Source organism: Struthio camelus, chromosome 13, assembly GCF_040807025.1.
Source record: "Struthio camelus isolate bStrCam1 chromosome 13, bStrCam1.hap1, whole genome shotgun sequence".
Classification (NCBI taxonomy): Eukaryota; Metazoa; Chordata; class Aves; order Struthioniformes; family Struthionidae; genus Struthio; species Struthio camelus.
Window position 1 is genome coordinate 22,796,462 of NC_090954.1, and position 70,491 is coordinate 22,866,952.

General features: G+C 47.5%; 1 protein-coding gene across 1 annotated transcript; it reads left to right on the forward strand.

Moving 5' to 3' along the window:
• The first annotated feature begins 16,482 nt into the window (after positions 1-16,482).
• Positions 16,483-52,534, forward strand: UBE2D2 (ubiquitin conjugating enzyme E2 D2). The gene is made up of 7 exons (XM_068959961.1): positions 16,483-17,007; positions 28,203-28,266; positions 33,140-33,171; positions 33,267-33,344; positions 33,433-33,538; positions 45,505-45,598; positions 47,524-52,534. The coding sequence occupies exons 1-7, from the start codon at positions 16,984-16,986 to the stop codon at positions 47,567-47,569; spliced, it is 444 nt and encodes a 147-aa protein (XP_068816062.1). The 5' UTR covers positions 16,483-16,983; the 3' UTR covers positions 47,570-52,534.
• The last annotated feature ends 17,957 nt before the right edge of the window (positions 52,535-70,491 follow it).

Sequence of the window (70,491 nt, forward strand, 5' to 3'; positions counted from 1 at the left end):
TTGCTGTAGTTGATATATTACATTTTCAGACTGTGGAAGCAAGCGATAGGCAGCCTGGCCTCTTCTTAGGATTGTCTTTCCATAAGCTTGGGAGTTGATTAAAGTTCCCTCTTTTAGTACTTGCTATTATTCACTCAAGGAGAGGAAACAGGAAGCCACACATTATGCCAAAAGATTTTACTGATGTATAAAAAAACCAGCAGGCAACCTCCCCAAATCAATGTAATGGCTCTTCCAAATAGGCTAGTGCTGAGAGCTCTGTTTGAGATTTAATTGGGCAAAGAAATCAATTGCACATAAATCAATCTATAAAACGTACCCACACTGCAGATTGCATTGAGATTAGAAGTTTCTTACCTCAAAGGTTTTTTAAAAACTAGCGTGATAGGCAGTGCAAACCCTTCATATGACATGTGCCATGGTATTTTACTAACTATGAAGCTGCATATGTGTTAGCTGGTGCTTGCTCACGGAAACCACCATGTCTGGCACAGATGGGCACAAATGGGGCATCCTTGTTTTACCCATGCCCTGTGTCCTGGGCTACATGCTATCGTGGAGCAGTGTGCAGCAGTGCATGCACTCCCAGTGATGGGGAGGCAGTGCCCTGGCCTACCCTTTCTCTGAAAGCCCAGCTATCATCTGTGAGATGCTGCTGATGTAGACAAATCACAGCAAAACCACCTCATTATGTCATTGCAGATGTCCATGGTCCCCTGCTGGATAACTGACTCACCAGCACTGAACTAATTAATGCTAACTGCCCACAGAATGACAGAACGGTTGAGGTTGGAAGGGACCTTTGGAGATTCTCTAGTCGAAACCACCTGCTCAAGCAGATCACCTCGGGCACGTTGCCCAGGACTCTGTTCAGATGGCTTTTGAATATCTCCAAGGATGGAGACTCCACAGCCTCTCCGGGCAACCTGTTCCAATGCTCAGTCACCCTCAAAGGAAAGAAGTTTTTCCTCATGTTCAGAAGGAACTTCCTGTGTTTCAGTTTGTGCCCGTTGCCTCTTGTCTTGTCCCTGGGCACCACTGAGAAGAGTCTGACCCCATCCTCTTCACACCCTCCCTTCAGGTTTTTAAATGCATTGATCAGATCCCCCCTCAGTCTTCTCTTCTCCAGGCTGAACAGGCCCAGCTCTCAGCCCCTCCTTGTATGAGAGATGCTTCAGTCCCTTAACCATCTTAGCCCTCCGTTGGACTTGCTCCATGCCTCTTTTGCATTGAGGAGCCCAGAGTTGAGCCCAGTACACCAGGTATGACCTCACCAGGGCTGAGTAGAGGGGAAGGATCACCTCCCTCGACCTGCTGGCAATGCGCTTCCTAATGCGGCCCAGCTTACTATTGGCCTTCTTTGTCAGAAGGGTACATTGCTGGCTCATGGTCAACTTGTTGCCCACCAGGACTCCCAGATCCTTCTCTGCAGAGCTGCTTCCCAGCAGGTCAGCCCCCAGTACGTACTGGTGCATGCTAGGTAGCCTGGTCTTGCTGGTCCCAGACCACCATCCACTTCTGCACTGTTGCGAGTGGAGTGGGACAGGGCCAGGGCAGCACTGCAGCTGGGTCTTACCTGGATTGGTGTTCCTGTGGCCTAGGCAGCTAGTTCTGCCTCACCTTTCAGGACACCTAAATGGTCCTACAGCACCCCTCTGATCAGCTGCTCTCCCTATATGCACCTGGGGAGCAACGTGGGAGCTCATGGTCCAGCTTCCCACCCTTGCAAGCATCCAAAAAGCTGAGCTGGCCCACAATGCAGAGCTGTAGCCAGGAGTTGGCTTAGCCAGTGAAGCGTCTCAGTTAAAAGTCTAAGAATTTGTGATAACCTGGAAGGAGAATGCAAAAATCTCACAGTAATAGGAGGTGAAATTCCTTGTGGATAGAGAGGTGCTGTTTTTGCTTGAAGAGTCTTTCCTGGTCTCTGGAGTCTTGGCAGACCTGTGTCTCCAGAGAGCAGAAGGCTCAGCATGTAGCCACCCAGTTAAACCAGAGGCTCCTCACAGCACAGGATGTTCTGGTGCATCCTGCCGAGCTTCCTAGGGAAAGATCCCAGAGGCAGCAGCATGCAGCAGAGCACAGATGGAGCAACGCTGTTGCAGGCAGAGGCACAGCCTGGTGGCATGCGCTGCTGGCACTAAGGCCTCCCAAGCCCAGCCAGGGCAGCCCCGAGACCCATGTGGGGGGTGCCAGTGTGTGCCAGGGTACTCTTCAGCTGAGGACCTAAGTCAGGCTCTGGGCATTGCTCCGCAGTCCCACCTGTTGGGGAGCAGATGACCTATGCCAGGCATGGCTTCTTGGTCATCATGCTGTGCCCTGTGCTTGGGCATGGCTGCAGGAAGTGGGAATGGGTGCAGGACCTAATGCTGCCTGTCACTGTGTGGCTCTGGCATACCCGTGCCTCTTGACCTGTGTGCCCTCATCCATCTCAGACTTGTGCTGCGTGCTCACGTGGCATGTGCCTGCTGCTTGATTGCAACTGTATTGGCTCACCCTTGGCACGGCTGCCTTCTTGCCTGCGCATGTGTGCATTTCCACCAGCCCAGGTGCCCAGCTTTCCCCTGCCTGGTGCACAGCACAAGTTCAGAGTCCCTTCAGAGGCTTCCTGCCTTGAGCTTCAATTTCCATCGGGGTTGTGCCTCCCTGCAGTGCTGGACCTTGCCTGGCTTCCCACTGCCTTTCCCCTTGGCATGGAGGGGCCATGTGTCCTGGAGCAGGCCAGAAGGTGCACAGTGCTGGGCTGCAACTGGGCTGCATGGTGCTATGAGGCTCCCAAAGCACCCCAGGGTGCACCGTGGCTGGCGCAGCAGGCTGAGGGCTTGCACTGCCCCTCTGATAGCACCTTGAGCACACGATGCTGGGGAGCAAGAGAGAAACTCTGGCTCCTAGCTGCAGATGTACATGGTCCTAGCTGCGCCAGGGGCACATGTGAAGTTTGTCAGCTCACAGCCAGGCCTGGGCAGTGGCTTTGCATCCATGTGACCTTTTTGGCTGCTCAGTGGTACAAGGTGGATTTGTTGCTTCCCCAGTGCTGAGGTTCAGTATATTGGCCCTGGTCAACAGCAACTGGCAGAAGACAAAGAAAGGTTTTTCTTGTTTACCCCTTAAAATGCAGCTGCTTTGAGAAATAAGGAGGAGGGAGCTGCTGCCTGCTCTGGGGCTGCCTTATGCACAGACAACCGTCGTCGAGGGTAACGAAGGGTGCTCAGTGCCCTTGCTTGGGGGCTGCAGGCCTGCAGCAGAGGGGAGATGCTGGCTCTGGGGGTGAGCCCAGCTGGGCTCCATGCGCTAAGGGAGCGCTCCATGTGTTGTACAGAGGGACAGTAGCCCCCTCCTGGCTTGCATGGGGAGGCCAGGGATGGAGTGGGCCGCAGGGCTGCAGTGAAGGCTCTGTATTGCCTCTCAGCTCATGGCACAGCAAGCTCCCCAGGGCTGCTGTGGGGCATCGGGCTGGAAGTGGGGAGGAAACACTGCCTGCACTGGGCAGGAGGCTGGCAGGGTGAGGAGCAGGGTGCACTGAGGGTCTGGGCCTGGCTTCTGGCCCTGTGGGAGGCTGGAGCCTGTTAAGAGAAGGTCCTGGATGTACGTGGTGCCTCCCCAATCAAAAGTCAGTCCAGGAACATGATGTCTTCCCTAGCATCTCCCAGGTAAAGGATGCTTCTGGGGTGGGCAAGCGAGCAGCAGGCCTAACGTAGCCTGCTCCTGCTTCAGGATAGGCACTGCAGCAGCAGCTTGCTCGCTCCCCTTTTTTTTGCATCATGTGCTGTTGCCCTGCAAAAGCCAAGAGAGCTGTTGGCTTCAGCCCTGTGACAGCCTTACACGGGGGATGCCTGCAGGGACAGGAGTCAGCTGCTAAGCTGCTGTTACAAGCAGCTTCAGGTCCTTTGGCTCAAAAGTGCTGCAGCTGGGTCTGGTGTTTTAGTACCGCAACTGCAATGCCAATGCACCCTCTGGGATCCTGCTCGCTGCTGGTGGTTGCTTTATGGCCCACCCTAGGAAAAATACAGTGATCTGCAATATGCTGCATTGCACTGAGCTGTGGACTGGATTAATCCCTCTGATGCACTGAGGCTGAGTTAAATTTTGCAGAGACAGGATACCTGCTCCCTCCAGCTCCCAAGCACTCATTCAGTCTCACTTCATCAGCAAAGCAGTTTTGTTGCAGGGCAAAAGAGGTTACAGTCAGGTGAGCTGCGGAGGTGTAGTGGCCAAAGGATTTGGTAAATGCCCCCTCTGTCCCCAGATTATGTGGGGTCCTGATCTTCGCTCAGAAACTGCACCTGGGGATGCGATACCTTTCCAGGAATGTGACCAGCTTGAAGGATCTTTTGCCTCACCCTGACCCCGGGCGGTGATCCCTCAGCATTGATGAGTTTAAAATGCTGATGACAGCGTGGACTATGCCTCTGGCTCTGGGTCATGGGGCTGCTCTGCCTGCCACATGGCCCTTATCCATTAAGGCGTTTCCTTCCTTTGTGGCACTGAAACTTCCTGCCTGACAGTTTTTATCCATTTAATAAACATCAGTGGATTTCTTACCTGTGATTTATTTGGTCTTCTTTTGATTGCCTGTAGCATCCTGTGGCAAAGAGCTCCCAGTTGCATGTCAGGTGGGGAAGCTCCTTTTGCTCATTTTGAAGCAGTACCAGGCTAGCATTGTCTGGGATGCCCCTGTTCTTGTCTGGGAGACACAGGGACAGCCAGCCAGCTCTTGTCCTCCTCCACAGATCACTCGTGGTTTCACACCTCAGTCTTCTCTTTACCAAACTGAAGCATCTCAGCTACTCAGTCATTCTTTTAAAAGAAGCTGCTTCATACTTGACTGCCTATGTCAAAAGGCTCTGAATAGTTCCAGATCATCAAACAGACTTTCTCCCCTCCCTTCTCCTCTTCCAGGTCTTTTTTTTTTTTTAAAACAGCCCAGGTCTCAGCACAGATCCCTGGGGAACTCTTGTTGGGACACCTCTACACACACAGGTACTCCTGCTCTCTATCAGTCACTTAGTTTCCTACCCTTTGTCACCATTTGCCCTGGTGCGGACGCTTAGAAAAGGGAAGTGGTTATCTGTGGGGTTTCTCTTGCCTCCTGCTGTGTCCTCGGGGTACCTGATAGTATCGACTTGAGAGTAAGTGAAACGGTCTTAGGTAATGTTGGTCAACCACCTGAAAAATAAAGGAATAGCTTATTCTAGGGGAAAGAGGAAAAAGTAGTTTTCATGACAATTGAGTACAATACACTCTCTTGCGTATTGCTTTTGTTTTCTTCCACCTTCTGTGCTTGCTTGGGTGTATACGCGCACACCTTATGATTGGCTTTCTTTTTACACGTGTAGGCAACGCTGGCCTCAGGGAAGCCACCAAGACCTTGCTGACAGCTGATGGTTGGTCAGTACTGCAGTCCTGGGGCCACCTGGAAAGTCAGTCTCACCATAATGCTCCCTGATTCCCCTCTCTGGGGCAAGGGAGGAAACGTCATCTGCAAAGACGGGATCCCATAGCTAGGGAGCCGCAGGAGCCAACAGGGCATCTTCAAAACTAGTGGTTCTTGTTTGAACCGATTTTCCAGGGACTGTGTCCCCTCTACTTCTGCAGCAGCAGGCTCATGAGCTTTGCTGGGGATGACTTGTGTAACAGGGAAGCACAGAAACTCCAAGTGAGGCCAAAGCCTGCTGGTGCAGTGCTAAAAAGCAGAGAAGGAGACCCAACAACTGATCCTAGAAGGCTGCCATTCACACAGCTAAGGAGGATGAAAAGGGGATAAAACAACTTGGGGATGAGGAGAAGAAGAGAAGAGAAGTGTGTGGGGAAGGAGGGAGATTGTCTCTTAGAAAAAAAGTGGCAGGGAACACCATGGGAACAGTGCTTGCAGTGTCTGAGCTCTCAAACGAAAGAAGTCACACACAGGGAGATGCCACACAGGAGTAAGGAGGTGTGGGGATCAGCGGGGAGCTCCAGCACTGCAGAGCCAGATGTGTGGGGGCAGCAGGCATGCTGGAGGGCTGAGCAGGGAAGACCACAGGGTTGGAGCAAGGGGCAACGTCTGGGTGGAAAACGGAGCCACAACAGGAGTGCTGGACAGGTGTATCACACTTTCTCTTCCCATGGAAACAGGTGTAATTACATATGTGAATAGTTTTTCTTTACCTCATCCTCCTCTCTCAGCTGCTTACAGGAAATTTCTTGTCACCTTCTTGGTCAGGACGTGCATCCAAGAGAGATTAATAGGAGTCCACTCCTGCAGCACAGATAGGTAAGCCCAGGGCATAATACAGAGGTCTCTGATTTATTGTGGCAAATGATGGAGATGTAAGTAGGCCAACTAGCATGGGTGGCATGTTCATGCAAATATGCATGGCAGCCTGAACTGCCCAGAAGGTTTGCAGCAAGCTGGGAGCATGGGAATGAACAATATAGGGCCTGTCTATAAGTGTCAGCACTGTCTGGATTTCTGCCCCCAAAGCTCCTGTTGTTTCTCTTTAACCATGCTTTCAGCTTAACCATTCTGTGATTTCCCTGTTGTCATCCTCAGTATCCCATGGAGGCTTTCTCAATGCTTGCTGAGCTCAGCAGCTTCTCAACCTGGGACAGAGCTTAAAGCTCTGGGTCCACCTCCCCTTCTTTTATTTTGTTCCTCATACGGTAATTCCCCAGCCTACTGCTGAAATCAGCTTGCTCATGAGCTTAAGGTAGTGCTAGACTCTGTGCTCTTTTACTCCAAAGACATGGGCCTCAATGAGCTGAGCTGGAGAGGATGAGTCTGATCTTGAGTGAAGGAGAAGCTTTGGGTGATCTTGGGTGAGTCAAGACTTTGCATTCAAGCTTATCTCCTGTGTCCCACATGGTGGCAGTGACAGTCAGAGGGTCCCACTGTGGCACTCCCTTTCTCATCCTTCTCCTGCACATGCTGCCATGTGCTCACAGCTGTTTGTGGGGTTGTGCTGTAAGCTAAATCCAGGTTTGCAACAAACTCAACAAAATCCTGCAAAAAAAAAAAAAAGGTGTTTGGGCAAAGAAGGGGTGGTTATGACTGAAAATGAAAACCACAGCAGCAAAACAGCATGACAAACTCTTTCAATCTGTCAAAACTGGCAATACTTCTTTTTCTGGTTTGGATCTTTTTTCACTGATATCTCCATTAATAGCTTTTTTCTTGTGGAAAAATCTATAAAGTTAAAAAAAAAAGCCTGTTTTATTTAAAGAAAAAACCCTCAGTTTCTTGGACTATTTGTAGGTTCAAACACATTTAACTGAGATCAAGACCAAATCACTTTAAACGTTACTTCTAATATGTTTTAAAATAGTGACAATTCTGGTTTTGAATCATTCAGCACAGGGCAAAGGACTTAGAAATGGGAAATCACTTTGAAGCTGGGGCTCATGACACTGCAGGGTACTCAAGGAGGCCTATTCTTGAAGATGCCCCACTCATTTGGCCACTGATGGACTTCCACTACCAAAGTCTCTGTGAAAATATGCCCTCTCCACACCTTTCTGTAGCAGAGAAAAATGCTGGATCAAGGTAGGTCGCATGTGTGTTATATTGCATATGGAGGAGGTGAGCTCAGTACCAGGTGATTCTGGGGCTGGGCTGCTGCCTCTGCTTTAACAAACCAAACTTTGCTGGTGAATGGCAGGCATGCTGACCGCTGATGTGAACCTTCTCTAGGATACCTCCAACTAGCCTGAAACCAGCTGAGGAAGGTCCTGGACGCTGCTCTTTGCATTGCATGAATTTTCCCAGGCAAGTGAATAAATAGTACTTCCTATGATGGGGATCCCAAGCCCATGGCATCCATCCGGCACCCACTGACACATGCCTTGCTGGCAAGGGCCTGCTTTTTGGTGCCAGGAATAGCATTTTCTTATCCTTGCTCTCTTTGTCACCAGGACATTCCCAGACCTGATAACACAGCCACAGGATTGGTGAGCTCTTTATCCTGACTATGCTGGGCTTAAGCAAAATGCATGGTATGCAGTGAAAGAGATGGTTTTGACCTCTCCTGGCCTGCTTCCTCCAGCCACTTTCCTTGCACTGACATGAGTAATGGTGTGGAGAACCTGGTCATCTCTCAGCCCCGGATGACAACTAAATCTGGGAGAAGATGATGGAATGACTGGCTGGGTAGATGAGGGCAGGGCAGCGGATGTTGTCTCCCTGGACTTGAGCAAGGCTTTGGACACTGTCTCCCATCACATCCTCCTAGGTAAGCTCAGGAAGTGTGGGCTAGATGAGTGGACAGTGAGGTGGATTGAGAACTGGCTGGATGGCCGAGCTCAGAGGGTTGTGGTCAGTGGCGCAGAGTCTAGTTGGAGGCCTGTAGCTAGTGGTGTCCCTAAGGGGTCAGTCCTGGGTCCAGTCCTGTTCAATGTATTCATCAATGACCTGGAGGAAGGGACAGAGCGCACCCTCAGCAAGTTTGCTGATGATACTAAACTGGGGGGAGTGGCTGACACACCAGAAGGCTGTGCTGCCATTCAGAGGGACCTGGGCAGGCTGGAGAGGTGGGCAGAGAGGAACCTCCTGAAGTTCAATAATGGGAAGTGCAAGGTCCTGCACCTAGGGAGAAATAACCAGTACAGGTTGGGGGCTGACCTGCTGGAAAGCAGCTCTGCAGAAAAGGACCTGGTGGGCAACAAGTTAAGCATGAGCCAACAACGTGCCCTTGTGGCCAAGAAGGCCAAGGGTCTCCGGGGGTGCATTAGGCAGAGTGTTGCCAGCAGGTGGAGGGAGGTGATCCTGCCCCTCTACTCAGCCCTGGGGAGGCCTCACCTGGAGTACTGTGTCCAGTTCTGGGCTCCCCAGTACAAGAGAGACATGGCGCTACTGGAGAGAGTCCAGCGGAGGGCTACAAAGAGGATGAGGGGACTGGAGCATCTCTCCTCTGAAGAAAGACTGCGAGAGCTGGGCCTGTTCAGCCTGGAGAAGAGAAGGCTGAGAGGGGATCTGATCAACGTGTATAAGTATCTGAAAGGGGGGGTGTCAAGAGGATGAGGCCAATCTCTTCTCCATGGTGCCCAGCAACAGGACAAGAGGCAACGGGCAGAAACTGAACCACAGGAAGTTCCACCTAAACCTGAGAAAAAACTTCTTCACTGTGAGGGTGACTGAGCATTGGAACAGGTTGCCCAGAGAGGTAGTGGAGTCTCCTTCCCTGGAGATATTCAAAACCCGTCTGGATGTGATCCTGGGCAATATGCTCTAGGTGACCCTGCTTGAGCAGGGAGGTTGGACGAGATGATCTCCAGAGGTCCCTTCCAACCTAAACGATTCTGTGATTCTGTGATTCTGTGAAGATGGAAGTTACTTGTGGATCAGGTGATCCAATTTAAGCACAACTGCACATCACAGAGGGTCTAGCTAGTGTGGGGGTATGGGCAGGACTGCTTCTCTCAGCAACAATTTGTCGTTAGATCTTTTTAAGGCAATTGTGAGATTGTACCTTCTGCTTCAACTGCCAGAGATTACGGTACGTGATAATGAAAAGGAAAAGGGCCCCATCCTGCTAGAATCTTGTTACAACAGGTCCAGGATATCCAGAGTCCAACGAGAACTACAGTGTGGAAACTTTCATGGGGGCTTTCAGAGCATGGTGGTCAGGGGGAATCGGGCTTGGTCCCAAGCCTTGCAAAGAAATCACACTCTCCCCACAACCTGAGTGCCATGATGTGGTGCAAAAAACCCAGCCCCCCAAACTCTTCTTGCTTTAGTTGTCTCTCCTGTATCACGGAAAGAAGACGGACACTGTCCCTCTTCAGTGCCATCAGTGAGTGTCACACTGAGATTTAGTAAAGATAACTTCAGCTCAGAGCAATGCATTGCCTGTTGGAAATTTTCTTGTGGACAAGGTAGGTAGGTGGTTTGTGGTTGTTTTGGGGTGTTCTTTGCCTTTCTCTAAATTTTAAGATCTGAGGTTGTTCAGGAGCAGGATGCTAGACTGGAAAGGTTTAGTTTGATGTGTTACAAGAAATGCTATGTTCTGCAATCTTTTGCTCACGTTCACAGGTCAAACTGACTGCCATGTTCAAGCCTGCACTGGCTTGCGCTGCACAGGCCAGATTAGCAGAGATCCTGCTGCTCTGTTACCTCAGTGGATGATGGAGGGTACAATCTGTTCTGTTGGGCTCATGTGGCCAGTTTCAACTTTCTGCCATATACCACGATAAATTCAGTGGCTTCTTGACTCTTCCCAAGCTTCTAATTCCAATTTTGACTTGGAGAACAACCTTGAAAGGATCCCAATCATTTTATATAAAGAGTCATCTTTAGATTTCAAAACTCTATGCTGGGAATGATTCTATGTAGTTTCTTCCTGGTTGTCATCTCCCACCTTCCATAACACACAGTCTTGGACTGCATACTCTTTAGACTTGGATCAAGACTAAAAAGGGCATCTCTACAGCTCTTCATTCAGGAAGAAGCCCAGAATTATCTCCTTGATAACTGTTGCTGTGGATGCTGACCTCTCTGGTCTCTGGATGGAGAGGACAATAGAAGAACAATGCCATAGCTGAATTACAGGTTGCCCTTGCATCTGAGTACACCCAAGCCTAGGATTTGCTGCAGGAGAAGGAAGAAAGTGTTTTTTATGTGGTGGGAGTCTCCATGTGACATATATTCATATACCAGTTCAGTCCAGAAGTATTTCAGAAACGCTTTGAGCTGAGGGCTGCTCTCTGAAAGCAAGGAGGATTCCCTCTGGGATTAAAAGGCTGCAAGCCTGGCAAATTCACCCCAGGATCAAAGGATCAAGCCTCAACACTGGAGTTGCCATGGTTCATATTTGTGGATAGTATAGCAACTAGGCTGGACCTCAGCTCACTGTCCCATCACTAAGTGACTCCGCAGGATGTAAACCAGAGAGAAGAACAGCCAGACATCTCTGATATTGTACATTTGGGTGGTACTGCTAGGCAGAGCACCTTTGGGTTGGGAGTGGCTGTGCATATAGCTGAGAACAGCCCTCAGTGAAAGAGCTCTTCTGGTTAGCCTCTTCTGGTTAGGACTTCAGATGCTCCTGGAGGAAACAAAGATGAGGAGAGGTAAAAAAAAAAAAAAAAGCCTCCGTGCCTTGAAAACCTTTGTGGTTTTCAAAAACACAAATCTTTTAGCAGCTACGTAGGCAAGTAATTCTCCTCAGTTTCTGGCTATAGAAAGAAATGCAGGTCCTTTGCCGTTTGCCCCCAATGATCAGGCACAGAGCTTTCTTCTCCCCCACCCTTAGCTCTACTTTTTCCATTGCTTCAGGTCTATTGTTCAGGGAGTTTTCTTGGACGCTTTTTCTCTAGTGTGTGCATAACACTGGTAAAGTGTAAGGTTTTTCCTTTTCTAGTTGTGTCTCATCTCCTTTAAAATAACCTTTTTTCACCTTCTAACCATGGCCCACTAGTTACTGCAGCCTAGAAAAAAATGGATTTGGTTGTCTAGGCTAGAAAGTTAGTGCATTTTTACATTTTTGTGCCTTTGCCTAAGCATGTCAAGTTTGTTCCCTGAATATAGCACTGCAGTGTGACCCTGTTGAGCAGAGCTGATCAGAGGAAGATGGTGAAGGAAAGATATATGGAGGCAGGAATCATCTGAGGATAAGGCAGGGCCCAGCTTATTCCTCTAGTGATGCTGTGCTGCTTTGCACCAGTTCTCAGCCCTTCCTGCACAGGATGATGTTGGCAGGCAGAAACAGGAGATTGCACAATTGCTCTTCTTTGGAACAGAAGCTAAGAGCACTGTGGTGCCCCTGATGTGAGGGACCACAGTATCTCACAGCATCCTGGGTCTGCAGGTCCAGCTCCATTGCCATCCATGCCCCACTCCATGGGGGAGAGAAGGCAGAAAGCTGCAGGTAGAATGTCTTCAGAAACGCAGTGGAGGGATGCTGCACAAGAGGCAAGCAGCAAAGGACACAGGGAAACAGTGTCTGGCTAACAAGCAATGCTTCATCTGCAGCCAGGGCTGCTGTGTATGGAGAACATCAGAGTTTTTTCAGAGCAGATGCAGCCTGAAGTTCCCTCTCTGCTGCTGATAAGAACAGGACCGGAACACGATCTGATGCAGGATACCGAAAGTGGGTGGGAGGTGTCAACCCCACTGTCTTTATGTTTGGGGTGGGGTGGGAAGAGGCTGAGACCTGCAGGAGAACTCATGTGAAAGTCTTGGACAAGGTGGAGGGGAAGCAAGGGAGAGAGGCAGCAGGTGGGATAAGGAAGTCACAGGAAGAGAAAGTACAAATCAAGAGACAGCAGGGAGAAAGGCAGCAAGAGAGAGTTACAGACAGAGAGGGAAGGGAAGTGGGAACCTGAACAATAAACCTCAGCAAAGAGAGAAAACAAAGGGGAAGAGAATGCAAAGGAAATGAAAATTGTAGAGCAAAAGGTGGAAAAACCGAGAGGAGAAATGCTGACCTGAGTTCAGCATGGCCAGGGATTCCCCAGCTCTGCTGCCTGTGATCTTAGGTTAATGTTTGTTTGTGCCTGGTATTTCTTGAGTCTCGTGGCATTTTTATGACATCTCCTAGTTCCAGTGGAAAGTGCTTAAACTATTGACACATCAGACAAGGATCTAACTGTGAATTGGGGAAATTACTGTTCAACATGTGCAACATATCGCTATCTTCAATTCTCTGTAGACTTTAAGGAGTTAAAATCTATCTTTTTGAAGCTATAGGCCACTCTCTGAAGTTGCAGATGAGAATTCAGGCCTTTCAGCAAATCTAAGGGGACTGACCTTGTGAGTAACAATGGTAAAAATTACTTTTCAATTTCTTATCAATTTTTTTCTCTAGCAAGAAAAAGAAAATCATAGTCATCCCTGGTACTAAAATCACAACGTAACTATTTTATTAACTCTTTACACTTTCAAAATTGTTGATTCTCTGGATTGAGTTTTACAATGCTTTTCTACTCAGAGAAGACTTTCCAAAGCTTGACAAGGAAAAAATAGCAATCCAGACTGTTACTTTTTTTACTGTGAGCCAAAAATAGTTTTCCAGTTTGGGGAGAAATTCCAACACTTTTTATTAAAATACTGGAAAAATGAATGACATTAATCTTAGCTGGTGTGCAGACTTCTGAAACTTGCAGGTGCAGCTCTTAGAGGATGTGACTTAAAGGTATTTTGAAAACTGCCCCAGAAACATTAGAGGGGTGCTTCAGAAGATGCCTGAGGATAAGGAGGCCTTTCTCCCTCCCAGCAGTCACTAGTAGGACTTCACTTCAGGACATTAAGCATTGAACTTAACTCCTAAGTACATTTTAGTGTAACTGGAAGTTACATGGCTACAGTGATGGTGGATATGATAGTGGATATATCTGCACTAATAGCCCTAGGCTGGACCATGGAGATGTCACCTGTACCTAAAGGTGCACATTGCTCTTGGGTAAGGAATGTGGGTTGTATTTACACTGCAAAGTGGCGTACAAAGCAGGGCCCTCTGAACTGTTTCTCAAAGCAGACAACACTGATGCTTGCCCTGCTGAGGGATGGGGCAAAGTTAGAGCAGGGCTGGGGCAAAGCTCCGTGACTGTACTGCTCTCCGTGCCCGAGGAGCGTCTCCGAGTAAAGAGGAATTTGCAATGCCATTTCTAGCAACCGGAATAAGATTGCTCGATCATGATCTGACTACTGTAATGTTGGCTGGGCAGCAAGAGGAAAGCAGAACGCTTTGGAAAAAGAACAGCTTCACTGCGAGCCCATGACTGGGGATGGCCATAAGGGGAAGGACTCCTTGGGGTTAGTATCTAAACATTTCCAGCTCCTGAACACCTCCTCCGTGAGCAGGTAGAGACCGGCATGGCAAGGTGGGAGAGCGAGTTCTCTTGCCACAGACTGCAGCCTCAAGCTGGCGCTGGGGGTGACAGAGGGATGAGTTGGGGAAGAATTGTTGTCTGTTTTTCCGAATGAATGAATGCTGTCTGGCAGCTGAATGAACAGGTCTCTGGCAACCCAAGGGGAGCAAAAGGCCACAGAAAAGAGGGGAAAGATCAAGAAACCAAACAATGAATCAAAGTAGCTGAAAAGACCCAGAAAGCCCAGAAAAAACATTTTTATGAGTGTGTGATATATCTTCTCTGTCATGTGAGAGGATTTTATGAGATAGCAGAGGAAGGGGAGAAAAGCAGAACAGGATTTCTGCAGGGAGAAACCTAATGTGGAAGAGGAGAGAGAAAATAATTTGAAACACACCCTATGCTAAATGCACTAGAAGAGAAATCTTTGATTGTTGTAGAAAGGCTGGCAGCCAAGTCAGCAGGAGAACAGACAACTATTGCCGAGAGGCAGCAGTTCCCAGGCTCCCCAACAGGACTCTGCAACTGGTGCCAGCACTATTGGAGAGCCTCCTCTCCAGTCTGAACATGGTGAACAGCAGTTACCTGGGAGGAGGAAGGAGCAGGTGCTCTAGGAAGGAGTCAGCATGATGTTATTGTTGCCAGCTCTACATCAGAAACGGTGTGGGGTTTCCAAACCTTCCCAGTTCAAAAGCAGCAAGCAAATTAGTACTATAGGTAACTCTGCTGGCTACAAAGACTGGTTCGCAGAAGTGCTTCTTAACAAAGGCATAGCGTCTGACCTCAGGGGAAGCTTTGGAGCTGAGTCCCAAGCACAGATCTGCTTCTTGCAGCTTGGAGTTGAGTATTTTACTTCTCTGTAATGTCTGCCATTTAAGCCTTCCATCCCTCTCTGCCAAGAAACGCACAGAAGGTGTGAGAATGACAAGAAGAACGGTGAAAAATAGAACTCTACCACAGCACCAGAAGGTGAGCAGAGGAAGACAGGTAATAACAGAAAATCTTAGTACAATCCACTAGAAAAGTCAATTGCACAAGACATAAATCTATAGGAGACCAGGCTTTGCTACGACTGCTTGTGAAGGAGCAAAAACTCATGCCTTCGTGCAAGTCTTATGAGTTCCAGCAGTGATTAAAAATGCTCTTGGTATTTTCCTTGCAAGAAATTCAGCTGCTGGAAGCAGGCAGACAGCACAAGGCACCAGCCATCCCAAGTCTAACATGGAGGGGCAACTGCCCAGTCCTAATTCATAAATGAAAGATGGCAACGGGAAGAAAAGCAGAGTCAACAGAAAATACTTCAATTGGAATTTAAAATGCCTTAATAGTGTAAGATGTCCCCGGGCTCACCGGTTGTAAGAGAACTGCTTTAGTTGCAGGTTTGTTTGTGTGAGAACAGTTGTTAGGCTGAACTGCTCTACAGACTTGACTTGTTAAAATTCTAAAACAAAATCCTTGTCTATAAGCTGTGTCCTACTGACCGTTCCCAGCCTAGTTCACTCAGTTTCTGATTATTCAAACCCAAAGGGAAGTTGCCCTTTTGTTTTTGAGCTTGCTGTTTATGGTTATTATCCATTCATGCTTTGATTGTATAGCTACACAAACAGGAAGTGGTTACATGGCTCAAAGGTTTGCTGAAGCGTCACAAAACCCCGTTCACGGCTACTGACTGGGAGCAATCAGAAGCATTATTTGATGACTTTTTGATAAAAAGCTGCATGAAATGCACAGGGCTGCTCAGCCATCTGAAAACTAACATACTTTTGCCCTTAGCGATGTTCTCTGCAGAGAAGTTAACATCTGAATGGAAACGTTTTCGCTTCCTCCACTGGAAGCGGGACTGCATGGGCAAGGTCATTGCTCGAGTATTCCTCTCCCTACATGATCCTGCTGGCCTGGTGAGCACTTTGGTGTCTTTTTAAGCACTGCGCTTGCTGGTACTCCTTGAGTTCTTCACACAACATCGCTGTCTTGGCATGCTTGGTAAGCCTGACACTTGACGTACTTTCTCGCTGCTATAAATAAAGTCTGCTTGATTGTTCAAGCCTTTATTTTGCAGAGACATACTGTGATTTAAAGTGTTCTCCTCCCCAGCTTAAGAAGGAATTACCGTGCATCACTCTCATGCCGCTAAACACCCTAAAGGGACGCTTAACGTGACACCCTAGCGCTATTGCAGCAGGTACGAGGTGTTGCCAGCATCATTTTCAGTGTCATTTCACACGACGCTGGAAGGCCTATGCTGCAGGGCCCTGCCTGTCTCAGGGGCCCCTCCCCACTTCCCGGTGACCAACACCACCGGGCCTGGGCCTCCTCCGGGAAGGGGCCACGGGCCCACCCCTAGGGCCGCCTCAGCCCGCTGACGTCCGGGGCCCGCTCCCGGCCGCCACGGGCTCCCCGGGGCCGGGAGCGCGGCTGGGCGGTGGCTCCCCACGGGCGGCCGAGCTGCCGCGCTCCGCCCGCGCCGGGCGCCGCCGCCTCGGACCGGGCCGGGCCCAGGCGCTGCCCCGCCGCCTCACGGCCAAGGCCGCTCCACCGCGGCGGCGCGGCCGGAACTTCTTCCCCTCCCGCCTTCTCGCGAGAAGCCGCCGTCACGCACGTCGCCAACCAACCCCCTCCGCGCGGCCGCAGCCTCCCCGCTCCCGTATCCTTCCGCTCTCCCCCTCCCCCTTCTGGAGAGTTCTGTACGCGCGGCGCAGGGCAAATAGTCCCCGCCGCCTCCTCCCCTCTCTCGCCCTTCCCCCCCTGCGCGCCTCGCCCGGGCTCGGCCCCGCCGCCGCGGCCCCTTGCGCGCCGCCAGCCTCGCGTTAGCCGGCGGGCACGGGGAATAGAGGGGGGCAGGCGGACCGCGGCGGAGTGATACGCGGCGGGGGGGAGGCCGGCTCGGAGGCGGCAGCGCATAAAGGGCCCGCGGAGGGATGCGGTAGGAGCTGCGGCGCCGAGCGAGAGTCCAGCGGCCGCCGCCGGGGGAGCAGCGCGTGAGGCCCGCCCGCCTGGAGGCCCCCCCCACCCCCTACCTCTGCCGCCGCCTTCTGGCCCCCCCCTTCCCCTCCCTCCCCCCCCTTTTTTTTCTCCTTCCCCTCCCCCTCCCCCTCTCGCACTGTCGCCACCTCCGCACTCCTCCTCCCCTCCCCCTCGGAAAATAGTCCCCGCGGGCTGCCCCCTCCCCGCCCGCGCGCCCCTCCTCGCCGCCTCGCGCACACAATGGCGCTGAAGAGAATCCACAAGGTAAGGGCAGGGCCGCGCGCCGCCCCGGCCCCCGCCCGCCGCCGCGCCGCGCTCGCCTCCCGCCGCCCCGCCGCGCCCGGGCCCTCCCGCTGCCGCCGCCGCGCTCCGAGCGGCTGCCGGCCCGGCCTAGCGCTCGCCTTACATAACCCGGCCTGCCCCGGCGGGCCCGGCCTCCCCGCCGGCCCCGCTGCCCCCCCGCCCCGTGGGCAGCGGCTAGGCCGCTTGCCCTGGGCCGGCCCGGCGCGGCCTGTGCGGCTCGGGAGGATGGACCGGCCGGGCCGGGCCCCTCAGCTCGGCTGGGGGAAGCCATGGGCTGGGCCTTGCCCGCTCGGCGAGGCAGGGAGCTCCCCTGGGACGCAGCCCGCACCTCTAGCTCTCTTCTCCGGCCTCATGCCTTAGGCCCTACGTGGGGCCCGGGGACCGGGACCGTCCTGCCTGGGCAGGGCAGTGTCTGCTCGGGGTCAGTTACTGCGGGAGTTCTTGAAGGGTGTTTTAACCTCTTCTTTTTTTCTTTATGTTTTTTCTTTTTTTTTTTTTTTTTAAACACTGAAGTAAACATTTGCGGGTTTTTTTCGATTTTATTAGGGGACTTGCATGTTCATTTTTTTGTTATTAGCATGATCATCGCTTGCCTAAAGATTGAGGAAAGGGAACATCATGCCTTTTCCAGAAATGAAGAAAGGTGGTAGCAGCCAAGCTGAAAAAGGTTAAACAAGAGAAACTTGGTGGCAAGTCTGAAGCAGACCAGGTTTCTTGTTGCTTCTTTGACTCTGATCTCTATACTGTTAGCAGGCCCGGTTGTGTTGGTGCTACTGTGACTGCCAAAGATACAGAATGCTTTTGGAGCCTAGAATAAAATGACGCTTCTTTTTCTTCAGAGTAGAAGGTCTGTTAAATTCTTACCACGATTCCATTTCCTTCAGACAAGCGCTCTGAAGCAGTCGATTCTTGACTCTGGGGCTGATCTTTTTCTAGGAGTTGATGTCTTCGAGGGTGGAGGGGGGAACTAGGAAGTGTGAATTTTGTTTTATTTGTTTTTTGTTTTATTTTGTTTTATGAGGATAGTGGATTTCTCTTTGGGGTTATCTCCTGTCTCTTTTCCTTCTCCCTCTCCTTGTTCCTCAGAAGCGAGGTGCCCGCTGTGGCCGAGGCCGTGCCCCAGGCAGCTGGTGGAGCCGCGCTGCCGTGAGCTGCATCGCCGCCAGGGGGCTTGGCTGCGCGGCGGTGCCCAGGCCAGGGGCTGTGCTGGAGGCCCCTGCCCACCTGCCTGCCGCAGCTGCGGAAGGGTATGGCGGGGGGCAGCGTCTCCTGGGAAATGGCATCCTGCAGCTTCAGTCTAGCAACTGCTGCATCTAATGAAATGTTGCTTAACACACATGCATTCTCAAATTACCCAGTTTCAGAAATGGGGTATGTTTAGCGCTTAATAGCATCAAGATACCATGTACTGATGTGGTATTTTGTTAAGCGGTTTTTGCCATTTTTTAGAAGAGGATACGTGGCGTAGAGCAGTGCTGTTTTCACTGAAAGTTTTGACATAGCTTGCTTCTAAGCTTTCTGTTTAAGTTTTTAATCCTTCCTTGAGGAAGAAGGAGCTCGTGGGTACTGGATAGTGAAATGTGAGGCATAGTAAGTCTGTCACATTTGAGCTACTCAAAATAGTGTGGTGTATTGTAGAATAGCATTGACTCAGATTATTTGTTTGATGAAGCTATCTAGTATGCTTGTAGGGAAATGTGTGTGAGACATGCTTCCTTCTGGAGCAGGAGGCATGCCATGGTCCATATGCTAGCTTTCTAGAAAAATCATTGCTTCTGAGTCTCCCCTCTGATATTGAGACTATAGCTTACTTGATCATCACAGCATATTTCAGACGCAAAAAAAAGGCCATCTCCCCCAGAGAGGACTATTCAAGCGTGTTTTTATTGCCTTGGTGATTCAGGCAGGGAATTGGTATCCTCTCGCGTAAAGGTGTAGCTTTCAGCCTAGAATCTGCATGCAAACTTCAGATCTAGAAGCCAGTCCTCCCTTAGGATTTCTAGTCTGAATTATCTATGTGGGTCTAATATATTTGAGAAATAAACGTGAATCTGATGGCAGATGTTCAAAGTCTCTTGCTAGTTCTGTTTTCTTCTGTATATAATACAAGATTTAGACAACATATTAATGTCTTTGCTATGGTAGTAGGTTATCTTTAAGTATTTGTGAAACTTAATCATGATCAAATTAAAGCAAAGGAAAGAAGAAGGAAGAAAATTGAAGAGAGCTTGAAGGCTTTCCTATCCTCATGGAATAGGTAGAGCATAAAAGGGACGAGTGTAGACTATAATTATGTTAGTATATTTAAATTTCCTCACAAAAGTGTGCAGTAATGGGTTATATACATATGTATTTTTTTTTTTTACTTAACTAGTCATCAAGAAGCACAGGTAAGGGAGAAGTGGATTCATCCAAAAAATTTGGCAGAAAATGATCACAAATCTCAGATGTGGTTGAGTTAGACTTGCTTTTAAGGAAGTTACATTCTAGTTTAGTATCAGTATCTAGTTTAGTGGCAGTTCAGTCTGCATCGTTCTGTCACTTATTTCAGTGACACTTATTGCAATGTGAAGACTGTTCTGAATTACTGCAGCGATACGTTTGTGGATTTGGAGGTGTTTTGAAAGATCATTGCTTTTTTGGGGGTGGGTCATATGCCTGCCGTTATACCTGGGGCACTAAAGTCAGTGGTAGGACAGAATAAATGTGACTGCTGGGAAGGGGTGGGGGGAAAAAAGATGAGAAAACAAATAATGCAGAGGTTTTGTGAGGAGGGTGTAATTTTTGCCTGGTACCTTATGAAGTGCAGTAAGCAAAGCTAAATGAAGCTCCTTTGTAGTTTAGTATTCATTCAGGTTCAGGATTAAACATTCTCACAGAGCACTTACATTTCAAGTCTGCATTTTCAACAGAAGAGAAACTGAACATGCTTAGTCTTTGTTAACATTAGGTGCTCATGGATTAATTGTTCATGCTCCTTTTCAAAGAAAAAGAATCCTGAAGGACAATGGGGGACTGTTAGGTAACATGAGTCTTTAAAGACTTGAAAAGTAGCGTGGTACTGAGCACTGCTAAAGTAATGATGTATATTGACCTCTACAAAGTAGGAAGCATTTTGGTAGACTTAGTGGTTATTGAGGAGAGTAGTAGTGATGGGGCTGAAGCCAAAATCTCCGACGTGAACCAAATATGTGAAGGGGAATATAACTATTTGCTCTATCACTACTTTTCAAGTTATTTGTGAGTCAAGCTACAGATGAAAAAGAAGTACTCTAACTTGAGTTACCATAGTTTTATTTCACTCCGACTTGGGTAATAGTCATTGGTCATGTACACTGCAGCTATTTTAAATCCTGTGGAGAGTGTTCATGTCGTCGTGATTTTTGTTCTGGTCTTTAGGGAAAGCAGCAGCAGTATTTCATGCGTAATGATCATCCTTGTCATAATAAGCAGCAGAACAGCAAGTTTCCCACCTTTGCTCTTGCGCCTTGTGACAAGAACAGAAGCCTGCCGAATGTGGATTAAGTAGAACTAGTCACAGTAGACCTGAGTACAAAGAGACAGTGGGAACAAAAGCTGCTGCTTAGGCATTTTTAGAGGGTGTTATCTGTCTCAGTATATTACTATTCAGTTCTCAGTTTTGCTACTGGCTTTATAAATACTTGACAGTTTGGGTTTTGTACTCTACCATGGACGATGAGGCTTCTTCCAGAGTTCTTGTAAGCTTTGATAGTGCACTGGTGAGAACTTTAACTAAAGCAGAAAATCTGAAGAGGAATAAGCCTTTGCTGCAGCGCAAATGATGATATCTAAAATGGCCTCTTGCGTGTTGAACTCCTCTGGGTGGCAAGAGGGATGGTAAATGGAATGAAGTTGTTTGCAGTCTGGTAAGCAGTATTGTTCCTGGCATGTGAGCTGGTACAAGAACCTCAGTAGTCAGCCCTAGTCCTGGGCATGTCTCTGGAGACACAGTTGTTGCTGGAGTTCTCCAGAGACTCAAGCTAGTGTAGCGTGTCTGCACTAAGAAGCAGCAGCTGTTCTTTAAGCATGTAGTCCTAAAGGTCTCAAACTCTGAGACTCGCTGTTGGATTGTGGCTTGTATTATTCATTGCACGTTCTTCCAGGCAGTAGTTTTCTTAATTTTTGTCTAGGTGCTTATTGGCTCCCTGGTCTAAGAAATGTGAGACTCTTCTTGTCAGAAGAAGTGTTTAGCTTTGGACAAATCGGGCTGCATAACCAATTGCAGAATAGCCATGAAGTGTAGGGATAATTAATGTTACTGTTATCTTCATGCTGTATTTATTTTAAATATATCTAGAGATGGGACAAGATTTGTAGTGGAGGGCTGTAATGAATGGTTTCTATTTAAGATTTAAGCTAAAACACTTTGGATTCAGCCATGTCCCTCTCTGCATTGCTTATTTTTAGGAAATATATTACCCATAACTGATTAGGTAGGACACCATTTGGAGTTGATTTGAATGGGAGAGCAAATGAAAGGTTAATTCACTGTCTCTTATGGATTTCCCCCATATGAACTGCTTGAGAACCCCTAAAATGAGGGGCATGGCAAAACAGAAGCTGTGCTTGAGCCCTGCCTTGCTGAGGTAAAATATTTGCTTATGGTAGAGGAATGCCTGCTTTTGGAACTCTGCAAATAAGCAGTACCGCTCCACAGAACCAAAGTCTAATCTGTAATGATGCCTGGACTCGACAGGCTCGCTTGTAGTCCAGAGCTGCTTGACCCTATAAAATGCGGAAGTGTCACTCCTGTCAAAAATGAAGTCTACTAGCAGAGGGCTTACATCAATATCGTTTGAATAGCTAATAATTCTGAAGTACAAACTTTGAGATGTGCATGCTGCCTGTGTGGATGTGACAGTCTTACTTCTGAACTATTGGCTTTACTGTAAAGCAGCTAGTAGAAACAGCCTAGTCCTTCCGTTGCAGCTTTTTATTGCATTCATGGAACTGCTGGTGCAGCCCATCTGAATTAAATACCTTGCTCGTAGCAGTACACAGTATGCTGGTGAAGCTTCTGTTCGTTACCTAGGCTTTGCTGATACTCCTATTCCCCACCAGAAGGAAGTTATGCATTGCTGTGAGTATTCTTGTCTTTCAGGCTTAGAGATGAAGGGTGACCAGTATATCAGAACTTGTTCGTAACTTGCTTATTCCCTTGTACTTGATGCAGCTTGACTTTTTAAGTTACTCAGTTAGCTGATTGCCTTCTAACGCTTCTGCTGAGACTTGCAAAAAGTCAAGAAAGTCAGTGGACCTGAGCCATTTCAAGTATTGAAAAAGCAGACTCAGTCAAAGGAAAAATGATTAAAATCCTTCTGAAGATTAAAATGCTTCTGTTAATAGGGGAGAGTAGCCTTAGAGTGGCAGGTATTTGGGAATCATGCAGGCCTCGTAGACCAGAAAAGAGCTTCTGAATGCTGTCTGGAATTGGTCATCTGACCTTGGTGTGCGCATGTGAGCGCTGCTTTGCAGAAAGGTACTGCCTGATAAACAGATAGTATGTCTATAAGTGATGTAAAATGTATTGTAGTAATAGGCCATTACACCTTATCCTACATAGTGTCTTCTGTAACAGATAAACGTAGAACCTACTGGCCTATAAAATGTTGAGCAGACTTTTAGGACATTTAACTTCTGTGTCAGACATACTCAGGTGGCTGGCAGCTGCTCACCTGAGCTGTGATTTTGCTGCTGTTCATGTTGAGGTAAGAAAGAGTTGCTATTAATTTGACTTTCACCCTGTTTCTGTATTGCTCAGAGCTCTTCTGACAGCTGCTGCTAAGTAAAGGTTAAGTGGCTTGAAGTTCTATTTCAGTTAGATAAATCACAATTTTACAACACAATCTTAGACTGCTTGTCGTGGAAGACTTCAGGACTTTAGGCACAGGAACTTGCTAAAGTCAGATTAAAAGCTTGTTTTGCTGTCACGTTGCTACTGCAAGTGAAAATTAGACTTACTAGGCTAATCATGTGGTCTCAGTAACTTTCACTATAGGAATTTCCTGAAACTGGAATAAGGAGGAAAGGCAGGGTACCATAGAGTCCTAACTAAAAGAACTTTAGGTACTCTTAACTGCTTGGAAGCATATCTAATGTATTTAGGGAATTTTACCAAAGTTTATTTAAAATTGTTGGAAATGACTGCCACAGGACAGTGGTGTTTACTACTCACTAGGTTGGCTTCATGATGTTGGTAGTTATCTTCCATCTTGTTTATCCTTGCTGAAGGCTGTATCAGCATTAACTTCAGATCCTTAAAACTAGTCTGGTCTTCTATTCAGAGCAGCTTTCTCAAGAGAGTGGTACATAGCGTGGCTTGTTCTCTAGAGGAATAACTTTGAACCTCTGTAACAGATTTTTTTGAAGCTTACGGTTAGTCCTGTACCTGTTTTGAGTTATAATTCACTTTAAACTAAAACACTTATATTTGACAGTGTTTTAAAAACTTCTTATGTAGTTTGATCTCCTTGATTAGGATATGGCAGTTTTAATTACAATGTATTAGATAGTAGGAAATGGAATAATGGGAGAGGGGTAGCAATTGAGCTTGATTGAAATGAGACTTGTGGCACTGGCTTTCCAGTGTACACTGGCGGCTGATGATATACATGACTTTGGTAGCACAGCAGGTGAACCTGTGGCTTGGTCTTTTAGAAAAGAGGGAATATAGTTTTCCTGGAACTTCTGAGTAGGAGTATACTTTTTTTATTGGGAACTTAAACTCCAAAAAGTGGATTTGTGTTTTTAAATATTTTTTGTGTGTGTGTGAGTTTTGTGGCTTTAAATTAGGATAACTAGTTCATGGGTATAGTGATAGTACTTGATCTTTAGGCAATGTTTCTTGTGTGTTGCTGTGCTTTGTAGCATGTTCCAACTTGCTCGTTTTTGCTGAGGAACCAATTGATGCTTTTAACTTTTAAAGATGGGTCAAGTTAATATAATCCTCAGCAGTAGGCCCAACTCCAAGGGTAGTGTGCTGCAGGGGAGAGGGCAAAAACTTGGAGTTTGGTAAATCAGTCTTCCTGCTGAAGATAATTCATTCTGAGATAGGCTTCTAGGAGCTGAAAAATGAAAACTGAAATTTCATCTAAAGGCTGCCTAATTCTTCACTCTTTAAAAAGTAAAACTTCCATATGCCTAAGGATCAGAAACATTCTTGAATGGTAACCAGATACAGCTTTCTTCAGGTATTAGTCTGATCTTGACAACACTGATTTCAAACTATCATTGACCAGGAAGCCATCCCTGACTGCTAGGAAACATTAGCAGACCTTGCAGCTTAGGATCTGATACGTGTGGTAGTGGCTGCCTTGTAGATCGTACCAAAATGTAATTGAATCCTGTATGTATGTATTATGAATTCAGGTTTTATTTGAACTCTCGAGTCATTCATTTTGGGTTATGAATCAGCTGCTTTTCAGTCTGCCTCATAACATCTGGAAACAAACACCTCGCTAGATCTGCTGTTTGGTTAGGAGGACTTCAGAAACTGTGCCAAAGTTCTCAAAAGGCAGGATAACCTCTTGGGTGGTTGCGAAAATTTGGCACGCTCTACTGCAGCAGTGTACGCTCTTCTATATTTGTACTGGATGAATGCAACTGTATGTAATTATCATTCCTCTTAAACTTGGCTCTGCAAGTCTGAGAACTGACTAGTGGAAGTCTGCCTAGCAGGTAGGCAGCTTCAAGAGAATGGCATGTTAAAAACTTCTGTTGTCTGCGCCTTGCCAGCAAATCCTGTAACATGTTAGTCTCTCTGGTGTTCAGCAGCAACTAGCTGTCCGCTGTGGATAATGACTGTACTCTAAAGAAGGTGTATTGTGGAAGTTAAACTTTCTCACTGTCACCTGAGCTGTTCTAAAAAACTCTACAATATTTGAAGAACAGAGGCTTGTATTGAGACTTGTTGCTAAGCTTTTCCAAATGCAAGGAACTTATGCATCACTCCTCACGTAGGCCTTTTAATTTGTGACGCTTTAATCTGATATGAGCTTTTGGAGCAGAACCTGAAATACAGCCTTAGGTGGGAGCTTCAGTGCTGACCCAGATGGTGTGAGTATTCATCGTAAGTATTCTTTCTGGTGAGATACTATACAAAGCTTCAAAAAACTGCAAGTATTCCTTCTAACTGGAACTGAGGATTGAAGAGAGAATATTTTGAAGCAGGGCAACTACTAACTGAACTTCACTGTGTCTTCCACCTTGTCATGGGACTTTTTTCAGTGATGACACATGAAGTGTGCTCTTTCCACCATACATGGGAACAGTACTGCTTTTGAGCTGTAGGATGTAGGGTAAACCTGAGGGTAGCTTAGGAGGTCTGAATTCTGTTAGATAATAAAACATGTTCAAGCTGTAGGCGGAGTGTGTAATTATTTCCCCTGTATAGGAGGGAAGATGTATAGTAGGTTCTTAAAACTAATCAGTGGTAGGATGTTGTGGTCTTGCATGAAAAACATGGCTTCTTACAGTTGTATTTTCTCTCATAAAGCTTAGTGTTTTTGCATCCTGTGTGTATGTAAAACTGGAGTGAAGAGTTGCAAGTGGCAAGAAGGAGACGCTTTTTTCTTTTAATAGATGTCTGACCAGAGTTTTTGAGTACTGTAGCATCAATGTCTTCTCCAGAAGATTTGAGTCCAATAGTGTTTGAAAATGAACTTTAGGCAGTTACTGAGAGTTGTTAGGAAAAATTAGGATCGTCTGTATTTGTAAACTCTTATGCTTGTACTTCGGAATTTGTGCAGGTAGAGAGTCACTTAATTCTTTCTAGCCATGACTTGACTGACCACAAAAAATGTATGTGGCCTTCAGGTGACCGTGAAAGTGTCAATGACATGGCATGTGACTGACTGCATGCTCCTTTGCTGCCTTGATGGCAAGGAGTGTCTCTTGGTTTACTGATGTTGAAATGGAGCGCAGCGCAGGTTGTTGCTGTGAGGGGCACTATATTTTGCAGACTATTACTGTCTTAAAAATGTGTTACTGCATGCGTTTCTTTGGGATGTTGGCTGAACAGTATGTTTCCATTACTCTTAATGATGCTCATCGTGCTTATCTGGACTTAGAATGGGGAGAGGTGCCCATTGGATGGGGTAAAGTGTGTTGATGGGGAATGAGAGCAGTGTAATTGTTTTTTTTTTTTTAATGGTAGCAGAGTTTTGCAATTGAGAAGGGAATCCTTGTGTGAGTGAAATTGGCTGTTCTGAATTGACTTACGTAACTGACACCTCTGAAAGATTTTTTCTCCCCTTATTTCCTACAGATATGCTTAGAAATGCTCTTTACGTTCAGGTGTAGAGGTAGCTGTTCAGCAGATGCTGCATTCTCAATATCTACCCCATAAGATGGATAAGCAGGGCTTGCTTGCATCAGCTCTGTAAGAAGCTCAGTGGGAACACCAGAAAACCTTCAGTTGTCCATGGTGTCAAGCAAGGAGGTTTTCAAGTGGGCTCTTTAAAGGTTGGGAGCCTCATTTTTACGTGCTATACAGGAATCTGAATATGTGAAGCTCTGCGTCTCCACTGCAAGACTCTTGGGGAATCACATACTGAGAGGGGGACAAATCTTGAAATTCACTTGTCTGGTATAAGGCAATATCAGACAGGTAAGTCTGAAGTGGGGCTCCACTTCCTGTTGTGGTATCTGGCAACTTCCGCTTAGGTAGCGGGTTTGGTCAGAAGTGGCCTCCCTATTCATGGGGAAGCAGAGGCCAGAACTTCTAGAGGTCATCTATTCAAGAACTTAAATGCTACTTGTAAATAACAAGAGGCAGTTAAGCCGTAAGCTTTTACACTTCCTGCAGTCACTTTGTCTTGATCGTTGTCCTTCCTTGTCCTTCCGTGTTTTGTCTTTCACAAGCTTCAGATAAACCCTCTATCTCCGAGGACGCCACTGTGGAGAAGTGAAGTGAGGCAGCCTGCTGCAGTAACCCTTGCAGGCTGTAATGTGTAAAGCTGAACGTGCAGCAGGCCAGGGGACGCAGCATGGGAATGTTTCCTGAATGCTAGATTTAGTTCTCCTCATAATAGTTGTCTGGTGTTTATATTTAGCTTCCTAGACTGAGCCAGCCCAGAAGCTAACCTGTTTTGGCCCATCGTTTTTGCCTCTTTAACAAAGTCATGCAAAGCAGGTCAATGGCTGAGCCAGAATTAGAGCAGATAGGCTTGATTTCAGAGCTTTACTTCTATTTCCACTTCCCATTAAATCTTTACTTCCTGAGCAAAAGTAGCACGAATATCAGCTCATACCTGGTATTATGTCTAGGAGGAGCAATTTGCTAACATAAATTGCTGGTGGCAGTGTCGACCGTTTTCTGCATAAAATTCAGCTCTCAATGCTTTTTCTTCTAACCTGAATGGAAATTTACTTTAAACTGAAATATGTTATATCTCAGCAACATTCTGATTTATTCAATACACTTGGCTTGAGAAATTTTGAGTTTCTTGATAGGGTTTCTTCAGAATAAGATTTGACTGATACAGGTACATAACAAAAAAAATTCTTAAATTGTGAGAATTTCCATTCATGGACTAGCAGTTCTGTAGCTGCATAATAACTTGCATTTGTTCAGTTCACCACTTCTATTCACTGATGCATGGATATGGTGATAAAGACAACCAGGCTATTAAAGTTTTATATAGTGCAAAAAGACAGCTGCGTCCTAGAGACAGACTAGTTTGCTATAGCAGGAGCAACTTGGGAGCTGTTATAATACGAGGGTTAAAAAGAAGTCTAATACAGAGTGTATTTGCATTGAAGCCATCTTATCTTTCTATGACCTGCAGATAGTAGAGTGTATAATACTTTGATAATGCTTGATTTCTTACATTCTGTACTTTAGCTTTGCTTTCATTGAAACTAATGTGATTGGCCCTATGACTTAATGAACATTGCTGTGTCTTAATAGTTTGGAAATGCTAAAGGAGGTAACTGAAGGTGTGTGCCAAATATTTTACTTTAAGGTACAACTTTGTTTTCTGGAGTACTGGCTATTAGTTTTGTGGGGTTAATCTCCTTTCAGTATCAGAAAAATCATATTGATGTAGGCATGGTAGCCCAAGTATTAATAGCAGTGTTTTTAGAGTTAACTTCAAAACCAACCATATATTAAACAAACTATTCCTGTTTTTTAGGAGTTGAATGATCTGGCACGTGATCCTCCAGCACAGTGTTCAGCAGGGCCTGTTGGTGATGACAGTAAGTATGGTAGTATCTGAATGTTAACCAAACACACACTTGAATCTCTAACTTTCCTCTGTATTTTCTCAGCTAGGAGAGCCCTTACGATGTTTTGGTTAAGTGTGCTAGCTGTTACTCTCTATATAAACCTTAAACTTGCCCTTCCATATCCCTTAATACTTCTCTCATGAGTCACTGAAGACCCCTCAAGTCACTTCAGTTGGGGCAGCTGTGGGTGCTAAACACATCTTAGGCTGCTTGCTTTTAAGTTAGTCTTTCACTATTTTTGCACTGCGTGCTGTCTGCAGAAGCTCGTAAACTTCAGCTCTCTGGCCAAAAGCAGCAAGCTAGCTTAATACAGCTTTCTGAACTTGTTTGTTATCGAAATTATATGTAGTGTAATCACAGGGTCCTGTAAAGGAAGAAATCAGCCTAGTCCTCATTAGTACAGCGAGGTCAGGGTTAACAGTATTTTAACCAGGAGCTGAAGTTGCCACTGCCTTTTGTGAAAGGGTTACATGTAATCCTTAGGGATAAGAGGGTAAAATGTGAATGAAAGGGAAACTGAGTGAATTAAAGCTTAAAAAAAAAACTTTACTGCATATTACAAACTTGAATTAATTACTGTGGTCAGTGAGTTACAGGAACATTGGCGACATCACTTGTTCTTTTAATCTGTTTTGTGTTACTGTGTTATAGGGCACATCAGAACGTAGGAACTGAAAATCAGGCTTGGCTCTTCTCCACTTTTAAGCAGGAGTTGACTCAGTCTGGCTTACTACTACTTCTGGATTGCTTACTAAGCAAAATCAGAGTGTTTAAATCCTGCTGTAATGGACTAACTGTCACTTGATTTGGACATAGCTTCAAATCAGATGAGAAAGTACAGGTAGTGCATCCATAAATCAGGTGGTACTGCTATTTTAAAAAGAGCATTCAAATCGGTTGGCACTGCCTGGTTCCATATGCCTAGGAGTATCTTTTTGGCATGTGCATCAGCTGGTGGTCTTTCCTATTTCATTCTTATGGAAAGTTGTTCTCCTGGTGTGTGTGCTTTGAACTGGCTGTTCTCTCCTTTTCGAAACTCTAAAAACTGAGAAGTGTTGAAGCAGGAAGAAATCTGTTATTGCTTAAAAAGCCCTACTCTGCGTTTTTTCTCTTCTGACATACTGCTTTATAATAGGAAGAAGCATGTCTTGGCCTAGGGGAGGGCAAGATGTGATGTTATGTGACTGTCAACTAAATGGTCTTTATGTGGATGTTTCTTTAAATCAGTTCTAGGTCATGTTCCGTCTGCTTTGATTAGCTGTGAATAGGGCGGCTTAATTGTTGGCCTGTACTTCCTGAAATTTTTCGTAGGATGCCTTAACTTTTAAACTGAATTGCAACAGTTTCACAAGTTGTGCACTTATAAGCCTAGTTAGAGAAAAGCCTGCTTGCACCTTTTTGGCAAGCTACTTTTCCATAGCGACTCCTCAACTCTTATTCATAGCTTCACAAACTGGCAAGTTTAGCAGAACTCTCGTCATGACTTACACTTAAATTCACTTTTTGCTTTGGTTTTACCTTCGGCCCTGGGGCAAATCCAGGTATTTGCATTATGAATACCTTTGCATCGGTATTTAATATATGAAATGCGGAAGAAGTAGAAATCGATCCAATTTTTTTCTTTTAGTGGCTGTGCCATATAGGAAGGGCTATATAATGAACACTCCAGCCACTTTAGTTCCGGCTGGATGTTACGCTGTCTATGCTGTTAAAAAGCATGGGTTTGTAGCTTGTGCAGTATCTCTGACAAATGTGCTGTTCATCATAGCATCTGACTCATGAGAGTGGGCAATAGTAATGGAAACTCAAGTTTGCTGGTTCAAGATCTAGCTGTTCTTATGCTCCAAGAACTTAAGTTTTGGTATCCTTCGTAAAAGGAAAAAACTAACTGCTGAGATCTTCAAGTCATTTCTGAACCACTCAGAAGTGCTGAAGTGTGTAAAAACTCAGACCTACAAAAAATTTAGGACTAGGCTTAAAAACTCAAGAATGAAAACATCTAAAAGAAGCAGAGCCTTTTTTAGCAGTGCTTTCAGACAAGTCAGAGCTGCATTTACTTTTGAGGTTTCTAACGGTTATATCAAGCTTTTTTAGTTACTCCATAATTTATTTCTGTCTTCAAAGTGTATTTCAAGCATGCAGTTGTGAAACTGCATAGAAGGGAAATTATTAAGATACAGGGCCAGTTTATGAGGCTGTTCTTCCCATAAACTTGCAAGTGAGATTTTTGTGCCATGTAAAACTCTTCAGAAACTGTTTATCAAAGTGAAACAGTTATGAGCAGTTGTGAAACAGTTTATCAAAGGTGCTTGAGATGATTTGATAGAGGAGGTGGGAAGATGAGTTGATAAATGCAATGGAAAGTTGCTTTAAAGCTTCCTGTATTCAGCAGTAGTACTAAATTCATGTGTCTTCATGCCATCTTTCCTTCTGGAAGATCTTAACTCTCACTGTTGAGAGCTGACATTTGAGGTATGAGTAAATGAATAGAAACGGAAAGGTGACTTCTTCCCTATATACCCCAATATTCTAGTTTTGAGTAGGCTGTCTTGTCGGAATGAAGTTCCTCAAAACTTAGAACATGCTGTGCTTGCAAAGTGGTGGTACTTCTAGTCCAGCTGATGAATCTGTTCCTTGTTATAAGCTTCTCATCCTTGTATTTCCTAAACCTTGTGAAAGGAGAAAAGCTGCTTGTGCCCTGTTAACTTTAGGGGCAGGATTTCCTTTCTCTCAGTAATGTTGTCTTTAATTCCCTCACCCAGCAATTTGTTTTGGAAAGATGTTTGTGATGGGCTTGTACAGCCAAAGCTTTAGTATGCTTCCTAAGCGCTAAATAAGTGGTTCAGTTCACTTCCAAGCAGGTAGCTCTGCTCAGCTATTGAATGTCAGAGACTTCCTTCTTGGTAAATAAGTTTTTGAATGGTTGATTTCAAAGTAAATAATTGACTGAAATAGCTTTGCATGACGCGTTCATCTTTCAGTTCATCAAACTTGTCCTGGATGTTGTGAGAATCTAAAGCTTAAATTAAACCAGGAATTTTCCTGACTCTGGGGTAGGAATCAGAAGGAAAAGCCCACCAAACTTGTAAAATGTTCAGGCTCACCAGTAAAGCTCTCTTAATTCTTCATGGCTTCTTTTGGATTTATGGGTAATGGCTGGTTATGCCAGCTTATCTTTTAGTGTGTAAATGTGTGCGGGTTAACATCTAGTGTTACCTGTATTTTCCAGTACAATTCTAGCAGATCTTGTCTTCTCAATTGATGCCTGTGAAATTCTTGGTTCTTATTTCATGCTTAGCAGTACCCCTCATTACCCCCCCGCCACCCCTCTGTCGTCGTCTTCTAGGTTGCTCTCTGTCCTTCCACAGGTAGTATGGGCTTATTCTGAAGTTGCCTGAAGTATTTTAAGATGGGTGAACGCTACATTTGACTGACTTCGTGAGCCATTGTCTTTATTTCCTGAGTCTATATCAGATGTAGCTTTCCTTTGCTAGCTGGTGATGTTTAAAATACCTTCTGTTAATCTTAGGAGGTTTGTAACCCCTTTTCTCCCTTAGTCTTGGTAAGGTTGTTTCTACTCCACTTTTCTCTCCTTGCATGATACCATACCCAGTTGTAATGCCTGCGCTGTGTGCAATTAAAAGCAGCTCATGCTAGAGTAGAACAAGTAGTGCCACTGTGGGCCAAGTTTACTTTGGTGCAGGTAGAAGCCTTGAAAGCTGTAGACATCAGTCGCTGGTTGTATATGATGGTTTCAACTTCTGTGCTGTAAGAAAACATTAAGGAAGACTTGTGTTGCAACAACTGAACAGTCTTCTGTACGGCTCCCCTGTTGTGAAGATAATATAAATATGTAACTGATCTCCATGCAGAGGGAGAGTTCCTGCAATACTGTTAGACAGCTGTTAAACTGGTACACCTTGAACTGACTAGCACCATATAGCTTTCAGAGAAAGCAGAGGATCTCAGGGCAATGTTAATTTGTATGAGAGTTTCCTTTATTTCCTTTCTAACATTGTTGATCTTGCTTGCTTTTTTTGCAGCATAAAAGCATTCTCCACAATTCTGTATTACCAGATCTAGATATTCTGTTGACCAGCTGCATGTGAATGAGACTTAATTTTTATCAATTTAACCGACAGCATGGGTGGGCTAGCACATCCTGGTCTCAAATACTTAACGGACTTTCCTGTATTCCTCTGTCTGTCTTGGTTCTCTTAAAACTAACCTTGGTTTTTGCTCCTCTGAAACTTTGAGGCTGCGTGGAGACTAAGCTAAAATAGTTAGATAAGCTACTGTTGGTTTTAGGTGTCTTTTTTTTTAATTACACATGACAAATGCAAGGCTTAGGCTTACCCTCAGGCAGTCCCCTCAACTAAATCTTTATGGGAGAGATCCGGCCTAGTAAAGGGGCACGCTTGTGCTACAGCTTTGCTTTGCTGTAGCTCACTCTAAAAGGACACTGTAGTCACTGGAAACTGGGCTTTGGTTCAAGTACTTGTGGAAATTCATGGGGAACTACAAAACTGAATGCACAAATTTATGCTAGGTCTAAAATGTTGACTGTAAGTGTCTGGATTTTTGTTGTGAGGGGATGTTTTGGTGAATGTGACAGGTGTACGCTACCACAACAATCTCTAAAAGTGTATATCAAGTGAGTGTGGAGTGCTGAGAGCTTCATCCTGTCTGTTTAGTTTGTTGGCTTGCTTCCCTGCAGCCTTTCAGAAGGTTTTGTTTTACAAATAGACTCCCTCCTTTGTAGTGCTTTGTCTGGAAGTGAGTAGCTCATTACTTGAGCTTCTCCAAACAGAAACCGTAGTAAATCACTCTTTCTCTTTTTCAGTGTTCCATTGGCAAGCTACAATAATGGGACCAGTAAGTATGAAGGAATTGATGTTCACAGATTTTCTTAAAACTAGTTTTCTTGTGAATAACTTCTCAAACTGAATAATGATTCTTTTTCTTAACAGAATGACAGTCCCTATCAGGGTGGCGTATTTTTCTTGACAATTCACTTCCCAACAGATTATCCCTTCAAACCACCTAAGGTGAGTAGCTTGTACTATAAATCCATTTAGGACCATAAATTGTAATGTACAATTGTGAGCCTACACTGAAGTTTCCCTTCTTCTGCAGGTTGCATTTACAACAAGAATCTATCATCCAAATATTAACAGTAATGGCAGCATTTGTCTTGATATTCTACGGTCACAGTGGTCTCCAGCACTAACTATTTCAAAAGGTACCTCCCATACTCATTTATTTTTACTCTGCTGAAATGAGTTGTTAATTTGGGTTTAGAATGTGAAAACTGCTACATTCCTAATATTAACCGCTCTTGTGGTCGCAGCTTCAGTCATGTGGCCCCGCATCTACCCCATAACCAATTCATGAATGCTGGATGCTCTTCCACATCTGATCTCCCTTTCTCTATAGGGAGAATGATTAGTTTTGCCAGTGGATCAGATAAGTCTTACTGGTGGTCTCACACCAATAGTAGTAGTCTTGGCACCTCTCCTCAGGAGATTATACACTTAATCCAACTGCTTGAACTAAAAAATAACTTTAACCTAGTGCACGAGAAAGCAAGACTTCTTCAGTGTCTAAAAAGCCACATAAAGTAAAACGTATGGAGGAAAACAGATATGTCCTTAAAGGCTAACTGAAAGACCTACTTTGATTCTTTGCCTTCTAAGATGGATCCTTTTTTCCAGAGAATATCAGAAATTGGTGTGTGTTGCTTATTTTTTTAACAAAACTTGCAATGGCATGGAGTATTTAAACACGTTTCAAAACTAACTTGCTTGTAACATCTTAAATGCTGCTTTTAGCCAAAGAAAATTTGAGGGCCCTATGGGAAATGTTTTGCCTATTAGAGCAGTATTCCTGTTTATTGTAGGTCAGAGGTGTTTAAACGTTTTGAAATAAGACCATATATTTGATCTTCTATCATTTTGCGGACCTAGCCATGGCAATTCAGAAAAATTTGGATCTCTTCTCTACATGGACCATGTCTTGATCATTCTGTTTTGCTTCATGTTAGCTCTGTAATGAACTACTACCAAGTGTCACAGCTTTATGGATATGCTTTTAAGTACCTGGCACTTGTAGTTACAGTATCCTTCACATCCCCTCCTAGCTCTAACAGGCTCTCCTGTTACCTGTAATTCTTCTCTCAAACTGCATGCGTTGATATTCCCAAGTTCTCTTTTGGTTCAGACAGGTGACTCCTGTTACCCTTCTCTTGCTTATCATAACTATCTTCCTTTTACTGAAGCAGTGAAAGTTCCTACCTTCTCTCTCCGGCTAAAGTCTTCTGCATTTGTAGAAGCAGATGGAAAGCAAAAACAATATCTGACTTATTCCTTGCCAGAAGTGAATCTGCTAGTGCATGCAGCTGAAAGTCTTCACTGTGAGTTGAAAGAACTGAAGAAATGGTATCAATAAGTGGCAAGTGATTGTCAGGTTGACACCACTTTCCCTATGAATGCTTTCAGTCAAGTACTAGCTTCGGTCGGAGATGGAAAGATGTATTTGTGTTTGATTAAAATGCTGTTCATAATGCCGGAGTTGGAGAACATGTAATAAAGTTGCATAGTATCTCTCTATCACTCTAGATTCTAAGATGGCCAGATATGCAATGGGGTGGTAAACAGTCTATTTGAAAATACTAGAAATTCCCACTGTCAGTAGGACTGTTAAAAGCAAAAGGATGGTGCAAGAATTTAAGTGGCCAGTTAAGAACACGAATGCACTTTTTACTATGGCTGTCATAGTGCATTTTGAATCTAAACTAAACTTCCTGCTTTGGCATTAATTGTGTAACTGTATTTGCATTGCAACATGCTTTGGACATCTCTAGCTCCTTCTGTTCTCTGCCTTGAAGTTCTTTCTCCCTCTTTCACCCTCCTGGCTCAGCTGAAGTAAGCCTTAGGATCTGTGTAACCATTTTGAACTACTTAGCACCTTCTGTCACGCTCCTTCCTACCCCTCTTAAAGTATACTTCCTGAGAATAAATGTGTTTATATGAGTGAAAGATGAACAGTGATATAATCTCACCAATGTATGGCACAAAATGCATACGGATCTAGGTGGTGAGAAAACAGCCTCTTCTGAGTTTCTGTTGGCATTTGTTTCATGGGTCAAATAAAGACAGCAAGAGGAAGTCTTATGGATAGCTTTCTAGAAATTGAGAGGATTTCCCTCAAAAGTAACAGGGATGTTTGTCAGAAAGCAGACAGCAACTTATTACAGGGGAAGAGTGAATACTTGGAAGAATCGGTCTCACTTTGAACAAGCATTGATATTTTCCACAAAGGCAACTTGAATCTCTTAGGGTGGACGTGTTTTCCGTCAGGTTAATACTCTGTGATGCCTGATCAAAGAGTAAGTGTCCTGCTGATAGGAAAAGCTTTAGGATTAGGTAATTTAAGTGCATAACAAGATTTAAAACATTAAGTTTGAAACTTGTTTCCCTTCAAAAGCAGCAACTTAATATTTGTTGTATAGATTTTTCTTAAAGTATTTCCTAAATCGTGGCACCTTTTAAAAGGGGTTACCAGTGGGAGCAAGCTGTTAAAATCTTTAGCTAGAACACAGCTCAAAGATGTACTTACTCAGAATATACAGGGAAGACTACAAACAGTTCTAGGAAACAGTTCATCACAAACTGCTCTCTTCTGAGGTATATGGTAGAGATCAGTCAGCTGCTCATGTGACTGGGTATTCTATTACAATTACTCTGTAGTAGCCCAAATTTCTTGAACATGGACTTCCGCCCTCTTCTTCCCCCCCCCCTCCCCCCAATTCTGATGGGGGAGCGCTGAAGTGGAATGCCGTGACTTGATCTAAATCTGTAGCTTTACCTTTTGGTGGAAATAGTGGGAAAGATTGTGTCAGCGCTACTTAGCTGTCCAATATAAGCTATAGTTAGGAGTCTTGCTTCCTCACACTCCAGAGGAAGGTAGGCTACTCCAGGGGGGACTCAGGGAGCCTGCCTCTGTCTTGGCTGGGTTAGATAGGTAATGCCGGAGTCTGAGGACTATTGGAACAATTTCATTTCAGACCACCAAACATGAAAGTTTCTCTCCCTCTATAGGTAATCTGTTAAAGTAATCTTGGATTTACTTTCCACGTTTTAAGTGTTTGCACCTCCTAAACTTGTTAAAATGGTTTTGGAGAGTTGGGAGAACAGCACCAAGTGTCTCAAGAAATAGTAGAATAGCTAAGTTGCCGATACTAGTAGTGCTGGAGTAAAAATACTCTTTAATGAGTAGAGTATTCATTGTAGAATAAATAATCTTAAAACACTGTCTTAAGCATGTACCTTGGTAGTTAATCTAAAGCTTAAGCAGAAGCTTTAAATTCTTCTGCTTATGCCAAAGCTTAAGCAGAAGGCATGGGCTTAAAGTAAAAATGTTCTTAATGTAGTCATACCTAAGAATTACTGCTGCCTGAAAATCGGAGGTGAACAAAATGTCCTATAAAGTGATTACAACTGTTCTTAACTGTTCTTGAGAAACACCTCGCTCTCTTGATTTTTGGCAAGTGGTGTGCTAAAGTTTGATGTTGACCAAAGTACCCCTTTAGAAAAGGTCAGGCGAACTTGCCCTATCCCTTCCTCCTTCCCCGGTATTTGTGTTTTGACAGTGATTTTTAACTAATGAACTATGGAGTTTATATTCAGTGCATTGAGAGACTGCGTGTCAAACGGCAGTGAGTAACTTCAGTCTTGCTTCATGAATTCGGCTTAACACTGTTCACTCTCACATGCTCAATGCAATGTGAATTTTGTGATGTTGTCCTTACAGGTATAGGTGTTTAACAATCACTTTTAAGACTTACTGGGAATTCCCAAGTACTCAGCAGACTTTAAATGAACTTCATCTTCCTAGGACTCAGTGTTTCTGTAGCTCAAATCACTAGATGCCTCAAAAAATGAGGAACTTGGTTACTGATCATCCTTTTGGCTTTTGATTTCTTTTGTAACGCTTACCCTAATGTAGGGGGCAGGGAAGGAGGAGTCATGGGTTTACCACAAAACACTGATTTGTGTGTGTGCTGAGCTAGGGTTTTATGGGAAACATTCTAGCACTTCCAACCCCTTTTGTGAGCTTTACGTAGTTATTTGTGTAACTTTCCAGGTGTGTTGCACTGGGTAAAACTTAATCTCTCTTCTCTCATCATCCAGAAATTGTTGAACTGGCTTAGCAGGAATTCAAGTTACTTTGGAGCAAGAAGCTTAAACTACTCAGGTTTAAAGGTACACTTCCTGTAAGACTGGGTAAGATTGCTGAAAGTCTGAAATGGGACCATGTTCAAAAAGTACGATCCACCTTAGGCAGAGTCCAGGGTTACTCTTAGGAGTGTTTACCCAGATGCATCTAGTCCATTCAGTCACAAGCAAGTCATTCAGAAGCTAGCCTCTGAAGTTAGCCCTGATAGAGCAGTCTCTTCAGCTGTAGTCTTAGGCTACATGCCTCTAACTTCTTGTCAGCCCTGATGAAAGGGTGCTGATACAGCAACTGTATGCCTCAAAAGTTTGAAAGCTCTGGCATTTGAAACTCAAATATGGTTCTCATATAGGTGATCCTTCCAGGAGCTGTGTCTCTTACCTTTTTGGAGGAATAGAGTGCCATTCTGAAGAACATGGGCTACAGCTATTTTTGCTCCTTCCTTATGAGACAGGGTCAGCAAATTTTGTGCATTTTTTTGTGTATGAGGCAAAAATGACTCTCCTTGAAACACGATTAGCGCAATCTCAGCTGTAATGTGAGATTAAGGAATTTAGCTTTATATTGCTATTTTAACTTTTCATTTCGTACTTTAGTCTGCTTGGTATCACATTAGGCAGCTGGTTGCTCGTGTGACACCCTTGCTTCCAGGGAAATGGTTTCAACCGAGTCAAACCCTTTCTACTCGCAAGTTTCCCAGAATATCTGCTTCTCTGAGCTTTTCTTGCATGTTAAGTCACGTTGTGGCTATGCCTGTGCTAGACACAAGCACTGTCATTCAACTTCTGCCTTGTGATACTCCCAGGAGCCCTGACAAGTTCAGCCCCTCGTGTGAAGACTATACAGCCATGTAAATGGCAGGATTTTTCCTTCCCACTTAGTCTTTTCCAGGTGTTTGAGAACTTGCTAACATTCTACCAGTCTTTCAACCATCATGCACTTACTCTGGTCTTGTCCCCAAAAAGAAAGCTCGTAAGTCTTCGATGTGGTAGTCCCTCAGACATGTACCTTAATGGCATCACAAGGCTGCTAACAGATCCAAGAAGTAGTAGACCTAGATGAGAGGGTTTTGGCTGTCAGGCTGGTGATGAAGAAAGGAGGAGCTTTCACTAGTATGAGAAGTGGGACAGCTGAATAAATCCTCTGAAATGGAATTAAGAATTCCTGAGCAGTGATACGTGTCCACAACTGTAATTTATGCTAGCAGAGGCGTTTCATAATCCCCAGAGTAGCTGGCTGAATTAAGCTTCAGCTGACAAGAGCTTCATTATTATGCTATCCAGAAATTGACTTTTATGTTCATTGACAGATCAAGAAATCCAACGCTATCTGGCAAAGCCTGTGGCCCGTCCTTCAGAAGAATGATTACTTTTCCCTTAGAGAAGGAACTTAAGTGACCAGTGTTATACCAGTATCTGGAACGGAGCAGGCAAGGATAGGCTGCTTTCCATTATTGTGAACTCATGGTATTGACCTGGTGTGCAAGAGTTGATATTCCCCTGCTTTATCCAACTGTTCTGTGTCAGTACACAAGCTTTTTGATTATATGGTCGTCTCTGAGACTGCTGTGTGACGTTAGCCAGGACAAATAGCTGGATACGTACGACCTTGCTGTTCTTGACAATCTGGCTCACAAGCAGCTGTCTCAGTTGCATCACCTCAAAACTGTAGCAAACTTTCCTGGCTGTAATCCTCAGGCTTGCTTAAAGGTGGACCTTTCTTTGGGAGAAGTCTGACTTGGTGTCTGCTGAGATCTTTTGCCCCATGCAGGACTTGATTCAACAGGAGTAACCCCTTCTCTAAGGGGCAGTTGGTCTTTTTTTTCTTATCCTATGCACTTAGAGCTCTGTGCTCTTTGCCTTTGACATCAAAGCTGAGCTAGGAGTCCTCAAGAAGAGAGCTAGAGCTTTCACTGATGTTCCACGTCGGACCAAGCTGCTTGGTGCCCTAGTCCCAAAGAAATCTTTTTACTTGTAGGTGAATTTCAGATTGGCTCCTCTAATTTGTTGTAATTATCTCCCTCCAAGGTAATGTTGAGTCAGAACATAACCAGTTAGGATGTTCCTTTCTGGTAGCTCATCACTTCGGAGGAACTGATGCTTGCGGTATCTCTAGTCAGATCACAGCAGGGAGATTCTGTTGCTTCTCAGTCACTTCTCCTTATCACCCTTAAAGAACTCGCAGACGAGTGCTTCACTAGAGCAAGCTGTGTTGCTCGCAATTCTGGTTAGATTTAACAAAGTACTAACCAATTAACCATACCATTTAAAGGGGCAGTTGGAAGTGGTGGATGTTAGGCCCTTTCTGACTGTGCAGACAAAATTTGAATGCTTTTTGAAGGTTGTTTCCGCAGTCAGAACATGGAGACAAACACCAGCTCCTTTGGCAGTCTCTTGGAATCCATGCCTTGCGGGTCATCTCAGGCTTCTGTTTCAGAAGCATTGTATATTTCTATATTAATTAGACCGCTGTTTCAGTGTAGGGTGATAAGGCAGAACAAGTGTTAGTACTAGCTTTTCTAGTGCTGTTATCTAAAGAATCCAGAAGATGCAGCTTTTGGGTCTTCTGTCAGGAAGAGTCCTGCTCTAAGCAGGACTAAATAGAGGTTTTCAGTTTTGTCTAGGCTTGCCTGTTGAGCTTTGTAGGAACAGACTTAGTCCAATTGTTTCTAACCTCAACACTGTTCATGCAGAGGTTTTATACACTGGACACATGGCTTCTTCTGAAGTCTAAAGAAGGCCTTCAGCCATGACTGCATAACCTGGATATACAAAGCTGTCTCATAGCTGCACGATGCTTACCCTGAGAGTCACTTGATTACAAAATCATCCCTGCCATCAGCAGAAGTTAATTGCCATGTGTAAATTGTTAGGCACCTTTACTTCCTGTTCCTAATGAGATGCTAGGAAAGATGTCTCCCTGGCCTTGGAGCTCACTTCTTCCAACTGGAGCTTGCGGCTTCCGCTTTATAAAGCAATCTATTTGCCTCTGAGTTCCAGGAGCTTTTGATGCTTCTTGGCTTTCTGTGTGCCAACAGCATGTTCTGGTAGACAGATGGTGGTGTTAATTGCATTCCATATTGCTCACTGAGCTGGTGCTGGGAGGCAGTAGGTCAGTAGGGAGCTTATTTGATGAATTCTGCCTTGGCTAGTGGCTGAGCTGGTTCAGGTTCCAGTGTCATAGCTGAAGAGACCCAGCTGCGGAGTTTGTATTGAAACTGCAGGTAAGTGCAAATTCAGTCTGAGGTTTGGAAGAACCAGAAAGATGAAATGGCTTATTATTGAAAATAGCAGACTACTCTTACTGATTCAAGAGCACTGCGTTGAAGCCTTCTGAGAAGTTGAGCTGTGTTCTCATCCAACAGTCAACTGTAGCAAAGCTTGTTGACAAGCTGTAAATGCTTTGATGCTTTGCACACGGAGTCCACCTGAAATAAGACTGTTCTTGAATTTTAAAGCATTATGTTCTTTAAAGGGAAGTTTTACAATGGAAACCGAATCAGACGTGCAGCAGTACAGTGGCAGACTTCATTTTCTTTCAAAGAACGTGTTGCTGGAGCATTCTTAATACTAAGTGTTAAGTGGTTGGTGAGCTTGATGAGAATGGTCTTTTATAAATGTGCTTTGGAAAAATTAAGCCCGTTACTTCTTAGAAACCACTCTTGTTAACAGTCTCTGGTTAATTCCTTTTTCCCAGTTCCTCACTTAGGTATTATGAAATATTTGGTCCATTCTAGTTTATAGCAGTAAGTCTACTAAAGGATAAGCTGTTCTTCATTGTCTGCAGTAGACAGAGTTAAAGCTGACGAGATGAACAGCTCTGTATTTGAGAATGCCTTCAATCAGTGTGAAGTGTAGTTCTGTTTATTTTGCTACTACTGTCAAAAATCCAAATTTAACTCTGTGCATGCTTCTACTATATTCCATTCAGTGAAAGACTCTAGAAGGAGTGCTTGTCAAATTGATACCACTAAAGCAGACTTCACCTGTTGCCATGTAGGACAGATAGGATATGCTTTAAAACAGAATGTGGTGTAAAACAATGACTAGTGACTTATCTGTTTTGTGTGGTGGTTCCACCTAATTCTGTGGTCACAAGACTTCGTTTTGTGAACTGCTGTTTATGCTTTTACTGTTTTCTCATGTCAGTCTTTTAGTCAAACGACTAGGAAACATCAAAGTTTTACTGTAGGCTTCATTGTCATAATGTTTAATCGCACTGCGGAAGGGGGTCTGGAGAGTCTGTTCCACAGTGCTGGTTTAATCAATTCCTCTGGATATCAGAGGAGAACTCACATGTGTAACTGGCTTTTTTTTAGCTACTTCCTCTTTTCCCCTTGCACTCTGGCTCCTTAAATTTCATGAGAAAACTGTCTCCAAGAGCTCCTAAAACTGGTCTGCAGGTTGCTTACATTAATTGATCTAAAACATGGGAGTATGTGGAGTGCGCTAAAGAGAAATCTAAACAGAGCAACTTCTTGAATTCATATTGGACAAATACCTGGGTTCAGTAGGCTATTAAACCACTGTAGATCAAACCCCAGTTAGATGTTTAACTCACTAAATCTTTCCTTCTTATCTGTATAGCTTCAAAGTTACCAGCAAGAAGAAGCATAGTGGAGAATAGTTTTGAGTAGTAGAAACTTTTAAAAAAAAAAAAAAAAAAAAAGCTGAGTGTGGCAGCACTGCTCATGTCCATTTATTAGCTGATTGGAGTGATACTTTAATGCAATTGAAGTGCTGAGGAGTGGAATGGCTTTTCGAACTTACTAGGTCACCGGAATTAATCACAAAGCATTTGGCTACTGATTCAGTTCTAACAAACCACAACCCCTCTTAAGGAAAAAGAGGATATTAGTGGCATGGGATTTCTAATGGCCAGGAAGTAGCACTGATATGCTCATCTTAATAGCTTGTAAACAAAGAAGTGAAACTCCTGGACTAGGACACTGATTAACTCCCCTTTCAGTAAGGGAAATGCCGTTCAAGGCAGCCTTAAATCTTTCCGGAAAGACTGGCATGTGGGCAGCATTAACCTGTGGTATTGCTGTTGCTCTGGAGGGGACAATGAAGGATATCCTGGTATGTGAGCTGATGTAACAGCTGAACACTGCCTTTGCCTGTGGTCTGGTGCTTAGCAGCCTTGCTGCCACCCCCATCCGCTCTGCGAAGTGTGCAAGGAGGAACTCCCACCCAGTACCATGGGCGCTGTGCAGGAGACGTTATAACGGTTGGGGAAGGTAGGCAGAGAAGACTGAACAGGCTCAAAACCAGGTTTTCAGCCTGTGAAGGGTGACTCACCTTCTTCAAAAGAAGTCTTGGGTTATTAAAGGACTGGTGAGACAAAATTCAGGGAAAGCTGGGTAACAATAGTTAGCTGAAAAGCTTTGAATAGATATCCTTCTGCTTCTGTTATGTGTTTTGGTGTTAAATGGAGGGGACAGCGTTGGCTTATTTTCTCATTGGATCACCTGAAGGAACTTGAATGACCAGCAGAATAGCAGAGGAGTCTGAGCACAAAGTAACACGCGACAGGAAAATAGCTGGAGGCATGGCCGTGTTCTTGCTGAACTGACTGCCTAGTAGCTGTTGGATGTAAGGTGGCAGATAAACCATGTTACTGAACGCTAATGTGAGTTGTCTTCAGTTCATAGAAAGAAAATAGCTGAAAGTGATGGAAGTATTGTAGATGCGAAACCTACTGTGTATGTTACAACCTTCTCTGCCATAGCAACTTGTTCCTTCCTTTCAGTTGTGTTAAGGGACAGCAGTTCAGGAGCAGTGAGTGATTTCTACATGCATCAAGCACAGCAGAGTTAAAATCTTCATAGTGTGAAGTCATGTTCAGAGAGGTAGTTGAATACGTGGTCGAAGTGGCAATTGATGGCAGAGAATCAATAACCTCTAACTTACAAGTAGACAGTAGAAAATAATGAATACAGAGTGGAACTGGAAATTAGCCATTTTTAAATTTAAAAACCCAGTTACTCTTTGAATAGTCTCTTCATGAACAGCAAGAGATGACTGACTCCAAAGGACTTGAGACCTGAAAGGACTGGATCTTTTCTAAAGTTATCTGTAGAAGCTTGGCCCTTGTAAGGGTGAAGCCTTTGTACTGTCTTAAGATGTAACACTTCTGAAGCATGAAAGCTGCTTTTAGCTCTAGAGATATTTGCAGTAAAAACTTTGCTTTTCTGGGGTGTGTGGCCCAAATGCCATCAGGATTTTAGACGAGCAGAGTTGATGAGAGAAGGTTAAGTATTTATATGTTACTGAGCTTTTCAGTAGCTGAAACGTTAAGATTGATTAAGCAAAACTATTTTGTCTTCGTGAGTTGTCGATCAGGGCTATCTTGGAGGTTTTGTTTCTTAGTGTCTTGTGTAATGAAGAATGCACCTTTTTTCTAGTTGGAGACAATCAACTGCTTCTAGGTTACGGTGCCAATCCTGGCTCAGACTGGAACAGAATGCCTGAAGAAGGGTAGTTCTTTATTCAGAACAAAAAACATGTTTGCTTAGATCAGGAACAAGCAGTTTGTATGAACTGTATGAATTATCTGGAAAACTGAACTAATTTGGGTTACTGAGAGTTGCTAGTGTTCTTCCTACTACATTCATATAGTAACTAGTACTAGACTATAGTAGCTAGTTAAGTGAAAGCTTAACTAGATTTTTTTTTTGCCCTCACATTTAAAAAAAAAAAAAAAGCGTATGGCTTAAGTGAATATCAGATCTGTTCTCCCACTTCTCTCCTGCTGCATCTAGCCATTCTTTATTTTGTGGCCTCTGTTTTGAGCTACCTTTTTAAAAAATGAGTGAGGTAAGGTTAAATGTAGGCTGTTCCTTGACTTTGCAGCTGATGCCTCAGTGCAGTGGTATTTCTGCCTCATCTGCTCCCCTTAACAGTAGCAACTGATGGGATTTTCAACAGTTTAGTGTTTATGGCTTCGGGCTTTTAAAAAAAAAAAAAAAAAAAAGCTGTTACTTTCAGCTTCCTTTGAGGATGCCTTGTGACAACTCTGCTGTTGCTGCTAGCTAGCAGTGAAAGGACATAGAGTGGCATTATTTGTACCACTTTCTCTTGACCTGTTTCAGTCAGAAGATTGTTTGGCCTGTAGGGGCAAGAAGTCCATGACACGCTTAGTGTTTCAATATGCTTTGCTTATGACTTGCTGCCTTTTGTCCATTTTGGTGCAAATGTAGGAATGTGCGTATGCTGCCTGTAGTTCTGCAAGCCGTCTTTTAACTCCTTACATGGACAAAGGTTGATGCTAAATGATGATGCTTTCTGTAAGCGGGAGGTGGCTTCTGGAATATATACAGTACATATTTATAGTAAAGTTCAGGGCTTTGTGGTTGGTATGAGTACAGTAAGCTGTGCTTTCTCAGTTCATGTTGAGTACTGTTCTACAATTAAGTTATCTCAACCCTATGCTGTGGAAATAATTGGATGAAGCAACTTAATTCTCTGTGCAAAGCTCTAGGACTTTAAAAAACAGCGATTAAGTAGCTGTGAGCAGTTCAGGCAGGCTTCCTTCATCTCTGGGTCTTTCTGCGTTTTGACTTTGGTTAGTGCTTCTATGTGTCCCTGACAATGGGATTGTCTGGGTTAGGTGAAATCTGCATTCAAATGTAAAAGCAGGGACACCTTCTGAGAAGGCTTCAGCTGATGTTTCAAACAGCTCTGTATTGACCTGTGATTTAAGGCTGTAATCAGACGCTCCTGACCAGGAGGTTCCCAGTTGTTGTGGTAATACTCGAACAAACTCGTGGTCGTCGTGCAAAGCTGCCTAGTTTAAACGGTAAGAATTTTTGTACGAAGTCACTTGGCTGAAGTATGTGGGATTGACTGCTCCTTGATGTGTTTACAATGATACTAATACTAATGACTAAGGGGGAAGCAAACAGGCTGACTTGCTTCTACAGGTGTCTTCAGCTGCACTTAAACTCTAATGCAGTATTTTTTCTCTCCCTAGTACTTTTGTCCATCTGTTCTCTGTTGTGTGATCCCAATCCAGATGATCCTTTAGTGCCTGAGATTGCACGGATCTACAAAACAGATAGAGAAAAGTGAGTATGGAAGCCAAAAGCTTGTAACGTCCTTGATGGAGCAGAACCCTCACTTGAAAAATAGTAAAGGGGAACTGGAAGGAGCTGCTGCTTGCAAGAGTCTAATCTTTGATATGCCTTTATCTCTTAAACCATGGTCATTGCAGAGATATTTCTGGGATCTTAATACAGTTGTTTTAACGGCCTTGATGTAGGAACAAGGTGTATATGCTGTTGGAAGTTAATATGTGGGGATCTTGTACTTAGGTGGGTTTATTACAGTAGAGTTCTTACCTCACAAAATAGTTTTTCATTAGTGTTTTTAATTATAGGTTTGCTTGACGTTGTTTAATGGAAGTGCTGACTGAATAATGCAAACCTGTATTTTATATGAACAGCTTCAAGAGCCTGACTGTGTGCTTTAACTCTACATAACCAGCAGAGGGAGAGCAAGTTATTTTAGTGGGAGAATGTTTCCATGCTAGCTATTGGTGATGAGGTGGTGCAAGCGGGAAAAATAACAAAAATGCCTTGTTTCACCTCCCTTTGACAACACAAAGGGAAGAACAAGTGAGTGATGTAGAGGTCAGATGGGAGAACTCTCAAGCTTATTGTGAAGCAAAATACAAAAAGAGGAGAGAACTCCAGCACTGATTTAAAAAAAAAAAAAAAAAAAGCTTTAAATCGCTTTATTTGAAAGCAACAGCTTAATGACACTGTAAACGCTCCTCCACCTTACTGTTCCCTTCCAGATCTGATCAGTAGTGTTAATTTCTGAAGTTGCACGATCATCTAATGCAAACAAGATAGAGAGGAAGGGGAAATAATCCAGAAACTTGCTCACTATACTGGAAGTCTGAGAAGCAGGGTTAGGGAAGTCCACGCAGCCTGTTGTTAATCGGAGCTGCAAGAATAGCAGTCTGTCTTTTGAGAGAATTAATAGTGGCTAATTGGCACTTAAAGTATGAAGGACTCTTTCATATTTCTTTGAAAATATGAAAGCTTTGTGCTACAATATAACTGGACCTCCTTTTGAGTAGTCTCAGAACAGTGAAGTAACAGTTGCTTTCCTGCATTCACATGGGTGGTCTATTTAACTTCTTGGGCTACAGAGAGCTTTCTTCTACAGACAAAATGTCAGTACAAGAACCTAGTCAATGTATAGAATTAGAAAACTTCTTGCCACTGTAGTGTCTTATGCTTTTTTCCTAAAAAACTATGTAGAATGAGAACAGCTTGTATTGTTGGAAATGCAGCTTTTATCAGTGCTGTTAACCACAAGGATGGCTCTGTTCTACATTACTATTCTGAGCTTCCTCTAGATGTGACTCTGGCAAGAAAGGGTGTTCTAGTGCAGAAAGAGTACAGTTGGCTTGCAAAAAGGAGCATGTTGTGCCTTCAGAATAAAAACTTCTGGTGGATGAACTCTGTGTGCTGATAGTCATCAAAATAGCCAAATGTAACGTATGGCATGAAAAAAGCAGTCTGAAAGGCTGTTGTGAGCCTGTCAGAATTTGACAGCCTAGTATACACTAGGTATTAGGCTTAGCCTTATTTCTAAGGGTGGAAGAATGGAGTGGGAAGAAAATATTAATTTGAGTTTTCCAGAATGCCAGAATTAATATGTGGTAATAGTTTCCCCAGAGAGATGGCAGTTGGGGAGGGAGGGAGGGAGTAGGTAAAGACTTTCAGAAATATGCACTGGCCTTTTTGTGGCTTCAGTCACAAAGGTCTTCTGTTCCTGGTGTAAACATGCAAAGTTTGTTTTGTTTTTCCCGTGAAGCAGTATGGATTTTTTTTTTTTTGTTCCCCTCCTGTTTGCCTGATACTTCAGTTTGCCCTTAAATTTGACAAACTCCTCCTACTACTAGAGGTAGACTAGGCTGCTGGAGTTGAAATATACTGTTTGGATGAATGTTAAGTAAATCCTCTTTTTATACATACAGGTACAACAGAATAGCTCGGGAATGGACTCAGAAGTATGCGATGTAATTAAAGAAATTATTGGATAACCTCTACAAATAAAGATAGGGGAACTCTGAAAGAGAAAGTCCTTTTGATTTCCATTTGACTGCTTTCTATGAGCCCACGCCTCATCTTCCCCTGTGCACATGTTTACCTGATACAGCAGTGCTGCGTGTTGTACATACTTGGAACAACAAAATAGAAATACTGTATTTCCCCGTACCAACATTGACTCCTAGCAAAGAAGTGTGTGTGTGAAAAGCCAGTTCTTCAATCATAACTTTGTGAGCCTAAAAGTATTCCTTGTTGATTTAAATTGGGTAATTCAATGTGAAGGGGAGAGTTCTGGTGGGTTTCCTATGTTTCTAGGGACAGTTTTGCCTATCCATGAAGGATTAAAAGTGGAATCCTTTTAAACTCATAACAGTTATGAAAAGCAAGGTGAAGAACTTGAAGCTGTTTCTGTATTCATTTTATTCCGAAGGACCTACACCTTAGGTAAATGTTATGACCAATGAGATAAACTGTACCCACATCCTGTGTTTAAGGTCTAAGTTTAACTGGTCAACATTTAAATGGATTGGAGCTATTAGTGCATCAAGTGATGTTGATTTGTTTCAACTCTCTCTCCCCTCCCTCATACTTTTTTGGGTTTGTATGTGGTTTCTCAGTTAATACATAGCTAATAGCTCTTATTTTTCTTAAGTTTTTTTTAACTGCTTAGGTCTTTCTGGATGTAAGGGTAAAAATTCATTTGACAGAAAACTTGTGTATATTTAAAGACCCAACTGCTCCCCTGGAGCTTGTACGTTCAAGAATGATTAATCTGTGTAATAAACTGATTACTACAGTCATTACATATAACTTTGTGTGAATAGGCTTTTAATTTTAAGAGCAGTTTGTTACAGGCTAAAACTAATGGTGGATTTCCCTGAAACTTCTGCATTCACAAATGGTTGCATTTGAAAATCATGAAGCAATTTGGTTTGCATTACACGAGGCTATGCACCTGAACAAGACAGACATAGGCTTAAAAAGTTACGTGAAATCAAGATGTATAGCGTGCCAGGAACTTGACTGTTAAACCAAATAAGCAGTTTACTAAGTGAGAATCCGAGTGACATTTTACAAAGCCTGATGGTATTATTCCCACTTGCATGGGACTTAACACAATGCATATGTAGGTAAGTGAAACCTTATGTAATTAAAATAATGGATGTAAAAGGGTTAAAAATTACCAAACACATCAGCACAAACTTTCATAAAATGTAGCTTTTACATAATTACTTTGCACTAAACATTTGCAAATGTTCATACAGTTTTAAATTGTACTTGTATGTGTCTTTTTTGAACAAAATCTTCACTTGAATCTAGTGGAAAATGTAGTTTGAAACTTTTCTTTGTATACAAGTGTATTTGCCAGCATCATTCATGTGAAATAGGTGAGTCTGCAAGTTTATCTCCTCTTAATATAATTGTAAACAAAGCCATCAACTATGAAGAAGAGGCTGTAGCCTCCAGCCACAGGGGTCTGTCCCATCCATTTTCAAATGCGTCTTTACACTCTTGCACAAATGAGGAATAAATGTCCACTGCTTTTGGTCTAAATCTGTTCCACTTGTCTCATCTCTCAATGTCCTTGTGTATACACTTCTGGATATAAATGTTAGCAGTATTTTTTGGAGTCTTCTGTACAGCAAGCTGTAGGTGAAACTTGGATATTGTGCGCATCTTCAGCAGGTGTGAAGACAGCTGCCTTTGCCATGTGACAGGCTTGCTGCCTGAGAACCGCTGTTTGGGGGTGAAGCAGTGTGTTCTGATGAAGGTCTCTGAAACAGTGGTGCAGAGCTTCAATTGAAAAGAAGTGGAGCACATGGCCATGTGCTTTGGCTGACTAACAGGGATAGGGGTGTTGCAGAGCTCCTGGGGAATGGGGAGAAACATGATGTGCAGAGGTATGAACTGGCTATTGAGTAGTCTTAAACTCAATACTTAAATACTCAATACTTAAACTCAATACCACAAGGTGTTAGTCTCTTCTGGTTTAGAAAGCATTAAGTAGCCTTAGCCTACCACTGAAGTGTGGCTCTGGATAGAAACTGCCTCAGACATGAAAACTGCTTATGCTACAGTGGCAAAATTAGGAAGTAGGCGGGCTACTGGCTACAAGTTTGCCTGAACTCTTGGTCTTTTAACCTTTAACTGTGATGTGGCCTTACTTCTTACTGAGCTGCTGTCTTAACATGTAGGCTAGCACTCCTGCTGGACCCTTGGTGACGGGGGAAAGAACATGCATCAGCTACAGTGAAGTCATCCATCTAGGTTTCAGGGCAGGGGAAGGGTCATGTTTTCTGTTTCTAAGAAATACAAACCAGTTTGGAGTTGTAGCACACCTTGCAGTAAGCTATTTCGAGTGGGCTCCCTTTACTGCTTTACGAGAGCAATTGTTGGGACAGGTCTGTCTGATGGCTGTAACTGCTGAGGACCAAAACGGATCAAGAGGCCTGTACAGAAGAGTTGTAAGCTGGAGAGCAGCAGAAAGGAATACTAGCAAGTGTAGCATTGAGGATTATGGCTTCCCTTTCTGTGATGGTGCGGAGGTAGCATATGCCAGCTGTCAGAAAGCAGTGCAACAGTACATTAATTGTGGCAGTCCAGTCTTGAATGCTTGAATAACTTCCACTTGGAGGCTGTATTAACACACTTGTGTTGAAGTGATTGTCATTTTTGGAATGAAATGTTTAAACAGTTTGGACTTCTTTTGCTGGTGGCACCACAAAAGCCGTGGTTTGGTAAAAGGGAGCTTGGCAGTACTGCTCAAGGAGTTCTTGTGCTGCCCCTCAGGTGGGTTGGCCGTTTGTTGTTGAGGGTGGTACCGTGAACTAGATAAGGGAGCTCTTCTTTTAAGATTTAACCTAAAACGTGATCTGTTTCATAGCCGTTCTTAGGGCTGGGTGTCACAATGACTTGCTGTTCTGAAACCTTTGTATTGTCCAGCTATGTTATAAAGTGTGAAACGGCACAAGAAGCCACAGACTCTGTTCACTGCCTTTCTAGGAACTCTGAAATTGTCATATGATTGATTTTTTTCAGTCGTTTGTCCAAATTTTTTTGACTTGATAGTGTTTTAACAGTTAACTACTTCACTTTGCGTGGTTCTTTGTACTGAGACTTCTTTGGACATAGGCTGTAAGTGCTTATTCAGTTTCCTTTTTTCCTTTTGCTGTGTGCTAAGTTAGCTGAAGAATAACTTTATAAAGAACAGACTTTTTAGATTCCTCTAACTCTGGCATTGATGTAAAGCTGGAACGCTTACATGACTGGATGCGTTAGATACGTTCATCAACATCTATCCAATAAAACAGAATAAACCGGAGGACAAATGACTTCAAGTTCAGTGAGCCATACAGCATGTAAATTCATTGCCTGTATCGAGCATGCTGGGATTGACAGTACATCTACCCGGTTCTCATGTGTATTGTTTGTAACTTGAGTTTTCAGGGGCTGTTTATGTATGTCATCTGTCATACTTGTATACAAAATGACACGATCCTCTAGCTTAACGCTGAATGGCTGCTGTTCAATATGCAGGAATTGCCCGTTAGCTTGAACAGGTAATGTTGCCTTTGCATGGAATCCAGCCTCCTAGTTATTAGGACGAAGCTGATTCTAGACAGTACTGGAGGACTTGAGTACAGTACTTGATGTATCTAGCTTATCCTTAGGTAGGATGCGCTAATGGCATTTCTTAGTAGGAGCCTTTTGGCAATACAAGAGTTAATTTTTCGTTGAGATTACTTTGCTATACAGATGCTTTAAAATAAGCTGCATGTCGGAGTGTCTACAGATCTTTCTTTGCGGTCTGCACATGTCAAATGTTGTAGCAAAACACAGTGGAGCTAAGTTAGATGCAATTGTGTCCCTACTGTGTTCAGTAAAGCAAGTGGTAACCTGTCCCTTGCCACTTTAGGCCAAGTAGTAGCTTTTCTAGTTCTCAGAAGCTGCAGCTAGTGACAGAAATGCCTGGTTGCTTTTTCTGACTTAGTCGTCATTTGACTATTCATAGTAGCAAAACTGCTCTAGAGCTGTTCTCCTTGATCTCCGTTCTGATAAATGGTAAAAGATCAGAAGCCTTGAAGGAAGGATGATGGAAACGCTTTGCTGTGTTAAGGACTGCGTTCCTCATGTGCCAAGGGCAGCTCTTGCTGCTGCAGAGAACATGGCAGAGCACCTGGGCGTGTGGGAGGTGCAGTGGTCCTGCTCGAAGCAGTTACAACATCATCTTGCTCTAAAGAATCAGAATAGCATGACAAAACATCATCACTGAATGTACTCAGCAGCACTTCTGCTGTAGCTTGAAGAGCCCTTTGGCTTTGGCTCTGGGCAGGCTTGCTTGCCCAGGCAAAGCTTGGAAACATTCTCCTGCAAGAATGAAATCCCCTAGAGATACTGGAGTAGAGGAAAGGCTGTCCTCTGTCACAACCACTCCTTAAGTACCCTTGGAGCAATCTTTGCTCTTGTTCCTTCAGCACTAGGGAAGTCTGCCTCTCTGACTCCCCCTTACAGCTGGAAAACATTCAGTACCCTCTTCCCCTTAAGCTCTTATTTTCTTCCATTCTTTGGCTCCTCTGTATAGGCTCAACTCTATAGCAAGTCCATGACCAAAGTGGCAAGTGTTAGTTGTTTGGGGTTTGGGAGAAGCTGTTTACTACGGGGAATACACAGGGACAAGAAATGCTTTGAAGGGAGCCCAATGGAGGATTAAAAGCAGGAAAAACCTGCTGTCCAGCATTCTGGATCTATGAAGACTAACCGCTGCATGTATAACAGCAATCAGAGGTATTAGGAGAAATTCCTACGGCTACCATCTTGCTGCCCCTACCTTACCCTCTTCTGGAAAGTGTGTGTGAATAGATCTATTCTGACATTATCTACCTGTACTGTTGTAATGTGTTGGAATTTGATCACCATTAAATAATTCTGTTAAACTTACTGTGGCTTGATTGCTTTTTTTTTCTTTACCTGTGCCTCTATCCCTTTTTGAGCTTGTCTTCCAATGTTTCTTTTTCTCTCTTCTTGTGACTAGTCTCTCCTTCTCCCTGATGATTCAGTTCTTCTGAACTCTCTTCTGCTCTGTCATCTCCAGTAGCCTTAATCTTAGCTTTCTGCTAAGTCTGGCTTGCACTCTGTAGATGGGCATTAATTTGTGGACATTATAATCCTGATGGTCTTCCATCAACATCTTGTCTTAGATATGTGTAGGCTCTCACCGATCTTTATAACTGGCTCTTTTCAGTGTTTGCTTTTTGATTTTTTTTTTAAACAAGCCAGTGCTAACATCTGTCCTTACTTTAGTGGGCTCACTGTCAGTCCTGTAAAGCTGGACTCTGCTCCAGTGCAAAAAGCACAAGGCTTTTGTTTAATCAAAGGAGATGAGAGCAATCTTGACTGTTCAGAGGTTCCCACAGCACAAGTGACTTATCCCTTTGGCTTACTGTTCTTCCTCCAATTTAGCAGCTGTGCTTTTTGTTCTGTTCTCCTGTTTCTGCCTCTCGGCCTGACTCCCCTGTGTGCAAATGAATATTTGCTTTTTATAGTCTGATGGTTAGGTCAAGACTTCTTAGGGGGAGGGGGGGTCTAATGTATTGACTCTTCTTGCTCATCCGTGAGGGAATGGTCATTTTTAAGATGATCAGATATATCTTTTATGGATACATCTCTTAAAGTTGTTGCGGTGGCTGTGTGCATATTTCTTCCTTGCCTCTCCAGCTCTGGGAAAAAGTCAGTCAACCATTCACACGAATGGATGTACTTGCTGATCTAGAGCTTCTTGTAGGTGGTAAGTGGGTCCTGCTGAGCCTGCAGTGCAGATTGGGATGGAAGCATGAATGATTGGATTGAAAGTCATAAAGTGAAGATGCAAGCCAGCATTTTTAATAAACTGTGAACCCATGTTTGTTTAGTGACTATGTAATGACCAGTTCTTGGGTTCTGTACTGCCTCGCTGCTTAGTAACAGTCATGTTGGTCAGTGCCACGAGTGCAGCTAGCCCATATTCTTTCTTCAACAGGGGCCAAAATCAGGCCTATGAAAGAAAAAGCAACAGGATGAGAAGTTATGATGTTTAGTCTGCAATCACTTTCAGCTGAAGAGCTTCCTGAGGGGAAGTATGAGTTCTGGAATGTGTCCTCTCTGTCTTAAATTTAATGTACTCTCTTACTGTTTGTCCTTAGTGGATCTTATCAACCAAAGGTGGATTAATGGTTCAGACAATGTTTGTAGCCCTTCTTGGGAAGCAGGGTTTCTCTTCAGGTGATTAGCCAGGAACAGTCAGACAGAGGGAACTTTGAGGATTTAAAATCACATCGCCAGTTAGAGCTGATATTAAAACCAAGCTTCCATTAAACTACCTTAAAAAAAAACTTTTTGCTGGTGTATGATGCTCATAATAGGAAAAATTCTTCGCTGAGGATAAAGGCATAGGGATCAGCCTCCAAAGCTTGACTAAGGGCAGTCTGTGCCTGCGGCACCCTTGATCTGTGGGAGTAATTTGCTGCTTGACCTCCTTTTTGGGTTTGGATTTAAGAGTGAATTTACACCGTCTATGAAGGCTGAAAGTCTTACAGGGCTCTTTCCTTGCTGATCTCTGACATCTTGGTTTCCGAAGGCATCCTAGTAACTTTTTAAAAAATATTCAAGTGTGTCGTGACATCCTTCATGAAGTAGTGTTGGTATGAGGGGTCGACAGACTAAGGAAAGTTGTCAGTTATAAACTCAAGAGCTGTGTGCCCTTAGGCTGTTGTTGAAAGATTCCTGTGTAAAGCATCATTTTGGTCAGAGGAGTTGGGGAATACCTGCCCCTGAAAGCAAAGCTCTGGAAGGAAGCATGAAGAGGAATAACTAGGTCTGTATTACTGAGGCTTAGATCCCAGTAGTGAGGTTCTCGAACTTTAAAAAATAAAATATCCCACTCAAACTAGCTAATGGAATAAGGGTGGCAAGCTGTATAGCTAGAGATCTGGTGATGGGTTCTGTCTGTGGCATACCTGCTGTGTCTGACATGCTGGAGTCTTACTAGATGTCTCAGCACTGACTGATGGGGAATACAAGCTCTTCCTCTAAGTGCAATTTTTAAGTGCCTCTGATGTGTGACAGGTGCTCTGAAGTCAAAACCACCGTATGTTTAGTCTCCCTCTTGTCTGCATATGTGGTCCCTTTGTCCGGCTGACAGATCATGGTCCTTTGCTCCCTTGCCCAGCACTAGCTGCTGAAGGTCAGGAGAGTGATTCCAGCTAGAGCAGCCAACAACTTTCTTGCTGCCCTCGGCCGTGTAGGGGTTATCTGGGCTGGTCGGGTTGGGGGAAAGGATCGAGCCAGGGCTGGGGAAGGGCAGGATAGAGACCCTGGAGTGGTTGGCTGCAAGACAAGAAAAAATGGTGACAGTAGTGTCCTAAATGTTAAATACACGTACCTGTAGGTAAATAGGTGCATGATTTACTTATGCTGAGGGTAAACTCTGGAGTTACAGTTGCTGAGGATTCTGAACCTCTTTCCCTTAAACGAGAGAAGCTGATTTTTAGCATCTGAATCCTCTCCTGGCTCGTGTCGTCAGGTGCCCTTAGAAGCTCTGGTGCTTGGGAGATTAGATTTCTGTGCGTTGTGTCTGCCTTTAAGGCAGTTTTTAGCATGTTTTATCAAGACTCATACAGCTTAGCAGTGTTGTTTTTTTTTTTCATGGTCTTGATCTAAGCTTTGGGAGTTGGAGCAGTGACATTGCGAATGACTGTTCATGGCTAAGCTAATGTTGTTTCAACATGTGATTCAGTAATTAGGCCTCAGTTCTGCAGTGTGTCATGCAGGTCGTTAACTCCATGCTTAGGAGCAGCCCCAGTAAATTCAGTAGTCCTGTTTTATTCACGTGCTCAACATGACTCACTCAATGTCATCAGAGCTTCAGGAAGAAATCATCGAAGCTTGTGACTTTCTCTTGATGTCACCTTCAGCTGTTGCATGAGTTTCTTATGTTGACCTGCCTCCTGCTGAGCTGTCTGGATGGAGCGGTGTTCTGAAATGTCTGATCTGCTATTCTGCTCCTGTTAATTCTGTGCACAAGTCCCCCTGACTTGTCCAGCTCTTTCCTTGGCTGACACATTATAGGGTAACAGTTCAGATTTTCGGGAAAGCAAATGGAACTAAGCGACAGGTCAGTGAAGATGTGCAAGCACAGTGACGCAAGATCGTGTTGTGACAGCCTGTTCGTGGATGCGCTTGAACTGTTTGCTGTAACTAAGCAAGTGCAAGAGGCAACTTAGCCACAAAGATAACGGTTGTGTGCACAGCCGAAATGTGATACCTTGGTCCACGGTGAGCTGTCAGCAGCATGTGTTGCATGTGTTAATCTTGCTGAATTGGTGACTGGGATTGACTCTTTTGATTTACCAATGTTGTATAAAGGTGTCTGTTTTTCCTGCTGTAACCCTGTATAGCAACATGAAGTATTCAGTGTTTCAACCTGTAACCCCTCACTGGAAACTGCTGATGAAAAAAGTTGTAGGTGCTTCTCCAAGTCCACACCAGATGCATCACAGGACGGGACGATAGGCTTTTGCCAAATGGACAGTACTGGGTTCAGTATGGGATAACTGGTAAAATGCTGTAATTTGAGGTGACAAAGGTAAGCGTAGACACTCTGCTGGCCCTTCTGTATTTAAGTGCTAAAATCTTTGCTCAAGTCAAATCTCGCCTTGGTCAGGTAGCTCGACTCACTCAAATGGCCTTTTGGCCTCTGTAAGGCACCCCTGAGGAAAACAAAATTCCTTGTCCAGAGGCTTGTAGGTAAGACCTCTCCTTTGTCTGCACCTCCTCCAGCTCCTCCAGAGAAAGGTGGTCTCGGCCATGTGCCTGAGAGATTGCTGAGCTGGAGCTCATCTTGGACCAGAGGCAGAATGGAGGAGACCTCTGAGCACGTCCTGCCAGCAGTGCCTCGAGCGCCTGTGCTAACGGCGCAGATCTGCTGTGGTGTGAAGGAGTGCAGGGCTGAATGTAGTTACGTGGAAATGACACTCCTTGGGTAGCGCTCAGACGGGCCCTGGTCCAAAGCCGAAGGGGACTTTGCTTTGACAAACGTGGGATTTGAATGTCACCGTCTTTGACCAGGCTTCCTATTGTGTAAAGTAACTACACAGTCCTGCCTTTCAGGAGTGGCGTGCATTACCTTGCAACTAAATAAAATTCTTACGACTTCAGGTAACTTGGCCCCCTTTCTCCTTTTTATTGCTGTAGCTTTTTTCTTGTTTTTCTTCTAGCAAACTTGACTTTCTGCCAGACTGTTTGTAGCATCAATAACATGCTTTCCGAGCCTCAGTAGGAGCCCTTGCTCATGTTAGAAGCAGCATCTGTGAGGCTACACGTTCTCTGGCCCAGCTTGTGTCTGGGCAGCAGCAGCAGCAGTGGTAAATGCAAGGCCAAGGCTGTTGCTCTAGACCCAGCTGGTACAGCCCTTGGCACTCGCTACCTGTGCTTTCTGGAAGCAGCCCTGTCTTGATGCCGGTGGGAAATAAGACTGATAAGACTCCCCCAACTCCAGCTGAGGTAAGCAGCAAAGACTCCTCTTTGCTTCCCAAGCTGGCACTGGCTGGATGCTGGAGTCATGTCATTCAGCAGTGCGCCTGCATCTCCAGGTCTCTCCTGATAAATGTCTTGGAGGTGGTGTTTTGCATAGGATATAAAATTTTCCCTAGCTTCACTTTTCCTAGGGATTCACCCATTCCTGTCCAGTAATGCATGCTGCATACCTTCTGTGTGTGTTTATTTTCCAAATAAGTTTTTGGCCTCCCTCTTTGGAGGCCCAGCTTTGATGCTTAGCCTTGTCGCTGGCCTGGCTGAGTCCCAGCGCAGCCACATTTGCAGTGTGCAGCTTGGGTTTTTTCTGGCCTGGCATCACCCGATACCGGCCTGAATGACCCCAATGAGTCACTCCTCTGTGTGTCAGGAGCGAAGGGGGATGCCATGGGAACAACCATCTACCTAGCACCAGGCTAAAAAAGCAAAGAACATGTTGTTGCATTGAAACAGCAGCACCGTGCTTTTCAAGTGGACCTGAACCCAGTGGAAAACAGCTCTGAGCTGGACGTGGAGGAACCTCCTATCTCTGCCCGTGCCACCTCTGACCTGCTGCTCTGGGCAGGAATGTGTCATGTTCCTGAATCCTGCTGGGAAGGCCTGGAGGCAACAGGAGAGGCTGTACTGAGCGCCTGCTCTGCAATGAGGTTTGTGTGTGCCAGGAAAATAAGTGTGGGCCCAAAGGCTGTCCAGCAGGACCAGGAGGTAGCCTGGCTGGTAATGGTGGAGCCTGAGGTTCACATCCCCCACCTCAGCTTAACAGGGCTCAGACTCTGGCTGATGCTGAGGAGGGTCCCTTGGCTTTGCCTGCGGAACGGAGCCTGGAAGGGAGCTATGCGACAGTTTTACCCCTATACGATCCAGGTGGAGTTACGCGCAGAGACTTCTGGTGTTATCAAGGGGGAGCTAAAAATGGCCAGGGAGGGAGAGTCCACAGAATGGTTGAGGTTGGAAGGGACCTCTGGAGGTCATCTAGTCCAACCTCCCTGCTCAAGCAGGGTCACGTAGAGCACATTGCACAGAACCGCGTCCAGGCGGGTTTTGAATAGCTCCAAGGAAGGAGAGTCCACAACCTCTCTGGGCAACCTGGTCCAGTGCTCTGTCACCCTCGCAGTAAAATTTTTTTTCCTCATGTTCAGATAGAAATACCTGTGTTTCCTTTTGTGCCCGTTGCCTCTTGTCCTGTTGCTGGGCACCACTGAGAAGAGTCTGGCCCCATCCTCTTGACACCCTCCCTTCAGATACTTGTACACGTTGATCAGATCCCCTCTCAGCCTTCTCTTCTCCAGGCTGAACAGGCCCAGCTCCTTCAGCCTTTCCTCATAGGAGAGATGCTCCAGTCCCCTAATCATCTTAGGAGCCCTTTGCTGGACTCTCTCCAGTAGCTCCATGTCTCTCTTGTACTGGGGAGCCCAGAACTGGACACAGTACTCCAGGTGAGGCCTCATCAGGGAGGATCACCTCCCTAGACAGAGCATTGCCAGCAGGTCGAATGTGGCCCAGCAGGCCATTGGCCTTCTTGGCCACAAGGGCACACTGCTGGCTCGTGGTCAACTTGTCCACCAGGACCTCCAGGTCCTTCTCTGCAGAGCTGCTCTCCAGCAGGTCAGGCTCTCAGCCTGTCCTGGTGCAGGGGGTTATTCCTCCCCAGGTGCAGGACCCTGCACTTCCCTTTGTTAAACTTCATGAGGTTCCTCTTTGCTCATTTCTCCAGCCTGTTGGGGTCCCTCTGAATGGCAGCACAGCCCTCTGGTGTATCAGCCACTCCTTCCAGTTTTGTATCCTCAGCAAACTTGCTGAGGAGGCACTTGTACAACTGCTGTAAAACCTGCTTTTTGTTTTTTTTTTTTTTTTTTTCCTCCCCCTTCCTAGCTCTCACTTTCAGCTGCTGACTCTCTTTCCAATTTCCTCAGCTGGGAGAGGAGACCTTCAAACCTCCTCTTAGTGTCGTCAGCCTCTGACAAGTGACGGCCGGAGGCTGTGCTGGCTTTTGAGGGAAGTTTGGAAACCTGCTTGGGTTGGCTTGCCCCAGCTGCAGGTGAAGAGAAGCATCTTCATGCTTAAGCACTCGGCCATTTACAGGTGATTATGAAGTTCATGCCCCTTCCTTTCCCCTTTTCTTTGAGGCCTAGCACAATCTCCTTCCCATCTTTCCCAGAGGAAGCCCAATGGCCTTGACTAAGCCTTCACAGAAGGGTTTTCTCTCCTGGCTTTGCGTTTGTTGGCAATCCTAATCCACAACCTCCTTTCAAAGTGGCTAACGACAAAGCTCTCCTTCCTGCCTGGGGGCTGCTGTGTCTCTGGGTACTACCGCGGTCCTCAAGGGCTTTTCCAGGAAGGATGAAGAAATGGGCCCTCTCTTAAGCGCAGCCTGCAAGCCCCAGTGTGGGGGAGAGGGAGAAAGGGGGAAAAGCATTTATGAAGCCTCAGGAAAGATAAGGCAGCACTGGTGCTTCTCCCACTGGCAGGCTGGTGTTTTGGTTGCAAACTTCATGGCGGTGGTGGTGGTGGTGGTGCCCTGGTAAGGGCAACTCTACGTGCCTTTGCATGGTGGTTTTCTGCCAGTGAAGAATGGGAACTCACACCAGTAACGCAGGAGCTTACACCCTAAAATCAGCCACAGATGTCACAGCAGCGAGTCCTTGTGCCGCAGCTTGTCACTAACACCCTCCAGCTTCCTTGGCTCTTGGCTGGGTGGGAGCATTGCATCCTTTCTGCCTGTGGGTTTGGCCAGGTGAAGTACGACTCTGGGGGAAACTGCTTCTCTGCTCTCATATGACTGGGTACCAATGCTCAGGGTGCTGTTTCCAGGCCTGTAGCAAAGCTACCTGCATGGGGGGAGGCAGGATCTGGAGGGGGGTGGTGCTCAGAGCAGACATGTAGCGCAATGGGTGCTGTCACACTTTATCTAAGGTCCTTGGAACTGCCCAAGCAGCACAGTGCACGAGCATCCGATGTGGCTGGCCCTGGAGGGGGAAGACATGGGAGTTTTCAGAATTGCTTCAACTGGCAAGTCTACCATACCTATGCTATTCTGTGGAGGCAACTGCCAGCACTGGGGAGGCTGATGCCACAAAGACTGCTTCTCTGGGCATCCTGTGTTGGGAGGAATTGCAGAAGGTCCACTGAGGCCCCCATGCTGGAGGACACCTGAGGTTGGACTCTCTCCCTCCCCAAAGCAGAGACTGCTCTTGGCCTTGGAGCTCTTCTTGCTCCATGCGAAGGGTGGGTTGGCTGGAGACGGTACCCAGGCAATGGGTGGCTGGTTTGCTCTATGGCTTCCGCTGACCTGCCTTGGAGCAGTGATGCGGAGAGGAGTGCAGTGGGGAGCCAGCATGGCAGAGGGGCAGTGATCTCTGCAGAGGCTGTGAGTGACCCCTTGAGCTCAGGCAGCTGGGAATCGGAGGCTGTGCTGTCCCCAAAGGTGCGAGAGCCACACTCACGCGTGCATTCGACTGGCGTGGCCAAGCCCTTGCCAGTTGGGGTGGTACTGGGTTTGGTCCTCTCCCTAAGGACTGGTACTGGAGTGCTGAGCTGTTGGCAGGGACCTGGTCTCTGGGGGTGCGGCCATCTGAGCTGTCCCTGCAGTAGACCTGCCCTCCTGGAGTGAGATGAGATGTCATGAGCAAGAGAAAGGTAGCTTTTGGAAAGCCAAAGAGGAGGAGGTTGTTCTGACTAGCTGTGGGCTAGCTGCCTGTGCCTACATGCTCTCTGGAGTGCTGCCATCGGGCTAGGGCTGGGCCACTGTGCAGCAGGAAGGACATTGGAAGAAGCAGACGATGTGTGCAGGAGGCAGGCCGGTTGCTGCAGGGAAGAGTGCTTGTCATCTGCATGTTATTTGTCAGGCCAGATTCGGGGTTTCGGGCTGTGAGTGAAGCTGGGCCCAGGTGGGGACAGAGGGACGTTAAAGCCCCTGGGTGCTCTGAGCTGTGTGTTACTACAGTGGCACCTGTTGCAAGGAAAAGAATAGGAAAGACTTTGGTGAGGGCTTCTCGCCCTCTGCGCTGGGCTTTGCTCGGCTCTGCGTGGGGTGCCCACACCAGGGCCCCGGGGTGCCAAGGGGGAGCGGGCCAGAGAATGGCTGCGGAAACCCCTGGGACTGTATTTCCGGAGCAGCAGCTGCTGATGGCAGGGCCTGGGTGGGGAGCGTCCCTGGGCCCAGGTGGTGGGATGCTGCTGTGGGGGGCCGTGGGGCCGTGGGCAGGGAAGGCCTGGACGGCTGGGCCGCCGCCAGGGTGGCGGAGGCGGTTGGCACGTGGCTCTGGGGCGGCTGGGCCGGGGCCGCCAGGCCTTCTGCAGGCGCTGGCTGCGGGAACAGAGCATCCCCACGCAGGGAGCGAAGCCGCCGTGGCCACCGATCCGCGGCGCTGCCAGGGGATGGCAGCAAAGGCCCAGGGAACAGCAGCTCTGCCGGCAGGCGGGAGGCCTGGACGCCTGGGTCCATTTTCAAGCCTCGGCCGGGTTACTTGGGAAGGGGCCAGAGCCTGCTCCCCTCCTTCTCCAAGCATGGGAACAGGGGTCCTCCCTTCCCCGTCCCCCTCTTTCCTGCAGCTCCAGCCCCCGGGGGTGAGCGGAGCAGTGCGCAGAAAGGTCTTTTTCAGAAAGCTTTTTTTTTCTTCCCTTTTAAAAAAAAAAAAAAAAGGGAGCTTTTTTTTTTTTTTTTTTCCACATGCGGGCAGCCACGTTTTGAACGCTGCAGTGCGCTGAATAGTCCCCTGGGGTGTCGCGTTGAGACGCAGAGGGTTTGTTTTACTGCTGCTGAAATGCGGCCGCTGCTGGGGTGGAGCCCAGCAGCTGCTGGGAAACGTGCTCGGGGCCGGAGGGGACGCTGGCGCGGCCCGAGCACGGGGAATTATGCTATTGCGCTGCTCAGCCACCCTTGCAGAGCCAAAGCCAGGCAGGGGATGCCACGGGGGTTGCCGGGGCTCCCCACCACCCCATCTGGCAAAACCCACCCCCCCCCCCCAAGCCTGGTCATCTCCCTCCCTCAAACATCCGTCCCAGCAGCCTGGTGCCACGGATGCGCCGCCTCCGGAGCGCCCGAGTTCCTGCTGGCCATCTGCTCGGGCTCCTGCCGGCAGGAGGCATCTCGTGCCTCGTCCGGCGCCAAGCCAGGCTGCGGGCGGGGGCCGGCGCTGCTGCCCGAGGCCCTCGCACCTCTGCCGGGGGGCTGCCAGCCCCTGGCGCGTGGCTGGGCTGGGGCAAGCGCCGGCCGCCCCCCCTCCGGTGCCCCCCCGGGGGGCTCGGCCCTGCCCGCCCCGGTGCCCCCCCGGGGGGGGCTCGGCCCTGCCCGCCCCGGTGCCCCCCGGGGGGGTCGGCCCTGCCCGCCCCGGTGCCCCCCCGGGGGGGTCGGCCCGGCCGCCGGCTCCCCCTCCCCCGGCCAGGCCGGCCCCGTGGCCTGCCATCTCGCGCCTGTGAATAATTCACTCCCTCCGTCCCCGTTGTTTCCTTGCAGGTATTTATAGCCCGTGAGCACGTCTCCTTGGAGGCAGCTCGCTCCGCCGCGGTGTAAATTTAGCTCCCGCCGTCTCTCACGTGTCGTGCCCTCCGGTCCCGGCGGGCGCCCCTCGCCGCGGCCCTGCCCCCCCCCCCCCCCGGCCGCGGCGGCGGGGACGGAGCGGGCTCTGCCCCCCCCCCCCCCCCCCCCCCCCGGCTGCGGAGCCCTTGGGGACCCCGGGAGCAGCCTGACTGGCACCAGCACCCGCGCCCCGCGGGGAGGCAGGGCTGCCGCGAGGTGGTGCCCCCCCGCCTCAGCCCCGGGGCGGCGGAGGGCACCCTGCTGCCCGGCGGCCGGCCCTGCCGTGCCCCGGGGCGCCGGCCCCCGCCGGGAGGTGCCCGCGCAGCCTCCGCCCGCCCTGCGACGCCTCCGGCAGCTGCGCCGGCCGCCGGCCGTTCAGCTGTTCCCGCACGGGGCAACGCTTTGAAATTCCTGGGCTGCCATCTGTGCTATGCAAATCCCCCGATCTGATGGCTGCGTGTAGACCCGCTTCCGGACCCGGCCACGGGAGCCGTTGTTATCTCGCTCCTCTCTCTCCCAGCAGCCGGCGGCGGATTCAGGGCGGCAGAAACGGCAGCGTTTCCTATGCGAAGGAGCCCCAAAACTGCTGCCAGACGGCCTTTGCCCTGCCCAGACTGAGCCACAGGGAAAAGAGGGGACGGGAGGGAGGTGGGGGCGCAGGGAGCCAGGCGGGGGCTGGGGGACCCCTGCAGCCGGCCCCTGCCCTTGCACCCCCGGGTGCGGGGGGCTCCCCGGCGCAGGCAGCGCGGCAGGCACAACCCCAACAAGCAGAAACCAGCGCTGCCCCCCCCCCCCCAGCGCTGCCCAGCAGCATTTTGCTCCTAACTCCACGGAGTCAGTGTGAAATTACCTCGTGAGCCGCTGCGCGCCTCAGTTTCCCACCGGTATAGCACCAGCCACTTTCTGGGCAGTTTCGGGAGGACAAGGGCATCCCCAAGGGCATGGATATGGCAGCGCAGGGCCCCGAGAGGTTGCCATCCCCCCAGCCACTGCTCCCGGGCGGCCCTGGGCATGTGTGCCGGCCCAGCCGCCGCCGGGCGACTGGAGCCATACGTGCTCTTTAAATGCTAATCTAGTGGAAAGGCAGCAATTCCCCACCCTGCGTTAGAGGCTGCAGCCGGCTTGCTGGGGCGGCGAGGGAAGGGGGGCTCGTTTCCCGGCACGGCGCGCGGAAGGTAATTAGCCAGCATCCTGCTCCGCGCCCCGCTGGGCCGCCGTCCCCCGAGGAGCAGCGAGGCCGGGAGCGCGGGTGCTGCGGGCTCCCGCTGGCTCTCGGGACTGGGGGACCGGGCGGCGCAGAGCCTGGTTAATATTTTAGGAGCTCTTTGGCCACAGGGGATGGGGAGGCTCTCGCAATCGCCTTTCATCTCTGGGAGGCCTCGATGCAGGCTCCAGCCGAGGGAGCTGGCGCTCCGAACGCAGCTCTTATCTGCCTGTTCCTCTTCGCTTCACTACGGCTGCAGCCAGCTTGTTATGGTTTTTTTTTTTTCCCGGGCAGGGCTGGAAAAAGCCTGGCTGCTCCCGGCCGAAGGTCATTTTCCACCCGAGCCTGCACAGCGGCTGCCGGAGCATCCTTGCCTGCCTCCTGCTTGCCCGTTGCTACCCCTCAGCCACATGCTTTTGGGCTGCTGCCCCAGCTGGAGCAAGGGACCCAGGGCCCTGCCAAGGGGCTGGGGCTGGATGCGGCCCCTGTTTCCCCAGGGAGGGCTCTGGGGTAGCTGATGGGCCCACGTGTGTGTCAGCATGCCTGACCATGCACCATGGCGGCAGGGACTTGGGGTTTCATGGGGCATACGTGTGGTGTGTGTCCGCGTTCCTGTGCACCGTGGCTGGATGTGTGTGCGCGTGTGCGCGCTCCCCTGTACCCTGACAGTGGGGACATGGGGGTCTGGGACGTGTGTGCGTGCCTGTGAGGATGGGGTCACAGTCCTTGCACCCATGCGCTGCCGTGGTGTTCATGACCCGTGCCTGGGTGCACACGTGGACTCTGCACACCCCGCTCGTGTCATTGTCCCCAGCTGCTTTGCATCTCCAGCCCTGGGCAGGACAGTAAAACAAACACGGCTGCACAAAGCCCGGTGACGCTGCCGGCTCCTGGCCCTGTTACCCGCTGCCGCTGGTAAGCCCCGACCCAGCGCTGCGTGCTTGGCACTGAAACCAGAGCTGCTCCGTGACCGCCAGCCCCTGAAATGGGAGCTGCCGGCATGGTGCAGCGCTGCCTGCTCACCCTCCCTCCCTCCCTCCCTCCCTCCCTCAACGGGGCCTCCCTGGCTCTCCCCCGGCCTGTGCGGCTGTGGGCTGGGTGCTTCTGTGCCCTGCCGTCTCCTCTGAGCAAGGGCAAAGCTGAGGCAGGACATGCCAGTGGCTGCCATGGGGCTGGCTGTGGCCCCATGGCAGCCACGGGCTGGGCTCTGCTGATGGGCGCCCCGAAACTCCACCAACCTGGGCATCTCTGCGGGGATGCTTGCTGCAGCCCTGAAACACTGTCTCTGGCCAGCTGGGACCACACAGAGCTGGGGGGCAGAGTCAGCCCCGGGGCCCAGATTGGGTGAGGAGAAGGAGGGTGATAAGGCTGGAGGGGTAAACAGAGGCCAGTGTTTTCCCTCTGCTCTACTCTCCCCTGGGCTTCGCTGGAGACAGCGAGAGATGCTGGGAGGGCCGAGGTTGCCCTGAGAACAGCCGTGGCCCAGTGCAGACGTAGCAGTGGGTCGACTCCTTGGGCTTCTTGCTATCTTGGCTGATGCCCTTTTCTCCTCGTGGCCTGGCAGCTGGGTGATAGTGGTTTGGGTGCCCACTGCCCAGCTCCCACACCGGCAGGCTCAGTCCCGCTTGAGTGTCACAGCCTGGCTGGAGCCCTGGGCTCTCTGGCCAGTGTTACCCGTGAAGCTGCTTCCTTGCATCCTGGTCCCAGATCATTGTGAGACTCTGAAGGTGAGTTTGGGTCCTTGTTCTGGGTCCTCAAAGTCTCTTTGAGTGAGCTATGCTAGGGATAGTGCCAATGGGTTTCTCGCTCTGGCTCTCTCTAGCTTAACCTGGCAGCAGCATCACAGAGAAACGATGCAGCAAGACTTACCATGCCCCGGAGGAAACCTAACCCTTTTTCTTGGATACCTCCAAACCTGGGGAATGACCTCAGCAAGGGTGAGATGCCACTGCCCGTGCCTGCTCTGTCTGTTCAGCTGGAGCCACACCACGTCTGTCCGACCCTTTGCCCAAGCAAGAGCTTGGGTCCCGGGAGAAGAACGGTGTGATGACTTTCAGAGGACATTGTCTGCCTGCCACATCCTGCTGGGGCCGACTGCTTCTTCCAGTGAGAAGTGGGTCTTTCACTCTCACCCTGTAAAACACACAGGGGTTCAAAGCAGTGCCTCCATCTCAAACTGCTGAGCTATTGGAATGGATGCACCCCGGGCCTTTGTGTTCACCAGAGTGGGACTCCCTGGTCCCATACTAGCTACGGACACTCCAAGTACCCAGGGATGGCCCGAGGCATGCCCAGCACCCAAGCAGGGCTGTGCTAGGGGAGATCCCACTGGCTTCACACGGCAAGGCTCTCACGAGCCAGCTGATGTCTCTGGCTGGGCTATGAAGGCTCCTGCCTTTGCGTGGGCCTGCGAAGCCGCGTCTGCCTTTGCCTAGCTGTCCTCCCAATGGGCATCACTGGCAAGGACGCACACCCTGCTCCGGGGGCCTCAGCGGCACCTGGCCCATCCTCTGCACCCAAGAGGAGCATGCAAGGGACAGCCACCCGTGAACAGCGGCACCGCTGCCTGGCCACCCCCGTTTCCAGGACAGGCATCAGGGATCACAAGGGCTACCGGCGCCTGCCTTCCAGGAAGGCTGTGAGCTCACAGGTTTAATTTTCTCAAGACTTAGTTTGGCGCTGACATGTGATCCTCGTTACAGGAAGGACGAGGCAAACGCATTATCCCCCAGGGCCGGCTGGCTCGACCTTGAAGGGAAGAGTTAAGAATGCATCATGGCTTTTCCACCCTGCCGGGGTTGCTTCCAATAGCAATTTAATATCTCCCTGATAACCCAGGCTGAGTTTCAGTCACCATATTAAAAAAAAAAAAAAAAATCTGCTGACAGAAGTACAAGTCCTTACTTGAAGCCTAGGGTATGGCTTTGCATGGCTGAAGCTGCTCTGTGGCTGGTGTTCCTCCTGCACACATTGCCTGTTGCTGGCCTTGCCCACAAGGCAGGTCACTCAAGGCTCTCTCCTGCAGCTTCTGGGCATGGAGAGGGCAGCCGAGTGTGGACTCGCATGGCATGAGCTCTTGGATGAGGAATTACTGCAGCAGACCTGAAGCTTTCCTTGAGCCGCCTCCGCCGTGGCCAGCCACCACCAGGGTGGATGTGTTTGGGATGGAAATACATGCAGGTGGTGCGTTGCCCAGGGCCACAGCTCAAACTGCTTCTCCCTGCAAATGGAAGCTGTGGGGGAAGGGGGCTCCTGCCCCACATGTTGGTCCAGCCCCTCCCACCCCCAGCAGACTGGAGAGCCCAATCCTGGCTCTTCCCAGCTTCTCTTGGTGCTTCAGCCACGAGCCACTTCCACCAGAGAGGGACCGCGGTGGCTGGACCATGGCAGCCTCCCGATGTGGAGCATGTCACCGCCAAGCTCCAGGTGCCTGGTGGGGAGGCAGTGGCCACCAGCCCACCTCGGAGCAGGCAGGAGCCATCCCCCAGCGGCATTAATGGCCTTGCAGCCAAAGCCCCCTGCGGACACCTTTCCAGCAAAAGGTGCTGGCTCAGAGCCAGGGCCATGGGTGGCTGAAGGGACCTGGGAGAGAGCAGGCCCTGGCCACGGCTGGCTGAGGACAGGCCCAGGCTGCTGAGACGTTGGTAAGCCAGGGCACCTCTGCCCTCCTGTCCCCATCCCGTGTCCTGCAAGTATGTGGCTGGCCTGGTGCCCAGGAGAGAGGCCCGCTTCCTCCGGCCGCCGTCACGCGTCCCAGAGCCCTCCACGGAGCGACACCTTCCAGGCTGGAGCCTGCTTCCGGCTATTCTTTGCCTCTCGGCTTGCCGGAGCGGGGAGCGTGCCGGAGCCCCATGTGCCGGGGCGGACGGCGGGCCGGGCCCCGGGCAGGGTGGAGGGAGGCTGCGGTGGGACTCGGACAGGGCCAGGAAATTCAGAGACTGGAAAACCCAGCCCTGCGCAGGGCGACCGCACATCCCCGCGCGACGCGGCTGGCTCCGGGCAGTAGCACCCGCTTCCTGCCGGGCAGCCGGCTCCAGCACAGGCTCACGGCAAAGCTGCCGGGGTTTCCCTGCCGCGACCCCTGCCCTCCTCACGCGCCCCTAGCCCGGGGCCTCGCGCCGGGGGCAGAGCCCACGGGGGCTTTCTGCGCCGACCAGGAGACGCTTCGGCTGCCTTTGCACAGCACTGGGCGCCACCGTCGTCCTCGTCGGTGTCCCAGCACAGGCAGCAGAGACGGGTCCTGTGCTCGGCTGAAGAGGCAGCCGGGGCCTTCCTCGGGGGGCTCAGCTCTCCGGCACGGCCGGCCGGACACGACTGCCCGGGCTGGGCTCTCCCCGCTCGGCTCCCGGGGCTCGGCTCCCTGGCCGATCCAGTGCCAGCAGAGGGCCTCCCTTGCCCAAACAGAGCTCAGAGCACAGCGCAGCCACGAAATTATAAAACACATTATCTATTTGGCAAAACTTTGTGTAAGGACCAGGAAATGGGCTGGAGTTCATTCTCCTCCAGAAGAGTGGCGGACAGCAGGGTTTTTTTTTTTTCCTTCCCCTTCTTTTTTTAATGCTTTCCATTGCCGGCGCTTGAAACGCATTAAAGCAGCAGGAGTGTTCATCATTAAAATGGCAATTGCGAACCAGGCAATAAATTTAACATCATAAAATGCGCTGGGAGGGTCTCGCTCATCTGTTGCTCTTCAAAGGAGAGTTTTAGTTGCTTCCGAAAAATTGGGAAGAAACAGGTGAGACGGAAAGGGGTGGAAGCCCCCGGCTGCTGGGAGCAGAGCTGCTGCACGGGGAGCGCCGGAGCTGCTGGCCGGGTTTCTGCCGGCGAAAACGTAACCTTTCTGGCTGTCTTTCTCGGGGCTGGGGCTGCTGGAGGAGGAAGTGTTCAGGCTGTTACTTTTTACAGGTGAAGAAGTGCAGCAATCTGCCACTTTACAGCCTGGCATTTCTCCCCGCGGGGTTTTTCCTTTTTGTGTGTGTGTGTGTGTGTGTGCGCGCGCGTGGCGGTGGGGGGGGATGGAGGCGCGGAGGAGAGCGAATTTGTCGTAAACATCTATCTTTCCGCTGCGTCCTCCACCCCATCAAGCCAGGAACAAAAGGTGATTCGAAAATGCAGCCGTGTCGGGTGAAAATCAGGCATGGATGCCCGGTCTCTCCTTAACCGTTGCAGTGCTGGCGGGTGCCGCCGGCTGGCGGGCGCTCAGGCCAGCGGGAGAGCCGTGCCGCCCGGGAGGTGCGGGCCGGGGGCCGGGGGGCCCCGCTTGCCGCGAGCCCCGCGGCGACTGCCCGGCTCGGCAGCGTTGGCGCCGCCAGCGCCCGCCTCGCCGGCCCCTGCCGAGAGCCATCTCCCACCGCCGGGCTCCGGGAGCTGGCGTCTGCCAGCAGAATTAGCCGTTGCGTTGGAACTGTTTGCTAAATAATTCAGGAGATTTCTTTTTTGCGAGAAAGCTGTTTCTTTTTTTTTTATTTTTTTATTTTTTTTAGGTGGTAGCATTTTCCAGCCTCAGTTTTAAGTGTGTGTGCGCGTGTGTGTATGTGGGCGGCGGGGAGGGGGGCACAGACACGCTCATGCAATATCACCATGTGTTTACGGCTAAGCTCCCGGCGTTATTTAGGGATTGTAAAACAACAGCGGATTTCTCTCTCGCTCTCTGCAGCCAATTTTTTTTTTTTTTTTCCCCTCCATGCGGCTTTCATTGCAGCGGCAAAGGTCAGCCCTTCTCCTTTGAAAGCGGCACCCCCCCGGTTATCAGGTTTGGGAATCCTAGGGGGAGACCGCAGTCGAAACGCGCGGAAAGCAGGCCGGCCGCGGCGCAGCGAGCCGGGGTGCCGGGGTCAGCGCGGCAGAGCTGGCGCGCAGGCCAGCTGCGCCGGCACGGGGGGACGGTCGGGCTGGAGAGCGGAAAGAAAGGACGAAGGCGGCCGCCGCGAGAGGAGGGAGAGAGGAGAGGCGAGCCTGGCGCCTGGGTAGCGAAGAGGGAAACAAGACTGAGCAGGCCGACGGCAGAGAGCGTGTGAATAATGGGGGCAAATATAATATAGTTGATTATACGCAGCTATTACGACGAGTCCCTGAGCCCGTCTCTGGAGAGCTTTTAAGCTGCGAGAACAAAAAAAAAATCTCTGCCAGGGTGAAGTGCGTGGCTCTGTGCGCGCATGGCGGAGGGCTGAGCCCGGCGGCGGAGGGATGGGGTCCGGGCAGGGGAGTGAGCCCCGTGGTGGAGAGCTGGGGGTCACGGCACGGGGCTGAGCCCCAGAGCAGAGGATGGAGCCCCGTGCTGGAGGGAGCTCCTGCCACGGAAGGGGAAAACGTGAGCCGGGGCAAGAGCGCAAGTGTGGGGCAGAGCCCGGCCCAGGTGTGGGGCAGAGCCCAGGCGTGGGGCAGAGCGCAAGTGTGGGGCAGAGCCCAGGCGTGGGGCAGAGCGCAAGTGTGGGGCAGAGCCCGGCCCAGGTGTGGGGCAGAGCCCAGGCGTGGGGCAGAGCCCAGCCCAGGTGTGGGGCAAGAGCGCAAGTGTGGGGCAGAGCCCGGCCCAGGTGTGGGGCAGAGCCCAGGCGTGGGGCAGAGCCTGGCCCAGGCGTGGGGCAGAGCCCAGGCGTGGGGCAGAGT

What these genes read in the sequence shown, in the direction of transcription:
- UBE2D2 (XM_068959961.1), top strand. Translation starts at nt 16,984, where the DNA reads ATGGCGCTGAAGAGAATCCACAAG. An exon ending in AGGGCCTGTTGGTGATGACA is followed by an intron (nt 28,267 to 33,139) that starts GTAAGTATGGTA and finishes TCTCTTTTTCAG; the next exon opens with TGTTCCATTGGCAAGCTACA. An exon ending in AGCACTAACTATTTCAAAAG is followed by an intron (nt 33,539 to 45,504) that starts GTACCTCCCATA and finishes TTCTCTCCCTAG; the next exon opens with TACTTTTGTCCATCTGTTCT.